The following is a 72,089-nucleotide window of genomic DNA, read 5'->3' on the forward strand; positions in this document are numbered from 1 at the left end:
TATATATATATATATTCCTACAGCTGTGAATCATCAACTACCATTTCAGTTATTATTCTCTTCTTACAAATCTCAGCTCCATTCTCTCTAACCTTCAGATATCTGGTCTCTCTTTCCTGTTCCACAGGACCATTCAACTCCTCCGCAAAGGGGACTTTCTTCCAAGGCCTCCCCACAGCTCCTGAGTTTTACAGTCATTTGTTTTTAATTGTCCCTTCTATTCACTTCTTGGTTCTTTGTTCTGTCAGCTTCTTTTGTAATTCCTCCTTTGCTTGCTCTGATAAGTATTCATCTTTCCTTATGTATTTAAGTGTGGCTCCTCCTGTTTCAATCCTTGTTTTTTTCTTCAGGTACTCTTGCAAGATAATATGTTGCAAATGTATTTCAAATATAATAGAATAACAGAGATGGAAGGGATCTTGGAGGTCTTCTAGTCCAACCCTCTACTTAGTAACTCCCTGCTTACATTTCAATTGTTTTCAAGGAGAAATATAAATTTGCCAGATTGAAGTGCTTGTCTTCATTCTTCATTCTTAAGGCATTACGACACAGGATTTTTTAAATTTCCTCTATCATCCTTTCTTAGGTTAGTCGATTTCCATTTAGAAACACAATTTGATAGAAATCTATCCTTAAACTCTTCTGCCAAATTCCTCTTCTTTCTATTTAATCAATAGTGTCCTCATTAAAAAATAATTAGCATGACTAGAAATAAAGATTAACCAGCTACTTGTACCTTTCAGTATGGCTCTACAAATAATTTTATCAAGAGTGTCGTAGCCTACTTCTCAAACAGAAGGGGAGATGGTAAGTCTTTTGCTTGGATTTATCATTTCAGACTGAAGGTAAAGCATATGTAGTGTCATGCTCCCTCTAATACATATGTGCCATTCACACAACTAGAAAATAAGCTTGTCAGATTTTCCTCTGATAATAGTTTTCATACGTAAAGAGGTTGGTTGGTTGGTGAAGCATTGGTTTTATATGAAATTCCACTTGCGTTCTGAAGTGGGATTTCATCATCATCTTCTCTTCTTCATCATCTTTATAATGCACTAGTTAATAAGATGCATAATGAGCAATAGTTCAAAATACAGTTATGAAATTGGAATAGTAAAGACAACAGGTTTTTATACATTTTTACATACAGTAATAACATTACAAAGGCTGGACAACTAGTAAAAACCTAATTTATAGCAATTGAAATAGCAAAACCATTTAAGACAGATGCAGCAGCATATTGCAAACTTGTCAGTAAAACAATTCAGTTTAACTTCTAAAATGTACATGTTGTCTGATAATTAATGATCAGATTTACAGTATGGCTCAAAATGCATTCAGTTTCATCTGCAATTTCATCTGAAATATGTATGTTTTAAACAATTCTTACATATGTTTAACACTCCCCACTCCCCAAAAGTTCAGATAACACCAATCCTGTTATTCTTTTGCAAGGCACTGAAGACTGGGCTCTTTCTCCAGGCTCTTGGGTCAGGGAGTCAATGAGCTTTGTTTCTATTGATGTTGAGTGGAATTAACAGTTTATCCTTGGGCAGTAGGGACTTACGTTTGGTGGCTTTGTTTGTTTGTTTTAATCTTCTAAAATGCCCAGAGTCACTTGTGTGAGATGGGTGGCTACATGAATCACATAAATAATACGTTGTCCAAAGAGTAACCAGAGAGAAATGATCTCATAATCTAAGTGCCAGATACTAGAAGCTCTTTGGCATGAAGAGACTCAGAAGCAAAAGGCTGAAGCAAAAGTGCCAATGAAACTGGATGAGTAGCCCAAGTAGGAATCCATCAAGAAATAAGAGAAAAAAATGGAAGATGGGACATTGCAGAAAGCCTATTGAGGGGATCTCAGCTCTACTACCAGACTAAGAAACCAATACCATGTAGACCAATATTACTTTTACTCTTATAACAGCTATTATAACAGAAGCTTGCAAGTCTAAATAAGGTTACCCCATCTTTCTTTATCTTCATGTGAACTGGGGAGGGGCTTGTCTGAGTCTTTTTGTCAAGTTACTTTTTTTGCCCTAGACTCAAGTCCCTTTTATGTAATTGTTGCCCTGGAAATTGTTGCTCCCCATTCTATCCTTCAAAGCTACTCTCTTTTATCATTACAAGAGTATACAGAAACTATTGTAACGTGTGGGTTGTTGTTGTGAGGGAATTGACACGCAGGAGCCATGTGCAAGACAGATCTTTATTATAACACAGGTGACAAGCGACTCAAAACGTCCCTGCAACTGTCAGGGTATTTATACTCGAGCCCAAAGCAACTGTCAAATGACCAGCCAATCAGAGAGCTGGTAACAGGGAACATTTGCATATATAACACTCTTTCCCCCCAGTTATTTGCATACTCAACACTCCTCTAACATTTGCATATATAACAGAAACCCTTATGAGGAAATGCAAGAGAGATTTCATAGGAATCAACTTAAACCTGAACATGATAAATTCAGAATGGATTTCAAGCTCCTCCACTTCTGGTTCTCTTTGGTGTTGGGGAAGAGAGATCCTGTCAAGCTTTCACGTTCTTGCCATTATCGTCCTATAATCATGTCTTGGGATTCCATACCATACAAGGCATATACAAAAAAAGGGAGAAGCTCAAAGAACATGAGGTGGACCCAGAAGAAGATAAAGAGGCAACATCAAAGACACACTACAACAGCATCAAATAACAATGTTTGAGGCAGGGGTGAAATACAGCAGGTTCTGGAGAACCAGCAGTGGAAATTTTGAATAGATTGGAGAACCGGTAGCAGAAATCTTGAGTAGTTCGGAGAACCGGCAAATGCCACCAGAGTGGGGTGGAGATTTGCAGTATCCTTCCCCTGCCACACCCACAAGCTATGCCGACCAAGTCACGCCCACAGAACATTAAAAAAATGAATTTCATCAATGGTTTGAGGCCTTCAGAAGAGCAAGATACCTGAAGCAGTAAAAGAGGAAGTAAAGAAGAAGAATAAAGTAAAATTTCAATGGTTCATGTGATGCTCCTGACCTGCCTACATAGAAGATTATCAGGAGTTGAAAGGTCCTGTGGGTATAAAAAAATATGAAGAAACTCCAGAAGGTTCAAGTCAAATTGGATATCACTGGAATAAGAGGGAAAAGGCCAAAGTGAGAAGACCTGACACAAGTTCACCACTGCAGGTACTGCTTATGGAAAATAAAATGTTTAAAGCAGAAATTTCTGGTCTTTTTTTAATCTTACAAGCCAAATATCCAACTATGTATGTGAGGGTCTTCCCAAATAGGACATTTGCATTTGCATTGCCATCAACACTACATTTTCATGAAAGATTTATCTATGATAATTGTCAGTCATCTTTCTTAGGTTGAAGTCAGATATTAGGAGTATAAAGATGGTGTGGTACATTGAAGAACAGGAAGACAGAATAAAGATTTGAGGCAGCAACTATAAAGCTACAATTGAAAATAGAGGAATAAATCTACAGGTTGACAGCTGAGGGGAGAGGGAAGTAATTAGGGTTGAAGCAGCTTACTATGCCAGCAGAGAAGTTCTGCTTTTGTGTCTTTGGAGGATAACAGAGTCAATCAGTGCCAGAGTGCTTCAGATCAAGCAGTTCTGCCTATTCAAAACATTTTGCTGACTAGCTTAGAACCAAATATATAACTTGCTGTATTTGTAGAAACATTTATTTGCTACCTATTATTATCGAAATGATTTGCCAAATGAATTTACAGCAACAGCAAAACACAATTCAATACTATAGGGACAAAAAGATAAAATACTAACAAAATTTCATCAAAGTTTGGTGATAAATAGTTCTAATTGTTATCCCCCTAAGAACGTAATAAAGGACCAGCATTACTACTCCTGATAATTTGCTGATAGAACCTGCCCTTTAGAAAATCTTGTCTTGCAATACTGCCAACTCTCTTTGATGATGATGGAGAGATCCATGTAGAAGGAGATGCTCTTAAGATATACCAGTCCCAAACTATTTGGGGATTGAGTTGGCACTGGAAATTGACTAGAACCACTGTGCTCCTGATACAAAATCAGTGTAATTTGATTAACAATAGCCCTTAGACTTATACACACTCTATAAGCAGTTTACAGAATCAGCATATTGCATTCAACAATCTGCGTCCTCATTTTACTGACCTTGGAAGGATGAGTCAACTGTGAACCATTCAGAATCGAACTCCTGGAGTGAGCAGTCAGTTAGTCTGCAGTACTGCATTCTAACTACTGCGCCACCATGATCTCTGTAGATTAGAAAAATAATTGGCTGAGAGCATTATCATTGCTGAATATTGTATCAGTTTTAGTTTCTGAAAAATATTGAAGGCAGCTACATGACAAATTGCAATAATCTAATGGTAATAAGAGAACTAGTTTAATCTGGTGTTTAAGGTAGGTGGACTAGAAGTGGGGAAACACTAATCTTGCCTTAGGCACAAGGCCAGTTTGGTGACTTTGGATTAATCCTTAGGAAAAAGCCAGTGGCAAACCACTTGTGGAAATGTTGCCAAGAAAACTGCAGCAACATCTTTGGTTGCCAAGGGTCAACACTGACTTGAACACACACAGACACAGAAGGAGGCACCCAACATCACACCACACCCCAGAAGAGGAAATGGAAAAGTAAAGAGAAAGTAAAGTGAAAGAGGAATGGGAAAAAGGAAAGAGAAAAGAGAAGGGGAAAAAGGAAAGGGAAAGGGAAAGAGAAAAAAGAAAGTAAAAGTGAATGGGGAAGGGAAAAAGAGAAAGGGAGAGGAAGGAACATAAAGATTTGTAACAGTCTACCAGAAATGAGATGGAGTTATTTGCCTTTCTTGTAAATCCTTCGTCCTCTGTTTCCATCAGTATACCCCTGAAAGATATCCATCTATCAGTATTACCCTTTTCCACAGAGCATGCTTAAAATAACCAGAAAGCTTATCTTTTCTTTTCAATTCAATTCTCTCTTATGTCCCTATTTGCCATTAATTGCATTTTTTCTTAAATGTCCACATTCTACACACAAGATACCCAGACTTCAGGATGAAGGTGTCCAGCAAGGTACTTTGGGTGCATGAGTCACAACAAGGAAGCATGTTAGAATCTCTTGGGATCATTCCTTTCCTCACTCTTTAAGAAGAGTACGGCAGAGTCATGAATCAGGAAACAATGCAGAATCTTAATGCCAAAAATATTTTCTGCTATACAAAAAAATAAAGGAGAAAAACGTCCTCTGAGCTTTCCAAAGTCAGAGGGGAGAAGTCTGAATTCATCACATGTCATTGTTTTCTGCCTTGAGATATCCATTACTGTCATCTGCCTGCTATTCATGAATGCTTGAAACCATGACAGGTAGCACATCCCTCCCATCACTTCATGGTTTATGGAAGGCTGAATTGCAGCCTGTAGCGCAAATTACAGAAAGAAATTTCAACAAGGAAGTGTAGGTATCTGAAGCTATTTGGCTTTTGCCCGTGAACTCAGCAAAGGGCTCACATTGCATTAAAACCAAATGTGGTTTGAGTGGTTTGCTTCTTGTTGTGAACGTGGCTAATGTTAGTTTAGTCAATAAATTGTAAATAAGCCAGTCTGTGAAGCCAATAGTGGCAGCATAGAGAAACTGGGCAGGAAAAAAAGAGTATCTATATAGATGATTTAGCTGGTTGTGACGCCATTGAAATTATTTATGAAACTAAAAACCGTGTTAGCCCAGTGATTAGAATGCAGTACTGCAGGCTACTTCTGTGGACTGCCAGCAGTTCGGCAGTTCAAGTCTCACCAACTCAAGGTTGACTCAGCCTGAATAGGCGGGAGTACCTCAGTGAGACAGATGGAAAAAATGTGGGCTCCAAAGAGCTCACATAAATTCTCTCCAACCAACCAATGCCGGGACCCTTTTGGGTCAGACTTCACCTGTGAGGGGAGTGAAGAGGGAGCTGCATCTCATCAGATATAGAGGCGGGTAACAGGTTCCTCATAGGTCAGAGATTAGTTCTTTGAATCGGCATCGGGGGAGATAGCATGGTAACATGGCTATCATTAAGCTGAGGGCTGCTGGCCAAAGCATCTAAGCAGGAGTGGTGTACGAAGGAATGTGAAAACTGACAAGAAGATTTAATTAACCAGCTGACATAAATCAGAATTTGGAAAAGGCAACCTTCTGAGTATAAATAATATTGACAGATAGATTGCGATTTTGGCAGAAAGAAAAGAAAGAAGGGGGGGGGGAAATGGTGGTTAAAAATAATCAAGCCCAAAAAGAATGGCTTGTTTGTGAATTGACTAACCTACTGAAACACAAACTTTGAATTTGCATTTAAAAAGACTGTGCTTTAAAATAGATTAATTGACAATGGAGAACTCTATAAAGGAATGGAAGACAAAAGTTAAAAACATACCAAGGAGGCTTGCTTTGTTTGAGTTTTGTCCTAATTAATATATATTAAACAACTATTTTCTGCCTTATAATCTAACCTTGTTTGAGTGATGAATGGAATGTAAAGTTTGAAAAGAAACTTTGGAAAGAAGTTTGGAAAGAAGATTTAATTAACCAATGAACATAAATCAGAATTTGGAAAAAGCAGGAGGGGAAGGAGAAATGAAAGTCAAAAGCATACCAAGGAGATTTGCTATCCAACTTTGTTCTAATTAAAACATATTTTAATTCTAATCAATGAGAGGTGGAATGTAAGAAGGAGAAAAATCAAGCCTGGATTTAAAACTGGATTTAAAAATATCAAGCTGTATTGCTGGAAACTATTGGTGAATCATTTGTTGGAGGAAAGAACAAAGAAGGCAAAGTGATTAAGATGTCTCCCCCTTCTCTTCCTCTCTATGTTTAGCTGAACTGAAATATATAGCTGGATCAGAGTCTCTCTGTTTTAACTGAACTAGAATATAAGTTGGACTGGAATTGGGAAATTATAATTAACAATATAATTAACTATAACTTTGGAACTGGACATTATGGAAAGGTTTGAATCTGAAGAGTTGCGTGAAATTATAAAAAATATGCACAAATCATTAAAATTAAGCTTAAACAGAATTTTGAAGCCAGAATCTGAGGAGAAGCAGGAAATGAAAGTGGAAGAGGGGGAGGGTAATGAAATGGTAAAAATGGTGGAAAGTAATAAGCAAATAAAAGATTTCACTGGGCTTAACAGTGACATAGGGAAAATTGAAAAGGGGAGAGGTGTCCTAATAAAGGGAAATAAAAAGCAGAAAAAAGATTTTACTGACTCTGACAGTGGCACAAGGAAAACTGAAGATGGAGGATATTATAAGGGAAATAAAAAGAAGATGAAAGATTTCACTGGGCTTGACAGTGGCCTTTGGAAAATTGAAAAGTGTGGACATGTCCCAACAAAGAAAAGGGAGACGACAGGAATACAGAATTGGGACAAAACACTTGTTAGGGAAAAATCCGATATTTAGAAATTGTTATGGGGAGAATATAAAGTTGAGGCATGTGGTTTACATCTTAACATGATAATTAAACTGAGTTGCTAACTGGTTGAACAGGATAATGAAAGATAATTAAATAAAAATTAAAATATACGAAATATTCTTTTACACGATAAATTAAACTGAGTTATTAATTGATTGAATATGATAATGGAAAGACAATTAAATATAGGTTAAAATATAAGAAATATGAATGCATATAGAATTCTTAAGAAGATGAACAAAGTGAGGTGTGTATTGCTTGTTATTTTACGTAGCAGATCAATGGAATTGTAATGAACACTGAGCAGCAGGGATTGTTATTTAAAGACAATCAAATATAAGATAAGTTAAGATATGTAAAAATGGAGGGGGAACATGAAATATACTTATAATGAGATTATAAAGACAGATTAAAATTTGGGATGGGTAAGGATATATAACTATACAATATTATGATGAGAATAGCTAGAATTGTAATTAGGTCCATACTCCAAACTAAAATAAGTTTGGGGAGGGGGAGATGGTTTAAAAATATAATTGCTATATATGTATACTTTTTTTCTTCATTGCTTTAAAAAAGATGTTAAAATTAAAGAGGTTTATTGATATGAAATTATAAATACCATCAGCATAAAATGGAGCTTGCTCAGAAGATAAGAGGGAGAGTGTGTAAGAGAGGGGAAGGGAAGAAGAGAGGGTAAGGAGAGAGAGTAGGGGGAAACAGGAGGAGAGAAAGAAGGAGTGGAAATCAGGGAGAGGAGAAAAAGAGAGGAAGGGGAAGTAAAGAAGAGAATTGACAGAGGGTAGAAAGGAGGTAGGGAGGAGAAGAAGAGAAAGAGAAGAAAGTGATGGACAGGGTAATATGATGTATGGAGAGTGGAGGAACCAATAATTGTTTTTGTGAGAGTTGATGGTAAGACGAATTGTTGTTAAGACTTAATAATATAAAATAATGTTGGTTATGTAACAGTATACATGTAGTTATACGTTATGAAAATTAAAAAATAAAAAACTTTAATTTAAAAAAAGGTTGACTCAGCCATCCTTCCCAGGTCGCTAAAATGAGGACCCAGATTGTTGGGGGCAATATACCAGCTCTGTAAACAGTTTAGGGAGGGTTGTAAAGCACTGTGAAGCAGTATATAAGTCTAAGTACTATTTAAGCACATAGAATGGCTGCAACTCAATGATTCTCAAGTGCCATTGTGCAAAAATCTTCTCTGAACTGTTAATCTAGGCAGAGTGCTAGAGTAGATGTCTCTCTCCCCCCCCCCCCCTTGCACTGCTCCAGTTCCTCTATGGGTCAGATTACAGCTCCCACCATTCCCAGCCAGCATAGCTCTGGGGTGATGGGGAATTGCAATCTGAAACATTTGGAAGATATATGGTTGGGGAAAGGCTGGATCAAGGCACACAGTAAGACATAACAAGGGATTCAAGTCAGCTGATGTCAAAGTTATATCCTCCCTATAAATGCACAGATATAGTTCTTGGCATGATTCCAATTGGGGCCAGAATTTCCATTGCTGACCAAGTGCGGTTGTTAAGTGAATTGCACCTGATTCTGCAACCCCTTTTTGCCACAATTGTTAAGCAAATCAGTTGTTAAATGGACAATGTGGTCATTAAGCTAATTCAGCTTTCTCATTGACCTTGCTTATTAAAAGTTGGTTGGGAAGATCACAAGTGGTACTCACATCATGCCAGAAACAGTGCAAATGTTGCCCAGCTACCAGGTGCCCAAATTTTGATCATGGATGCTACTACAATGGTTATAAACGCAAGGACTGGTTTTAAGTCATTTTTTTCAATGCTTCAAACAGTCCCAAAACAAATGGTTGTAAGTCGAAGACTACTTGTATATGCCATTCCTGTAGTTACTATTCCGTATTTGCCAAATGATTTACACTCTTTCTCAGTTGCAGCCTCTGTTTCTTTTTTCTCAATCTCATATTTCTCCCTGAATATGTCCACAAATTTTAGCATCTGTACAAGTTTACATTTAACGAATGCCTTCAGTTCAGTATTTGAATTAAGTAAAATATATCCCAATTCCTCATTTTCTACTAAATGGGTGTTGTGAAAAATCGGTGAAAAGAGAATATATACAAATAATATTCAGGATAGTATGATTAAGTTAATTTAAAGGCTTTCGCTGCTCTGAGAATATTAACAAGTTATTGTGATGCCTCTAAAAACATTGGAGTTGTTTTGCCCTGAAAAGGACTTATTTCAATTTCATTCACAAGCCTGAGTAAAATGGCTCATGCATATAGATATGGTACTGGAATTTAAAATAGATGGGATAAACACAATTGATCCTTTAGAATGACAACACTAAATCAAAACCACCATAAAGTTTTCTTCCATAAACATGAAACTCTAAAGATATGGTGAATGAATTTAATAACGGTAAATTCCATCAACTGAACTTTGGCATTCAAAATAATAATTTTGAAAGGTTCTAAATATGCATGTACCTACTGAGCATTCTGTCACAGAGAAATATCTGAAAATCTTCAGATTATAAATATAGGCATCTCAGTTAATGAAGGCCCCAATTTGGGAGGGCGGAGTGCAAGAGGAGAGATTTTAGATTAAATACGCTTGAGGGAATTTCCATTTTGAGTGAGTGTTTCCTCCTTTTGCAAATTTCTCTCATCCTATTTTAAATCATCCAAACAGAGGCCAAAAGTTTATAATGATCTGAAAATTCGTTTCTGCAGTTTGCTTTCTGCAGATAGAGCATCAATCATATCAATCAGTCTCCTGCCACTGCTTCTGTAGCTTTCACTAGGTAGATGGAACAGGGATCTAATACTGAGTTGGCAGATCTAACAGCATACAGAATCTTATCCAGTTCCTTAAGATATGCAAGCTCAATGTGATCACAGATGATCTTGCAAGATGCTTCTTCTGCCATCTCTGCTGGCTTTGTCAAGTCAGTGTCCACTTCTGGGTGAATGTTGAACAATTTTAACCTTTAGATGTTGTGATTTGGTTTTCCTAAGAGGATCCAAGTGACTTTAAATAATACTGCTGGATGACTGTTTGTAGATGTGATAAGGATTGAACCTCTTGCAGAGTTAGGATAAAGGGACCACATGTTTAGTTTTACATATACTGACAGCGGCAAGGATTATATTTGCCAAATACTGGAAAAATGAAAACACTCCGCCAAATGAGGAAGTAATTCAGAAAATTTTAGAATGTGATGGAATGGATAGGTTAACTTTTAAAATTAAAGATAAAGAAGGCAGAATAAAATCAGATATAAAACAGTTTTTATGAGTGACTAGAGACAATGGGTAGGAATTAGAGGAAAAAGACTATGAATGTCTGTATTAAAATAGAGATTTCAACTATAAGTATGATAATTTACAAAATGTAAATAGACCAAGATATAAGAAAACCCAGTTTAAACTATTTGATTATACTATTACAATTATATTTAATACAAGTGTATGTATGTATGTATGTATGTATGTATGTATGTGTGTGTGTGTGTGTGTGTGTGACACACACACACGAAGAGGTTTTGGAGGGGTAATCCAGGAGACCTTGAAAAACAGAGAGGTCTGGTGTGCTGTGGTCCCTGGGGTTGCGGGGAGTCAAGCAAAACTACAGCAACAACAAATTATTTGAAATCTAGAAGAGCCAGTGATCGCTAATCTCTCTCTGCCTGTCAGTAGGTTAATCATTTCTCTCCTGTCGTCTCTTCAAGCCTACTCAACCCTCAGGGCAAACCATAGAGACACCTGTCTCATCCGACCTGTTATTATCCACATCAACCTCTCATGCTAATATTAAAGTACAGTTTGCAACTGAAACTTTATGCTATTCTTTTTGTTATCAAAACATGGGAAAATGTACATGCACAAGGATATCTATTTAAAACAGATTTAAAACAGATGATTTTAAGGAGAGGCTGCCTCTAACAACCAAATGTAAATGTAAATTGGCATGCAAATACTGCTATCTTTAGGATATGAGACTTTTTAGAAATAATCTACATTTTTTTTTAATTTTCATTTTCACAATTTCTGTCTGGGCTCAGGCTGAAGGGCAAGCAATTTCTGAAGCTTTTAGTGATCCCTCCATTACTATATATTTGGACAGAAAATCCACCTAAAAGTGAATTGCAAAGGTGTGCAGAAACAGGAAAAGTTCAGGTACCACAATTACTCCTGCTAAGAACATTTGCTTTTAGGTATCATCTGTCTTCTGCTGCCACCAAGAGGTGGTAAAGGGTTATAAACCACCTAGCATTTGCTTTTTAGGAAGTTGATAACTTACCTGAGTGGCTGAAATGACAGAAAATCTTCTGGCACTTTGAAAATTAATACACGTACCATAGCATAGTTTTGAGTTGTACTTCATCAGTACAAACTTGTACTGAAGTTGAGCTGAAGTGAGCTTATCCGTCAAGAATGTTAGCAATATTTAAAGAATTGTACAGTTTGAAATCAAAGAAATCTTACACAACACTATATAAAATCCCTAATATAAAATTCTTCTAAAATATATTGAGACAAATGTGTGTGTCTGTGTCGGTGTCTGTGTCTGTTTAATACAAGTTTGGGTATAGATCCGTGATGTTGAACCTATGGCACGGTGCCACAAAGCCCTCTGCAGGCATGCGAGCTGTTGCCCCAGCTCAGCTCCACCATGCATGCGTGCATGCTTTCCGCCAGCCAGCTGGTTTTCAAGTCTCTGCCACGCATGTGTGTGGGGGCGTGGCACATGCAGAAGATGTGTGAGAGTGGGGTGTCATGCATGGGGACGCACATGGGGGGTAGGGGAGCGTGGGGTCATGCACGGGTGCGGGGAACGTGGGGGGGGGGCTTGTGCATGCATTGCATTTGGGCACACACTTTTGACACGTGATGACAAAAAGGCTAGCCATCACTGATATAGATTTTAGATGTCTTATACTATAAAAAGTATAATGACAAATGATTAATTAAAATTAGTAAAGGTCACAGTACCTAATTGAGGTTCTCCACTACAAAACCCTGTGGAAGAGCATCATTTTTATAGCTTTCCCTAATGTCAGTAGGGAGGCAAGCTTTTTTACAGTGAGGAATTTTTAAGCTATCCTTAAACCTGGGCATGTTACCCCAATATCCCAAATTTGGGCACCCCATCATACTGTTTCCCACTAGCACATACTGAGTAGGCAGATTGCCATAAGGAGGAGATAAACTAAAGATAGCTGCAGATTAAACCCATAATAACTTTATAGATAACAACTGGAATCTGGAATTGGGCCAGGAAGCCTTCTAACAATATTCACAACTCCCTAAAGATAGGTGTTATTCTGAGAAAGCTCTTAGTATCAATTAGCAGATGTGAAACTACATTTTGTTCCAGCTGTGGCTTCCAGGTTGTGTTCAAGAGCTGAATCATTTAATGCAAATTGCTATAGTCATTTTATTTTGAATGATTCACAGACAATGCTAAACCTCCTTAAATGGCATGCTATTAATCAAAGTCTTTTTAAATTGTATTGAACAGCTTGTAATCAAACTACTTCCATCTATACAAATGTCCATTTGGATAAAAATATTGGATATGAATATTTAAAACTGCTTATGTTTAGAATTATAGATGTATTTATATTAATCCCACAATTTGTGTTTGTGTGTGTGTGTACTTGCTTTTGTGTGGTTTCTGTTTTTAGAGATTTTTCCTCTGTTTGTTGAACTTTGTAAACTAAATAAAAATTTAAAATTTAAAAAAAGATGAAGGCACTTTTATATTATTGCAGTTAATGCCATTTATAATGCCCTGGTGATTATGAATATTGTTGAGCAATGCATAGCATTTTCTTTCTTAGCTGGAAATAAATATTCATAAATGTATTTCTGACTATGTTTAGTATTTAATTGGATTGCTATTACATTAATGAGAATGCTGATAATTAAACTTTGCTGAAGAAACACCTTTCAAGCCATTCTAAAGATAAAACCAGAAAATAAAAATATCTGGTAAGTGATTAAAAGGCAATTTCTATTTCTACTCAGAAGATTCACATATTATTTGCAGCTACTAGTAAATCTTCTATTTTTCCATTTCTCTGTGTTAATTTTCCAAGCTGAATTAATGCCACCATTAATCAATGAGATCTAACTTCACATGTTGTTTTAAAAAAATTGCATTTCTACCATCCTTAGGGTATTTTTGGCCTTGCCATGGGCTGGTTGTAAGGTGTTCCACTGATTAATTGTTCTAATTGTCAGGAAATTTCTCCTCAGTTCTAAGTTGCTTCTCTCCTTGATTAGTTTTCACCCATTGCTTCTTGTTCTACCCTCAGGTGCCTTGGAGAATAGTTTGACTCCATCTTCTTTGTGGCAACCCCTGAGATATTGGAACACTGATATCATGTCTTCCCTAGTCCTTCTTTTCATTAAACTAGACATACCCAGTTCATACATGATTAATTATGGATGTATTGAAAAGAGGAGAGGCACTTAAAATATTATTCTTCAGTGTTGGAAAGAAATTGCAATCCCATATTTATAACTTTATATTTCTGATAATTCTGCAAATGGGGTGAAAACATGGCTGTGTAACCTTGCCATGGGCTGGTTGGGCTCATGAGAATCCCCATACACACTGTATGTATTAACAACTACTTACTTTCTTATCTTGGAACTCTCCATCTTTTGAAATGTTATAATGTTGCTTTATATTTTTAATTTTTGTAATCTTAAATTATTCTGTTTTATAATACTTAGTTTTATTGCTTAAATGTACACCACCCATAGCCTATCTCTGGGGAAAATTGGTGGTTAAGAAGTATGAAATCAAATAAATAAATACATGAATAAATGAATGAATGAATGAATAATAAACAAACAAACAAACAATCAGTGCAAATGAAAGACTTTAAAACTATTCCAGATAATCAAATTTGAATGCTCTGTTTAAAATTTTGGTTAAATTATTTCTTACATGTAACAAAATATGCTTTCACTCTTTCCATTTTTTCTCCTAATATTCATTCATTCATTCATTCATTCATTCATTCATTCATTCATTCATTCATTCATTCATTTTCTATAGCTGCTCATCTTAGTCAAGTGACTCTTGACAGCTTACAATTCTAAAAGTATAAAACAATTAGGTTAGGTTAGGTTTAGGTTAGGTTTAATTTATTTGTATGCCGCCCTTTTCCCTGAAGGGACTCAGGGCGGCTCACAACTCAAAAAGGGAGGGGAAATACAAACAGAGTTACAAAAACATAAAAAACCATACATAGTTAAAAGCACAACAATCATACCATTCGAAGTGGGGCAGCGAGTCTTTAGCCCCAGGCCTGTTGGAACAGCCAGGTTTTAAGGGCTGTGTGGAAGGCCTAGAGGGTGGTGAGGGTACGAATCTCCACGGGGAGTTTGTTCCAGAGGGTCAGAGCAGCCACAGAGAAGGCTCTCCTCCGGGTAGTCGCCAGTCGACACTGGCCGGCTGATGGAATTCGGAGGAGGCCTAGTCTGTGGGATCTAATTGGTCTAGTGGAGGTAATTGGCAGTAGGCGGTCTCTCAAGTACCCAGGTCCAATACCATGAAGGGCTTTGTAGGTGACAACTAGCACCTTGAAGCGTACCCGGAGATCAACAGGCAGCCAGTGCAGCTCGCGGAGGATAGGTGTTACGTGGGTGAACCGAGGCGCACCCACGATCACTCGTGCGGCTGCATTCTGGACAAGCTGAAGTCGCCGAATACTCTTCAAGGGCTGCCCCATGTAGAGCACGTTGCAGTAATCCAGTCTGGAGGTCACAAGGGCACAAGTGACTGTTGTGAGAGCCTCCCGGTTCAGGTAGGGACGCAACTGGTGCACCAGGCGAACCTGGGCAAATGCCCCCCTGGTCACAGCTGACAAATGGTGTTCAAAAGTCAGCTGTGGGTCCAGGAGGACTCCCAAGTTGCGGACCCTGTCTGAGGGGCGTACTGTTTGACCCCCCAGCCTGAGAGGTGGAACACTTGACCAATTAGTAGGAGGGAAGCACAGCAGCCACTCGGTCTTATCTGGATTGAGTACAAGCTTGTTAACCCCCACCCAGTCCCTAACAGCCTCGAGGCCCTGGCACATCACATCAATCGCTTCATTGAGTTGGCACGGGGCGGACAGATACAGCTGTGTATCGTCCGCATACTGGTGGTATTTTATCCCGTGCCGTCGAATGATCTCACCCAGCAGTTTCATGTAGATATTAAAGAGGAGGGGGGACAGGACCGAACCCTGCGGCACCCCATACGTTAGGGGCCTAGGGGTCGATCTCTGCCCTCCGACCAACACCGACTGCGACCTGTCCAAGAGGTAAGAGGAGAACCACCATAAAACAGTGCCTCCCACCCCCACCTCCCGCAGTCGTCGCAGAAGGATACCATGGTCGATGGTATCGAAAGCCGCAATTTTTAATTTCGATGGTATTGAAATTAAAAACATCCAAAAGAAAAAAATACATACAACATACAACATCATTATCCAACCAATAGTAAAGCCAAGAAATGAGGCCCTTAACATATTCAGAGCCCCAGATCTGGGTACCCAGCCAGATTATTAAAGTTTTATGGAAGATTAACAAGGTTAGGGGCCATTCTAATCTCTCAGGAGAGAATATTCCTCAAAACAGAGAAGGTCTGTCTTCTACTTCCCACCAGTCCACATACTTTGGCTGACAGGATCTGCAGTATGCCCAATCTGCTAGATTGAAGTGGAGATTCTTGAAGAAAGACAATTTAAAAAAAAAATATTTTTCCATCCAGGGATAAATCTCATTTACTATGCAAAGGAATAGAGCAAAATAGTGGGAGAGTGATGGGCAGGTTCTGTTGAGGGCAGCTTTGGGAATGACATATATCAGGCACTAAGGGGTACAGGAGACAGAGAGATGAAAAGAAAAAAGATTAGAGAAAGCAAGAAGAAAAGTTTGTTCTCGCTCTTCCTCCTTCCCTCTCTCTCGCTTTCCCCTCCCCCCTTTCTATCCTTCTAGCAGTTGACAGCCTCTGCTTTTTAGGATCAACCATCAACAGTAAAGGAATAGGCAATCTAGAAATGTGCCATAGACTCTCAACTTGGTAGAGTAGCCACAAAGGCCTGGAAAAGATAGTCAAATGTTATCATCTGTCTACACCTACAAAAAATCAGAACCGTCAAGCCATGGCTTTCTATGGAATTGAAATTCCAGGATGCCCACCAGAATGAGATGAAGTCATGCTTTCCTGCCATTTCCCGCCTGAAAATGGTTTTGCAGACAAGCAGTCTTCAGCCGAGTGGCAATACTGAGTCTTGAGATAAATAGCCCTTGAAAGATTTGCTGTCCATGACTTCATCCAAATACTTTTTAAAGCTATTCAAATTAGGAGCTATCACCATTTCTTGTGCTGATCAATTTCACAAGTTAAATATAATAAAATGTGCGGTCTTTCTTTTAATAAGCTTTGCATAAATAAACTCTTGAAATTGTTTTAAATTAACGTTATCTATCCAGCCATTTAATCTCTAATGTTTTGCAAGCACAGAATAGAACAAAACTTCTGATTACATAAGTAATTCAATTATTTATTAAGCTAATTATGTTAGCATACAATATTTGATAATTTTTCATAACACATCCCACAAACGGATGTTCAGAAATCCTAGACGTTCTATTTAATTGAATAGTCCATCTTGAATCCAGAAAGCTGAAAAGCAAAGTCAGTGTAAAACTCTAGACGAAGAAAGTTTCCAGTAGAAGTATAAGGAGGAACTTCCATTTTTCCACAGAAAGTGCCAATAAGTGAAGAACTGCTTTGACTGCCATCATAAAGCACAAGTCTGTCGTATCTGCAGCCATCAATGTCTTCCAGTTCAAAAGAGGTCATGGTCAAAGATATCTGAGGAATCCAGAAAAAAGGTACACTTTTGTGTGTGTGTGCTGTGTATAATATAACATTTAATCTAAATTCAGCATCCAAGTATAAATTTAAACAATGAGAATCAGGATTTGGATACAATTTTTTAATAAATCAGTTATGTGAAATGAGCCATCATGGATTTTTTTTAAAAAGAATAATATGGCTTATGATTTAGCATACTGTACAAACCCATAAATTATTTGGGAATAACCTGTTGTTTTACATGCTGTTCCTGGTTATCCGTACATGTGCATGCATGCTTGTGTGACTGCTTTTTCACGAGGCAACTGGAGTTTCTGGTTTTTTCTTTGAAGACATATTACTTCTCATCCAAGAAGCTTCTTCAGCTGGATGACAGAGAATCTCCATAGACATTACCAGAGAAGCATGTGCATCAACTGATATACACAGAACCCCAGGTACATCAATTCTTCAAATATTTTACTTGCTCTAAGATACACTGCAAAGTGCCCATTTCAAATACTGTTCAGAGATCTCATACCCAGTTTCTTTTCTCCTTGTAATGTTACCACTGACTGGAGAAAAAATAACATCCAAGGTTTTGATATGAAGTAGAATAGTCTTTAATAATTTGCTTATTCTATGATACTTTCTCTTCAGAATCCTACTAGAGATGTCGGAGTTCTCTAATTGGAATATAATAACGGTCACGCAATAGCAAGACTAAAGACAATTTTGATAAACCATTGGCTATTTTTATCATTAGTAGTAAATAATCACAAAAATTGCTACCAAGAATCTTCTGGATTTACACTAGAAGGGTAGATTTAGATAGTTAAGAGCAAAAGACTGGCATCAATTAAAAATGTAATTATGATTCTCTTTCAAAACATTAAGACAGAACTGAAGGCATGACAACATGATTTCTTATCTACGCTTGGCAGAATAGCTGCAATTAATTTTCATAATTTTTATATCTACTTAAAATCCCCTTATCTCCTTCTTGGGTTTACATATTGGAAAAATGCTCTTTAATGCATAATTATGGTGACTAAGATTACATAAACCATATAAGGAAATGTATGATGTCAGTTAATCTGAAATGTTGTTTTGATGTTTTTTCAATTTAAACAATTCATGCTATTTGGAGGTTAAAATATGGTCAGATGCGTTAATATTGCACTCTCAAAATTTACCTAGATTTATAAAAATGAATAGAGATTCTGGCCTTTGATCCTTTCCATTTTCTCTCATAATTTATCATTTGTCATGGTTAAATAGGATCAGTTACAAGAAATGGCAAGATCAACGGCTTTCTACTATTATTGACTTGAGTAATAAAAAGACTTATTTCTGCTGAGCATACCCTGGAAAAAATTGATTGCGATGCTGAGTTGTTTTTAAATGAAATTATTATAATACTTTCTTCTTAAACTCATGACAAGTTATCACTGAAGAATATTAACAATATTTAAAAAATGCTTCAAATCTACTTCATTTAAAGTTAATGAAATATATATTGAACATTAGTCAGTATTTCTATATCTATCACAACAGGCTCTTTTGAAAGACTAAAAAATATTGAAGAAGACTTAAAATGGGAAGATGATTGCAATATGATATAAAATTCTTTAAAACTGTCCAGGTTTGACTATAAATATATTTCATAACTGATACTATATTTTCTACAACTATACATTAATATTTTTTTCTATATGATGCTGGTAGAACCATCTTGATGTAGTGATTACGTTATCAGGAAGAAACCAGGACGCCATAACTTCTATCCCTCCCTGAGGCACAAAGCTGACTGGGTGACCTTGAGCCCATCACTCTCACTCAGTCCCAGAAAAGACGAAATGGCAAGCCTATTCTTAAGTCTTCCCAATAAAACTTCAAAGGACTTGTTAGGCAGTTGCCAGAATCAACACTGACTCAAAGGCATGTATGTGATAAAACTGGTACTTAACAGGATAACAGAATGACAGAGTTGGAAGGGACCTTGGAGATCTTCTAGTCCAACACTGTGCTCAGGCAGGAAGTCCTATACCATTGAGACAAATGGTTGTCTAATCTCTTCTTTAAAACGTGTTCCAACAGTGGTGGAGCAACCACAACTTCTGGAGGCAAGTTGTTCCATTGGTTAATTGTTCTAATTTTCAGGAAATTTTTCCTTAGTTCTAGGTTGCTTCTTTCCTTGATTAGTTTCCATTCATTGCATCTTGTCCTGCCTTTGGGTGCTTTGGAGAATAGGTTGACTCTCTCTTCTTTGTGGCAGCCCCTTAGATATTGGAACTCTGCTATTATGTCACCTCAAGTACTTCTTTTCATTAAACTAGACATACCTAATTCCAACAACCATTCTTTATATGTTTTAGCCTTCAGCCCCCTAATCATTTTGTTGCTCTTCTCTGCACTCTTTCCAGAGTTCCAACATCTTTTTAACATTGTGGCACCATTAACTTTATTCTATCCCTCTGTCAATGCAGCCTTGGCTATTTTGGCAGCTGAAACACACTACTGACTCATATTTAAATGATTGGCCACTAGTGCTCCAAGACCCCTCTCACAATTACTACTATTAAGCCAAGTACCACCTATACCATACCTGTGTGTTTGTTTTTTCTTGCTTAAATGTAGAGCCTTACTTTTTTCACCATTGAATTTCATTTTGTTAGATAGGGTCCAATGTTCAAGTCTATCAAGATCTTTCTGTATCTTAGGCCTTTTTTCTGGAGTGTTGGCTATTCCTGTCAGCTTGGTGTCATCTGCAAATTTGATGAGTTCCTCTTCTATCCCTTTATATAAATAATTGATGACGCTATTGAAGACTACTGGGCTTTAAACAGAGCCTTGGAACACCCCACTGCATACTTCCATCCATGTAGATGCAGTTCTATTGAGAACTACACTTTGAGTGTGGTTATTACTATGTTATTACCATATTTATTGCCATCTATTTTCTAAAGCACCTGAAAGCCGGGCAAGGAATAATGGATGAAACTGAACAAGGAGATTCAATCTAGAAATAAGGAGAAATTTTCTGACAGTGAGAGCAACCAACCAATGGAACAGCTTGCATTCGGAGGTCGTGGGAGCTTCATCACTGGAAGCTTTCAAGAAGAGACTGGACTGCTATCTGTCAGAAATAGTGTAAGGTGTGCTTGGGCAGGGGGCTGGGCTAGATGAACTACAAGGTTCTTCCCAACTCTGTTAATCTGTAATCGTTAATGGCAATACGACTCAATTTTCCACCCACCCATTTATGATTCTTTTTCTAAAAACTCTTCATAGTCCAATCACATCTCAGCCCACAGAAGGACAGAGGCATGTAAAACATTTCAAAAGGGACTCTCCCTAAATTTATGGAGAGTAAAAGGAAAAGAAAGAAAAATACTTCCAGTCTTGCAAATGTTGATGTAATCTTTCAATAAAGCTCGCATTGATTGTGCTTTTTGTCTGGAATACCTTATTGGTATTGGTATTGGTATTTTATTATTTGTATGCCGCCCTTCTCCGGGAGGACTCAGGGCGGCGAACAATTGAAAGGGGAAAAAAAGGGGGAACATAAAAGACAAAATACAAATAATAAAAGTCGACAACAATCGCACAACCATACATGTCGAGAGGGGAGGGAACTCATCACACCCAGGCCTGCCGGCAAAGCCAGGTTTTGACGGCTTTTCGGAAGGCCTGGAGAGAGGTGAGGGTCCGAATCCCTGCGGGGAGTTTGTTCCAGAGGGCCGGAGCTGCCACAGAGAAGGCCCTCCCCCTGGTAATAGCCAGGTGGCATTGGCTTGTAGATGGCACCCGGAGGAGGCCAACCCTGTGAGACCTAATGGGTCTGTGGGAGGTAATTGGCAGCAGGCGGTCTCTCAAGTACCCAGATCCAATACCATGAAGGGCTTTATAAGTTACGACTAGCACCTTGAAGCGTATCCGGAGACTGATCGGTAACCAGTGCAGCTCGCGGAGGATAGGTGTAACGTGGGTGTACCGAGGTGCACCCACGATTGCTCACGCGGCTGCGTTCTGGACGAGTTGAAGTCTCCGAATACTCTTCAAGGGCTGCCCCATGTAGAGCGCATTGCAGTAGTCCAGTCTTGAGGTCACGAGGGCGTGAGTGACTGTTGCGAGTGCCTCCCGGTCCAGGTAGGGACGCAACTGGTGCACCAGGCGAACCTGGGCAAATGCCCCCCTGGTCACAGCCGACAAATGATGTTCTAAAGTCAGCTGTGGATCCAGGAGGACCCCCAAGTTGCGAGCCCTGTCTGAGGGGCGTAGGTTTTCACCCCCCAGCCTGAGTGATGGAATATTGACCAAGTTTTTGGGAGGAAAACACAACAGCCACTCGGTCTTGTCTGGATTGAGTACAAGCTTGTTAACCCCCATCCAGACCCTAACAGCCTCCAGGCACTGGCACATCATGTCAACTGCTTCACTGAGTTGGCACGGGGCGGACAGATACAACTGTGTATCGTCCGCATATTGATGGTGTTTTATCCCGTGCCGTCGAATGATCTCACCCAGTGGCTTCATGTAGATATTAAATAGCAGGGGGGACAGGACCGAACCCTTATGAGGTTAACGCACACTCACACCCAGCATTTTCCCCTTTTTAATCTTCCACTGTCCCTTGCACCATTGTATCTTACCTTGTTTCCTGGAGGGGCACTGATAATCCATAGGCAAGCTTGATTTGGAGGGTATTTTTTAGGAAAGTTTGGAGTAGTAATGGCTCCCGAAGTATTAGTGAACGTTCCTCCACACTTTACTATGGTTAAGAAAAAGAAAACTTCATGTAAATAATAACATAAAACAAAATAATAAAACAAAATAATAAAACAAAATAATAAAACAAAATAATAAAACAAAATAAAACAAAATAAAACAAAATAAAACAAAATAATAAAATGAGTGATCTTATTACCTACACATTTTAAAAAGTTTTTCTTTTTTTAAGTTGTGTGTTTCTTGAGGCTCTAAGCAGCAATGCAAGACTTTGCAAAATAATCATTGTAAAGATTGGGAATTGTTTTTCCCTTTTCCTTTTTTTTCTTGTTAGTTTAGAAATATGAGCTCAAAGAAGCCAAGAGTGAAAGAGAAGGTGGCTGCTGACGACATGTGAAATATCTGTCAATTATTGATCTATAACATGCTTTACGATTGGCAGACAAAGTCTGAAATTCTGTGACAATTTTTAGCTCAGAAATATATGACAAAGGACAAAGCAGATAACTTCATCCGAGGCCTATCATCCCTAGGATGACAGAGTGGAAGATATTGGGCTACTTTAACCTCAATGGAATCAGAATTTACTGGAATTGCATAAACTGGAATTGAAACTGGTTCTCAGATAAGCACCAAATTAGAAGACATACAGTTTGATGAATTATAAAGTTGCATTTAGAGAATTTAATGAAATTCTCCAATGGAAGGTATAAAATTAACTGATGTTGCAGATACATTTAACCATTGCAAATGACTTATTTTGTGTGCATCTGCTTTGTCATTTCACAAGAAACTGGTAATGAGACTTGAATACCATTCATACCATGTGTGTAGGAGGCCATAAACCCTGTTGCAGTCTCATCTTCATCACTTACAAATTCTATAAGCATTGTGTTCCCAGAAGCCACCACAGCAGGTAATTGCCCTGCCCCGCAACACTTGTCAATGAGAATCTGATCTTTTCTACTGCTTCCATCATAAATTCGGATGTAATCAGAGGAACAGTTTGGAGAACTCTGGAGATCGAGAATGTGAAAACTCAGGAAGACCTAAAGCAGAATAAGAAAAATAAGCAGCTTTAAGTTATTTAAATCTTTCTTATTAAGTGTACCTTGATTTTGGTAAAATATATCTTCGGACATTGACTGTACCTTAATTGATGTAGCAAACAAGGAAGCTGGGAAAAGAACAAAAATACTTGTCTTGTATAGTTGAATGTCACCACATTATAATATAGAGGTTGTTGTTGTTTTTTGGCTATGTACAGTATATAATATGTTTTATTCTGCATCAGAATTATGAACTGATTGATACAGAAATGCTGAACATGATGGAACTAATATGTTTGATAATTAATTCTATACTTCATTTATCTAACTTTTCTATTTAAAAATTATTTTCTTTTTTATATTAAAATGTTTTTATTTTCCATTTTTCATTTTCATACAGTCACATATATATTGTGTATAGCCAGGGCCATACAACATTAAACAATAATCACAGCTATTCCTCTTGTCAACAATACCCCCCAAAATAGAAACCCAATATACCTCTTCCACTCTCCATACACCTCTTTCTTCCGCCCCCCTCCAACTTTCTATCTTCCCTCCATCATTCCCCTCTACCCTACTTCCCCTCCCCCTCTACCACTCCTCTCTCCCAGTCCACTCCCTCCCTTCCTTCTCACTCTCCCTCCCATCCTCTCTCCCGCCCTCTCTACCCCTCTTTCTTCTATCCCACTCCTCCTCCCCTTGGTGTATTTCTACTATATGTCAATGTATTCAGCTTGTCCTATTTTTACAGAGAAATTAAAGAGAAACAGTATACATGTGAAATCGCATTACATTGAAATCAAACACATAGTATATATCCCCCCCACCCTCCCCCCTAACACCCCACCTCCCTCCCCCCCCGACTTCCCAGAGCCCGACTAAAATTTATTTTCTAAAGGCTCTTTCACTTTTAATCTGCATTTAACCACAGTTCTCTGTTTTTTTAATATTCTGGGCATAAAAGAATATTGCTTATTTCTAATTACAATATACTCTTTTGAGTGTTGCTCTGCTGTCAGCTATTTTCTATCTAGTATATTAGTGGTTGGGTATACATAGGACTCAAATAGAAATATTTTAAATAAAACATCCCATTTCTTTTATAAGATTCATTTAAGAAGATGCTACATACGTATTAGATATTATTCACTGCAAAAATTACAGCAAAATCAGCAATCTTGATGAAAATGGTTCCGTACACAGAATAACAGAGTTGAAGATACCTTGGAGGTCTTCTAGTCCAACCCCCTGCTCAAGAAAGAAACCATATACCATTTCAGACAAATTGTTGTCCAATTTCTTAAAAATTTCCAGTATTGGAGCATTCACAACTTCTGGAGGCAAGTTGTTCTACTGATTAATTGTTCTAACTGTCAGGAAATTTCTCCTTAGTTCTAAGTTGCTTCTCTCCTTGATTAGTTTCCATCCATCCATCTTGTCCTGCTTTTAGGTGCTTTAGAGAATAGGCTGCCTCCCTATTCTTTGTGGCAGCTACTTAGATATTGGAACACTGCTATCATGTCACCCCAAATCCTTCTTCCAGTATTGGATCACCAACAACTTCTGGAGGCAAGTTGTTCCACTGATTAATTGTTTTCCCGGTCAGAAAATTTCTCCTTATTTCTAGATTGCTTCTCTTCTTGATTAATTTCCATCCATTGCTTCTTGTTTTACCTTCTGGAGCTTTGGAAAATAGGTTAACCATATCTTGTAGCAGCCCCTCAGATATTCAAATACTGCCACCATGTTACCCCTACTTCTTTTTTTCATTAAACTAGACATATTCAATTCCTGCAATTATTCTTTGTATGTTTTAGCCTCCATTCCCCTACAAATCTTTGTTGGTCTTCTCTGCACACTTTCTAGAGCCACAACATATTTTTATACAATATAAAAATTATACAATCAAAACTGGGTGCAACATTCCAAGTCTGGTCTTACCAAGGCATTATAAAGCATATCACTGCATATCACTGTGCCAATGACTATGGTTTTCACTGAATTTTGATATATCAGATAATTCAACATCAAGAAAGCAAATAGGAGAATGAACAAATAAGACTGCTGAGCAAAACATTTTATCTTCAAATAAAGTTTGAAGAAATAAATGTTTTTTTTTTATAGAAATGCATGTTCCTTGTTTGATCCTTTCCACCAGTTGTTCTGATTATGGGAATGTTTGGAATTAGTCAGCTGCTACACTAAGAGCTTTGAACATATTCTCAAACATTTCCATGCTAGCAGTGGAATTTGACTTAGCTCCAATTCACACATTTCTCAAGCAGCTCTTGTTAAATCTGAGAAATGGCCTCTTGAATGGTTCACAGTACTGACACAAGAAACACAATGAAGATTTATTAACTTCATATGCAAAACTGTATAAGCAAAAGACACCAGCTCAAGCATAGAAATGAAAATTGCAACATACTTCTTAATTTAGAATATATTAGCCTTTCCCAACCCATCACCCTATAATTTTTGGAAATTATAGTTGTTTGGTGAACTTGTCAAGTTGGTGAAAGGTGATTCAATATGTTTTTCTTTCTTAACTTTCTGTCACGGTTTCTTTCTTTAGTATGCATTTTGTGTTAAGGACATCTGAAGAAGATTGGCAAATGACCTCCTGCTTCTTGATACTTTGAAGTATATTTCCTCAGCAGACATGGAGTAAAACTGTAAAAGGTTTATTTTATTTAGAAAACTTCTCTCTATCTCATTTTGATCACCATTCCAATGGGTTTGCAAGTATCTTGCCCAGAAATGATGAGGAAGAATCCACATTTTTGCAGGTGTTTTTGCTTAATACACGTTTTAAAGCAAAAATAGGCATTGCATTGCTAAAACTGTATAGTATTGGAGTTTGATGGAATTAAAGATTTTTTTAGTGCTATACAATTAAAAATCAATCTGTTTTGAAGCATCCCATCATCTCAAGAATGCACAACAGTTAGATTTGGGAAAGTTTCTGCTTAGCTCTAATAAAGATCTTCACACCTAAACATAATGGATGGAGCCCATTTGATGTGGGTGGATGTCTTTTTTCTCTCTTTTCAAATATTGTATATTATTATAAAACACAGCTAATATTATTTGACAGTCCAAGCAGTGCATTCTGTTACAATGGTAATGATAATGTGTTCACTAGAGATTAACCCTCCAGACAACGTAAACATTTAAAGATAAAGGAGCAAAAGTTGAAATAAACTTTAAAGTAAATGACTTTTTCAAAAATCTCCTTTTCCCTTGTTTTGTTACTCACCCTACCTAAGGAAATCAACACCTGAGAAAGTACCATACTTCCCCAAAAATAAGACAGGGTCTTCTTTTCTTTTGACCCCCAAAATAAGCACTTGGCCTTATTTTCAGGGAGGTCTTATTATTTTTGAGGTGCAGGAGGTGGCGAGCATGATCACCTGATGGCTGCTGCTGTGTTGCAATATTTTCGGGGAAGGCTTATTTTCAGGGGAGGGCTTATTTTAGCGCATGCACTAAAAGTCTGTTTAGGCTTATTAACTAAGGAGGTCTTATTTTGGGGGAAACAGGGTAGATATGAACACAGCATTCAAATGTATGCTTGGGTGAATATATATGAATGCATACGTTTACAATTAATAAGGAGACATGGCTCCCCTATATTACCCATGGCTGCATTTTGTATTGCATATTTTGTATTACTGACTAACCCCCAATATATCTACTGGTTTGAACATCTTACCTTTCCTTGTAGAGTTTGGATAAGCCACAAGCAGGTGATGTTTCTGGGATATGAATGTGGGTAATTATAAGAGCTGAAATGACCATCTGGATTACGTAGCACAGTGCTACAATCATCTAAAGGACAGAACAACATGTTGTCAAGGAAGAGGAGATTTAAACAGAAAATTCAGCTAAATCATCTAGATTCATAAGGGAAAAATCATGTTTATTAAGTATTTTTCAATGTAGTTTAGTAGAAATGTAGTTTCTTTTGTAGAAAATAATGTAGTAATTATATTCCATGTCAGAGAAACACCTTTCAATGACCACTGGTCTCACAACTCAACAATGTATTCAGAACCTTTAGCTCAGTTAAAATCAAAATATATGATATTAATATAAGGGAGACAGAAGAGAATAGCTTTTATATTGCTGAAAACATTAGCACGTCCACTGATCTCTACTCTGCCTTCTGCAGGCCTTTTGTTGGTAAGGGAAAAGCTTCTGGTATTTGCTTGATGGATAGATTTTGCTTTCATAGAAGCAGCAGTAATGGTCTCAATATAGTGGGTGAATAGATGAGGAAATGTACTGTAAATGGGGACAATAAGGCTCCATTAAAGTAAGGGAGCGCAGTGGCCCAGGTGGTTAGACCACTTGGTTCCCAATTTGCAAGCCCGGATTCAAAGCTCAAATGCTGCTGTGTAGTGGGATAAGCTCCTGTCATTTGTTCCAGCGTCTGCCAACCTAACAGTACAACAGCATGCAAACATGAGCAGGTAAATAGGTACCACTTCAGGGGCTCATTAATGGGGACATGAAAGAAGACTTCAAGTGGCTATGCCTTAGGCAATGGTGATGTTACTGTCTAATCCTTTCACTACGGAAGTGCCTCAGGGCTTCCAACATGAAAATAGAATCCATTGCAGTTGCATTGGAAGCATCATATGAGGTTCTTCCATTTGGAACTTCCATAATTAGAGACAAATAGAGGGAAGTGATGAGGAGAAATAAATTACAGATTACATGTTTGCATCAGCCACAAACCTCCAATGCTGGAAAACTCACATCCTTGTCTGAGAAATACGATTGGAATCCAAGGAAATGTATTATCTTTTTGGTTCAGTATGGAGTGTATAGCACATCTCCCTGAGTTCAGATGACATTCTAACAGTGGCATACCTCTCATGGCCACACTGTTTCTGAAATAGCTCCGTTATTCAATAGATTTTATGGAGCCATTGTTTTTCCATCTTATTTCTAATTGAGATCCATAATACAAAGCACCTTTTTTTTTTGCGTGCTTTATTTGGATGATTGTGTATCCTCTGTTCATTTTCTGTTTAATGACACCAAAGCTATAATTCACATTGGGTACAAATGCATCCTGGCTTTCTTCCATTCCAGAGATCCCTTGTTTTTTTCCAGCTACTTCAAGCACTAAATGCCTCCCAAAAAATCAGTTGGATTACACCCTCCTCCTATAACTATTTTCAGATTGAAAATCTATAGTAATCTCTGTAGTGCAATAATCAGTGCAATAAGTATCTCATTGTTTGAAAAGATCCATAAGGAGATTTCATAAGTATGCATACATAAATTCATGCATCTCTATAACATTACTCTCTTCTAGAAATAAGGAGTGTTTACAAATAAGAAGTGTTATGCAATGCATAAAAACATTATGTATATAAGCAAATCTTGCTTCCACCATCACCATACACCATTTCATACATGGTCCTTTATTCCTTAAAATTTCTCACTCTTCTTTTTCTCAGGATCTCTTCAACTTCATTGAATTATCACTTTTTCAGTGTTCCCATCTTTTCAATTTGCTCACTCTTATTTTATATATTTGTTCTAAGAATTGATCTTTATTTAATTTATGTGAACAAACCGGTGACTCAGTCTTGTATTCCATCCATATTCATTTATTATCCATTCATTCTTGATCCATTTTACTTATTTATCATGTGCTTTTCTTAAATAACCCATTTCTGTTACATTGAATTTAATTTTACATGTCTTGTAACATAGCTAATGCTCATTTCCATATATCAAAATGGACAGAAGCACGTTTTATACCAAGTTGTTTTTACTTTTGCAAGAAGCATTAATTCTTTATAATAAAATCACTGTTTTCTTACCAATATTTGCATGTTGTAGCATTTCTCCTTTTATTTCCACATCTTTGGTAAACATTCTCCCTAGGTACACCAATTTATCTACTCATTCTAATATTTCACTTATTTTATCTTTAATGCATACATTTTCAGATCCATATTTTCTCCTGCATTTACTATAAACTGAGTTCTCAAGCACATAAATATTCATGTCTCCAGCTAAGTCACCAGAAATAGTCTGTATACATTTCTTTAATCATAAGCACATTAAATAATCAAGATGATATCATGCATCCTTATTTTACTTCCAGAATCACTCCCTAAGATGGAATGCATTTTTTCCATCACATATTGCTCTTATCACATTCGCAGCTATTCTTCAACTTTATACAAAATACTCCATACGTTCAGCCAATTCACGCTGTCTTAAACTTTCTCTTAATTAACAGATGTAGAGTAAATTATTCCCTACTACTGAATCACTTTGTTGAGTAATGCCGTGCAATGTCCAATTATTTTATTAAGTTTGGCTGCCTTGCAATTCAATGTTATAAAAATTCATAACATTAAGATGAAAAGTGAATTGTGATATATGACTTTATTACTCACTGCAGCTGTACAGCTTATTGATTTTTTTCACATCTAAGTTGCTCAGCCCTACTCTTTGACCAATTGGTACAGATCCATTAGGAATGGGGATAATGGTTGGTTTTCCAGCAGTATTAGAAAAATCATACCTACAAAAAAAACCAGGTACAAATTACAAAGTCTAATTTGGCAAATTTATTAACAGCCTGTATCTTATGTAATATATGAATGGCAATCCTGGAAAATCAGGATCAGGATAAAATCCAAGAAAACTAACCCATTAATTTCTAGGATAATATCTAAAAAAAATATGTCACATATAAGCATGAGAAGTGAATTTGACAACAATATGGAAAGGAGAGTTTTTCTCTCCCATTGGAAGCAGAAAAAAACCCCACTGTTGTTTTAATAAGAATTTCCAAAAAATAATAGTCAAAGTAGGAGTTGGGGGGGGGGGCAAATTAGACAACAATAAAGGAGAATATTTGTAGCTCAGGGATGAAATGAGGAGTCCTTGGTGCTCTCTCAGGTTGGTTGGTTTCTAGCAGATGTTTCATTAGCTAAATTAGATAATCAATGTTATCACTAGCATTACAATACCACTGATTATGTTAGCTAATAATGAAACATCTGCAAGAAAACAACCAAACTCAGATAATACCAAAGACCATTAATTAGATAACAAAAAAACTTCTTATAGCCAATGGAATTGGTCTGGTTCTACTTTTTTTCTTGCTTTGGGGGGGGGATTTGTTGAATTAGAGGAGAAACTATTGGTTTCAGGTGTTTTGAGTCTTTCCTTAACTTGGGGCAAATTATTCCTAAAGCCATTGAATAATGAACAAAGAAGTATCACTTAACCATGCTTTTCAGCCAAAAGTTCCATGAAGCCTCTTTAGTTTTGTTTATGGCTCCTCCCCCCAAGTGACAATTGTGTTATTGGTTCTCATACACTGCTAACCCCATACCCAAGAGTGGTAACAAACTACAGATGTCCAGCAGTGGTGGGTTCCAGATCCTGTTGCAATTGGTGGGGTGCAATGGGGCCAGGCATCCACCACATGCACATGCGCAGCATGCGCATGCATACTTACTGCCCACGATGCTCCACAATGCTCCAGTTGCTTGGCAGAGCATCACACAGGCACCATATGCTCCATGCGCGGAAGCCCCAATCGGCTCAAATACAGGTAAGGAGGGCGGGGAGGCAGGTGGGCCTTCCAGAGCACCGTACCGGTACCTGGTGCTCCCAGCAGGCACTGGTATGCCTGTACCAGGGCATACCGGTTGTATCACACCACTGATGTCCAGACACCTAACCCTTAACTGAGTTTTTAGAATAACTTGGCCTTCAGTCATGACTCTGCTGCGTTACAGTTTTGTTACCAAAAAGAACGAAGTTGCAAACATGACAGTTGAAAGTCTGAGCAAGAAGAGAATTACATAACTATGTTTCCGATTTAAACCTCTGGCCTTCTCTCTGCTTCCTTACTTTTTAGAAATTAAACATTGCTCTCAAAAAAAGAAAATAGAAAGAATATTTTTGTTCTGATTTTAAAAAGAAGGATTCTTATATGAAAATGACGTAGTTTTCTTCTCCTATAATCACAAAGAATTATGTCAGAAAAGAGAAAATGCTCTGAGTCAAAGCTTGGATTTTAACTGAAACTGATTATTCTGTTTTGCTTACTATCTGTTGTATGTGCCAGTAGTTATGGTGCTGAAGTTGGGTGACTATATAAATTCAGTCAACTACTCCAAGTAGGAGCTGGAGAGAGAGGGCAAATTAGACAACAATAAAGGAGAATATAAAAATTCAGTCTAGTCAATAAACTTACGCGCCATAATGCATAACTGAATCATAGTCATATGGAAGACCCAGATTGGTGGTGTTCCCTTTTTCAAAATTCCCCTGTTCTCCTGAAATATATTAAAGTAAATAATAAACAGATTTGCAAACACAAATTAATGCAAACACAAAGAGAAAAAATGAGTAAGGCTGGTTTGCATCAAGCTATTTTAGATTTAAGGATTTGTGAGCATAGCGATATTTTAACTGTCACTTTGTGAATTCCTGATTGCTTTTAAACTTTATCCTGCAAGAAGATTTTGTTAATGGAATCTAATTCAATCTTAGCATATTAGCACAGCAGACTCACATCACATCAGACGATTAGCCATTAAAACTGTTAATAAAACATAGAATTAATACTACATATATAATAGATGAGTGAATTCAGCCATTATGCTATAAAATCATAGGGATAGAAGGGAGATTTCGGAGATCTTCTAGTCTAGGGGTACCAACCTTTCAGACCTCAAGGGCCATTGAATTCATAATTTTAAATCCCACGGACCACTAATATGAACTTAAAAAAAGATAAATAGTATTTAGTGTAATATAAAAGATGCAAATAATTTTTATGTGGACCACCACCAGAATTTTCTCACGGGTCACTAGTGGTCCACAAACCACTGGTTGGTGACCACTGTTCTAGTCCAACCCCCTGATCAAGGCAGGAGCCTTGTGCCATCAAATGATTGTCCAGTTACTCAGTGATCATTTGAAGTTTCCCTACCCCCCCCCGGGGGCGGCTTACACTCAGATTTGAAATTCTAAAGGGCCCCAAATGGTCATGTGATCGTATTTTGGATACATGCAACTGATTCACATTTATGGTTGTTTGCAGCATATAATAGCCACATGACTGCAATGTTTAGCACAACACATTTTCTCTGTAACCGGTGTTACTTTTGGTTTCAAGCAAAAAAAAAAGTCACTACAAACAATGGATTCACTTAATGACTGCCACATTCACTTTATAACCATCACATGTTCTTTACAACTACCATATTTGCTTTATTACCACTGTGTTTGCTTCTCAATTTGCAAGACAAAGTAAGGCTTTATTACATGGCCATTAATCATTTAATAATAAAATAAAAAGAAAGCAGGAATATCTCAGCTCTGGAGTCATGGTTTCTCAGGTGGAACTGAATCCTTAGATTCGAACATCTGAGTAAAGCCTTTATTCTATAAAAATTGAAAAAGATCAGGAAAGTTTTCACCCATGTTTTAAGGAGCTTATCCCTGAAGACCTCTGAAAGCGTCTTTGTTTTATTATGCTTTCTGGAAATCAGAAGCAGTATTAATTTGCACTTTATTTTCCCACCACAACTGAAGGTCCAAGTTTTACCTACACTTTGGATGTTATACCGTATTAGTTACTGAACAATAGATGTGTCCCATGTCCCATTTTGTCCTTATTGGACCTCTTCAAGCTAGGTATCCTCCATACTACTGTAGGTTAAAATCTCATTAAAGAATTGGATGTGGAGCTTCTAGTATATCTAGCTCTGAAAACTCCCAATAAGGACAAAACAAGTAATGCAGTGTCTCCTACTGACCCATAGCTAATGTAGAATCTGAAGGTTAATTTAAGAAGCAACCTTGAAGTCTCTAGGAGGCTCAGACCAATACAAACCATATAGAAACAAAGAAAAGCATAGTCCCGTAGCTTCTACCGTACATTTTGACACAAATTGTTAACTGAATTTATTGTTTGCAGATAACTGGAAAAACTACAGGTAGTCCTCTCTTTCTGACTATTTGTATAGTGACTGGTATTCAAAAAAAGTAACTTACAACCAGTTCTTGTACAGATGATTCGGGCACTTGGCAATTGCCATGCATTTAGGGAAGTTGCAGCATCCCAAGGGCCACGTGATCACCATTTCTGGCCAACCCAGGGGGCTTCCAATAAGCAAAATCAATAGGAAAATGTGATTTGTTTAATGATTGTGTGATTCCCTTAATGACCATGACAAAAAAAGGTGTAAAACCAGGGGTGACTTGCTTAACAACAGCATCATTTAATGACAGAAGTTCTGATCCCAATTATGGTTCTAAGTCAAGGACTATGTTCAGAGGAAGATTCATTTTGAAGTCACACTCTGGCTGCTTTGAAAACTTTAGCATCTCAGACTAGTCTGAACTTTTCTTTGCCAAGAGCTGAGGTGGCACAGTGGTTAGGGTGCGGTACTGCAGGCCACTTCAGCTGACTGTTATCTGCAGTTCAGTGGTTCAAATCTCACCGGCTCAAGGTTGACTCAGCCTTGCATCCTTCCAAGGTGGGTGAAATGAGGACCCAGACTGTGGGGGAAATATGCTGACTCAGTAAACCGCTTAGAGAGGGCTGAAAGCCCTATGAAGTGGTATATAAGTCTAACTGCTATTGCTATTGCTATTTTCCAAATTCTTAGGCCTAATTAAATCTTCATTGGAAACCATTCTCTGATTCTGGCTAAATTGCCTTGGGTCGTATAATATATACAGTATACCACAGAAGTAAGTACACCCCCTCATATTTTGTTGCCAGCAGTTTAGACATTAATGGCTGTGGGTTGCGTGCTCATAGGCATATGCGTACAGCTGCCCAATTCTAAATGGATTTAATGCATATTACATCCAGAATGCTTTGATGGATAGACAGTCATAAGAAATAGAAATGCCAAAGTGACCACTCACTTTAGGCAACAGTTGACATGCTCTCTCCTTGCTAACATGCCTACCTTTGGCAACATATTCCAAGTTAATTTTAACATAATTATCTCGGTCGCTGCGGGTTTGTTCATGTAGAAAACCTAGTGCGTGGTTGAGCTCATGCTGAATCAATCCTTTATACATGCAGCCATTTTTCAACAAATTGAGGTGCTGTCTGCCTCCAATCTTTCCAAAGTAGGACCAGCATCTGATAATACAGAAAGGGAAAGCGGTCATTATGCAAATTATATTCTAAGGAATAGAAAATCATTGTCTGTAAAGACTATGCACATCTGAGAGCCACTTTGTATTCTGGTTAAAGCGTCAGGCTAGGAATGCAATATCATTGCAGTTTTAACAAGTGAGGGAAGGGTCTGTAATTTAAAAGTATATATCCCATGTGTGCTCTAGGAAATGGGTTGAAGAATTATTATCTTTGTTAAGAAATATATTGAGCTTAATCCACATAATATGTGCTCATATCTTACACCTCAAATCTTTGTTTTCACGTAGAAATACAACAGCAGAAATAACTGAAGGAATATGTTGTTAATTCTTGAAGGATAAATGTTCCTTACCTGTCTCCAGGGACAATGTTTATGTAGTCATATTCTACTGTGTGTTTGATAAACCGAATGCATGTCAGGGTTACAAATTCTTCCATTGCTTTAATTATCACATCTTTGTGCTCTACGGCTGAAACAAAAGATTATAGAAGGGATAAATGAATACAACTCATATATGGTACATTATGTTAAGTTCTAAGAAAATCATTTTTGCTGATATGGGAAAACTGCTCACTTCTGGGGATTATTCTAATAGTCAATACATTTGCTTCTTGAAAATAAAATTTATGTTTGATAAAAGATTGCTGTAATGTTATTATTATTATTTAAATGGCTTCCACTCAAATAGCAGGTTTTTTTTTAACCTTATTATTGTGCAGCTAAAAAGTAGTTCCTGCTAGGTATTGTACATAGTGTGTAGTTGCCAGTTGAAGTTCTCATTCTGGTCCTCTGTTGGAGCGGGAAAATTCTGTCTCCTGATTGGTTGTTTGCCTGATCACTTTCCTATAAAAGGAGCTCTGTCAGCCAGGGAGTTTGAGTTGCCTCACAGGCAGTATTAAATAAAGAGCTGTTAGAAATCACTCTGGCCTTGCCTCAATTCATTGCCCAGAACTTAACAGTTCCAGTTTGGCTGTGTGTTCCAATTTCAAGGACGTTTAGAAATTTGGAAACCATTATTACTTTGAGGCCTTTCTTTTGAACTAACAGAGGGAAAAGTTACAACATACTTGAAATGTATGTTGATGTCACATACAGGTGTAGCTGCATCTGCATGAAGTTGTTTGTGTACTTAGAAAGATGAAAGTTCATACATTGAAATTACTTCTATCAGAGAAGTATCTGAGAAAAAGAATGTGAGGTGATGTGATGATTTTGAGTTAGTATCACCACCAAGTGAATAAGACTATGGGATAGATCTAAAAAAAGCTCACAAGACTTAATTCTTTTAAAGACTACCCTGAAGGAATTCAGTTTGAAGGCGAAGGAGAGGATGAATTCAATTTGCATAAGCCGTGTGAACAATTTAATAACTCTGCTAAGTTTATGTACATTTTATTTGTCATAAAAACATCTTGCAAATAAATCCGACCCTCACCATGTTACAAACAACCCAGTATTTTGTTACTACTTCAAGCATCCAATAAAAATTGAAATCCTTTACATATAGATATTTATTAAGGAATTCTTTATTTAAGCATTTCAAACAATGAGATCTTATCAAAAGGAGCCTTCTGATTAAGGATTTGAATTTTTTTTTAAGCCACAATACTTAGCCAGTGAATGGTATACCAGGGATCACACTGCAAAAGTGTTTCAGTGTGTCAGATAAAGGAAGGGATCAGACACATTGAAAGCTGAATTTTCTTTAATTGAATTAATTTAAAAGCATTCAAATGATTATTTCCTATGTGTTTAATCACTGTACTCTTCAGTTGCAATGAAATTATAAGTTAACAACCTTAGAAGGGTTTTTGAAGATTGCAGAAGTTTTATGGGAAACAATGATTATATTTGCTTCTTACAAATGCATACAAAGTGGAAGAGTTTTGCAGAGAATCCTTTGAGAAGACCTTCTGTAGGCATCAAGAATTATTTTATAAGTGATCGAGACCTCAAAAGTTGTTGCCTTATAGTGTTAACAGTACTGAGCTAGATAGACCATTGGTTTGACTCTGTATAAAGGTGGCTGCTTATGTGACTATATTTTATTATTGATTCCATGTCAAATGCTATCATTCGGAATCCCTTGCAATCTTTGATATATCATCAAAACCCACTTGGAGATAGATGGGTTTTTGCTATCACCTGAACCTAACTTGGACTGTGCATAATATATTTTAGTACTACAGCTACTATTATTGATGCTTGCTGTTTGCAAGTAGTGATGATGTTACTTATTTCGGTAAGGAAACATCTGCATGGAAACAGCCAGTCTCAGAGAACACCAAGAACTCCACAGTTCAATCCTTAACTACAGACATTTTCTTCATTTGGAATTATTCTTAAAACGTTAATACAACTCTTCAGTTTAAAAATGTACAAACAAAACTTAAATAGGAGAATTAAAAATAATACTATAAAATTATCCTATTATTGATTCAATAAGAATTCTGTTTTATTATTAATGATCCTCAGCATGATCAAGCTTGCTATGACTTTGATCAGCAGGAATAGGAAAATAACCTCAATAAATCAGTAACAGTTTCTATTTGTTGCTGTCTATTGAAAATGGTTCTTTAATTCTTCTGTATGAAAGGATGCCCATTGAAGAGATTTAGACGTACAAAACTCAGGAGAAATATTAACTGGGATTTTGACCAGGCCATCTTCTGATCTGGGCCAGTAACAATTTCCACTACAGCTCATGGCACTTCTCTGTGTTCTTCTTTTATAAACAATATCATCTTGGTAAAAGTCGGTTTCCCCTGCAAAGAAAAATGAGAAAAATAACTGAAAAATATTATCACCTCCCAAGCAATTATATTATTAGCCCTTGGAGGTAGGCAGTCAAGAAACAAGCATGGCAGAGATTCCAAAGATATTCTTTTTTTACAGTCAGATAGAATAATGAAATCTTGAAAGCCTGACCAAATTTTTGTCTGCCCCATTGTTATACTACAAAAAGATCAAGGAGTTATTTTTATTTTTTTCTCATGCTTTATTCTTTCTCTGTACTGAATAACCTTTTTTTAGAAGTCCCCCCGCCTTAATGGCTTTCTCACCCCCTATTCACAAGGTCAAGTCTATATTATTTCATACCAATCAGAATCCCTGCCCTTTCCCATCTATGAAAATGGACATTCATCATTGCAATCGATACATAACAATGCCTTCTTCTTGACTAATTGAGGCCTTCCAGCTTGCTAAAGTCAGCAGGTAAGTCCAGAAGAGAAGAGTAGATGGAGTGGTAAGTACACACTCCCTCATGTGGTACAGCTCCTGCAATTGGAGGATCCATTGTGGCAGGAAACAAAGACACTGTCAGCCCGGAGCTGCCATTCGGGTGGGAAGCTGTGGGAGTTGCCATGAATCGTGCTTACCAGCTGGGGATCTCCCTCCACATGCAATACAGCTGAGAACTCTCCATAACTGATAACTGACTGAGAACAAGCCATGACTGATTGCCAGGTGGTTTTCACTCTGGGTCACGAGGTGATGGGTGTGTGTGTGGGGGGGGGGGGTTAGCCTAACTTCATTTTCAAACTGTTTCTGTGTTTGACTGTTTTCCTTAACCCTTTGGAACCTGACATACTCTCCTTTGGCTTGAAGATCATGATTGGGTGATTTTGATGGCACATTGTGGGAATAGGTGTAAGAATTCCAGAGAGAACTGGTAGACAATTTGGGCATTTTTAACCTCTTCTCACGACTTCTCTAATTCAGAGTAAATATGATATTCTAAGAATTCCATTTTGTATTTACAGTTTAGGATATATTCCACTTTGTATTTCTCTTGAAAAGCTGTGGTGGCGCAGAGGTTAGAATGCAGAATGGCAGGCTAATTCTGCCAACTGCCAGAAGTTCAGCTCAAGGTTGACTCAGCCTTCCATCCTTCCGAGTTCAGTAAAATGAGGACCCAAATTGTTGGGGCACTATGCTGACTCTGTAAACTGCTTAGAGAGGGCTTTAAAGCACTATGAAGCGGTATATAAGTCTAAGTGCTATTGCTGCTATTGTTCTTTCTCATCTGCCAGAAACATTGGGGGGTCAGGTGGGGAAACAGGTACAAATTGCAAGGGACAGAGAAACTCCCCATGAACTAGGAAAGGAATCTTGAGTGAAAACTCTAGACAACCATAGACACAAGGCCACTGAACTGATACATAACAAGGACTTGATAAATTTTGTGTCTGGTTTCTTAGGTAAGGAAAATGTAAACAACTTAGAGGGAAGTATTCCAAATCCCCCATCACCTTTTCCTTTAAGAAGAGTTGAGCAGCCTGCCTCTCTGGAAAAAACTGCTAAAAGAACAATGCAAGCAGGAACTCTGGACATCAATATGTGGAGATTGTAGCCATAAATTGCTTGAAATGGTGGCATGATGAGAGAGGAGTGCAGCAAGATGTTATAGGAAAATCCTACAAGAGGCAATACTGTAATTCAATCCAATTTTTCCTGCTGGTAAGAGACATAGCAATGCAAACACTAATCAAGTGTTTATTTTCTCTGATTGCTCAATAAATTCCAGATGATGAGAGGATGATGAATGAATACAAATGTCCAGGAAGTGAAGAAGAGCCTTCTAAACCCTGGGTGTAAATTGAGTGCTGAAGTCTGAGGTCACACAATTGACTCAGCTTCTATATCGAAAAAACATGGCCTAGCAAAAGTTATGCATCCTCTTGAGTTATTAGTAACTCCTTGTAGAGGTTAAAATAAGCCACAAATCTACCACCAAAACTGTGGTATACCTTTGACCAGCTAGAATATTAATAATAACATCCATGGAGACTGGAATCCGTAGACCAAACAGCGATAAGAGCAGCTGGACTAATTTTGGTGGTTTTAGTCATGACACTCTTAGCCCTGTGACAGATGTGACAGGATGAAACATAGTCCTTGACACCAGCCCTCACTCGTGGCCCTGGTGTATGGATCTTGTTCTTGTTGCAAGCAAATCTAATCAACAAATCTATTGTCTCCCCATTCTTAGCTTTCATGGGTGTCCCTTTTAGGCAGTTGTAATACTAGTTGAAATATTCTGCTTTAAGAATGTGGTGCTAAGTATTACCAAGAAATATCACAGCAACTCAGGCCTGCCACGCCCCTGAACTGGTTTCCTGGTCACCACCACCACCATCTTGTGTTTCAGTTCTGTGCATGCACAGAATAATTTCTATTCCACTGCATATGTGGGCAGTGTGCATCAAGCATGCATGCGCGCAAAGCGGGCACATGAGCAAACCAGAAGTAGTGCCAGCCAGAACCCACCCCTGTCCCCTACCATTGTTGAAGCCTTCAGAGCACCCGTGAAAGCAGAGTCCAAGGGTAAGTGAGATTCTGAGTAGCAGCTACAATGAAAACTGAGTCTTCACGTTCTGGGAGGCAGTTCACTTTTTAATTTTAATTGTCTTGTTTTCAGAAGCTGAGTGAATAGCTTGGGGCATTCTGCAAAATTAAGGATGAATCATTGATAAAAATGGACAAAATTACTGGAGGTTTTTCACATTTCTAGATCCTTTTTATGGGTGAATTGATTGCACTTAGCCAAATCCATGTTCTGTAGACATCCAGTAACCCAAATAGCCAACTGGTGAAGGTCAAATGCACATTTATATAGCTTGTTTTGATAAAAGTGTTCTAGGACTGGTGTGTACCAGGACCCGTGGGTAGCCAGAAGAACTGAGGCGGAGACGGGAATAAAGGCTAACAAATTTTATTCCCTGACAAATACAGGCTAACATTCAGAACCAGCTTCAGACAGGAATGCGCGCTGCTCGTTTGGACAGCTCCCTTTTTATACAGGAGCTGTCAAAAGATCAGCCAATCGGGTGTCAAGCGCTTCCCGCTTAAACTCTTTATTTTAGCGCATGTTCAGAACGTGACAAGGACATTGTTGATATGACTCTGATAGAGGACAGATCTTCCCTAAAAATCAATGTGTCATGTAAAGCACTACATATTCATCTAAAATACCAGAAAATATTTCATCAATTAATCAGTAGAAGATTATGGAGCAATTAACCATTCAAAAGAGCATTACTCAAATTTTCCAGATTGAGTGCTAAAAGTTGTCAAATATTTATGGCCCTCTTTCACTGGGAATTATAAGTTCTTCTCAGATCCAATTCAGTAAAGATGTTTGTTGTCTGGAGACTATCCAGTAGATGTGAGGGGCAGCGAGTAGTGGTCCTAATTGGAACCTGGTTAAGAAGCTTACAGTCATGAAGAGTCTTCAAAGAAGAATTCTTTTTCTTTTGTAATAAAAAAGTAATGATCCAGATGTGGATGAAGACAAAGGGCAGACAAATCCTTTCTTCAGATTGTCATCCAGGAAGTCTTTTATAAAAGCTAGCTCTTGAATACATGTGTTGTGGCCCAGCAGGATCTGGTTGAGTTGCTGATCATATCCAATAGATATGATTAGGCTTATGATTTTACAGTCAGTCTACGGCCAGCATTATGGAGTCAAAGCAGGAAGCTGTGGTCTGGAGTGGCAAGAATTATTTTGATGGTTTCTTCTCAGATCCAATTCAGCAAAGATGTTTGCTTTCTGGAGACTATCCAGTAGATGTGAGTGGCAGCGAGTAGTGGTCCTAATTGGCACCTGGTTAAGAAGCGTACAGTCATGAAGAGGCTTCAAAGAATTTTTTTTCTTTTGTAATAAAAAAATAATGATCCAGATGTGGATGAAGACAAAGGACAGATGAATCCTTTCTTCAGATTGTCATCCAGGAAGTCTTTTTTAAAAGCTAGCTCTTGAATACATATGTGTTGTGGCCCAGCAGGATCTGGTTGAGTTGCTGATGGACTTGGATAGCGAGGAACCATATGAGTCTGCCCTGGACGATGTGGAGGACCCTGGGCAGGGTTCAGACTCAGAGCAAGGACCAGAGAGGCTGGTTGGCCACCAGGAGGTGCCTGAGGCATGGAGCAGTGGGGAGGATCAAAGGCAGTTTGTCCCTGATGCTAGATTGAGAAGGGCTGAGAAACGGAAGCAGCAACTCCGTAGGCAGACTCACAGAAGATGATTAAGCACATGTGGTTGTGTATTGGAGCCTCCCAAGAGAGATTATAGGTGAGGCATTGGGAGGGGACATTTGCAGGAAACAACCATTCGAATTAGTAGTTAAGAAAATCTATTTATGTATTCTAGCCGTGTCTGTTCCTTTGGACTATCTGCATTGCTTCGTTTGCATTATTTGGGTTGCTGCAGAGGTACTCTATTGAATGTGAGTTGCCTGGGCCCTCAGCCAAAGGATTTGTTATCTCAGTAAATTAAACAGTGGTAAACAGCCAAGCCTGTGTTCTGGTTTATTCACAGGCTGTGGGGGTCAGAACACATATGCAATACTGCCTTTTAGCTTGAAATGGTCTCCAGGTTTCACATTGACAGTATATTCACCCACACAGTGGCCTTTTCCTTTTCTGCAAAAGTATCTATGAAATCTTTGTATTTTTCTTGCAAGGAGAAGAATTCAAGCGGAAGTGCAGAAGAGAGAGAAAGAAAAGAATGGCATGTCTGAAAATCAGTGATGTGTGGTGAGGTTTATGGCTGGTGAGGCAAGAGTGCAGCAGAGGTGAGAAGCAATGTCCCCACCGCTGTGTCCAACAGGCATCTTGCGTTTATGGCGGACATAAATGCGAGATGCCTGTCGGACACAGCACCAGGGGTTGCTTCTGTCGCTGCTGGCTCTGCCGTCTCGCCCCCCGGCCTTCTCCGTCCCTACCACGAGACGCCTGTGCAACAGCAGCGGGGGTTGCTTCTCTCGCTGCTGCCTCTGCCGCTTCGCCCCCCTGCCTCCTCCGTCCCTGCCACGAGATGCCTGTGACACAGCGGTGGGGGTGCTGCCTCTCTCGCCACTGCTGCGCTCTGCCACCTTGCCCCCCACCTCCTCCGTCCCTGCCGCTGTGTCCGACAGGCGTCTCGTGTTTATGGCAGACATAAATGCGAGATGCCTGTCAGACACAGCAGCAGGGACGGAGGAGGCAGGGGGGTGAGGTGGCAGCCGGCAAAGAAAGGGGAGAGGGGAGCAGGATGGGGCTCCCAGTGGGGGGAGAGGGCTGCCCCTCTCTTCTCAAACAAGGCTGCCCTCCCTGCCTCTGCCCCTTCCTTCTCTTCCCCTGGTAAAGTGGAGATGGGAGGGGGACTAGGAGGGAAGGGGTCACTCCTCCGGGAGTCTATCTAGCCAGCAGCCCCAGGAGACACACCCCCAGAGAAGAATTGGGGCCACCAAAGCTCCCACACCCACCCACCTTTGGGATGCAAGAGACGGCAAGGCTTGCAGCGAAGGGAATCTGGACTGGGAATCTTCACCCTCATCTGAAGCGCGCCCTCCGAAATAACCCGCCCAACGTAAGCATGCTCAACTGCAACAAGGCATGATTTGCTGCTCCCAGATCAGGAGGAGGGAGAATCAGTGCCTCTTCAGCATACAATTTTTTTTTGTTTTTTAACCCTTGCTTAACTTTTAAAAGACGAAAAATTCCTTATGCAAAGGAGGCCCATAGTTCTCTCGCCTCCTCCTATAGTTAACACTAAGCAGACTCCAAGCCACTGTGACTTGGAGTCTGGTAGCAACTACCTTGGCTTTAATTATTTTAAAAAAAATCTTTTAAAATTCTTTCCTTTTCCTGAGGAGACTGGTGAGGCCCCGCCTCCCCGCCTCTAGTCACTGCACGTCCTTGATGAAAATGGTACTGCAGATACTTTTGAGATTAAAAATATAGTCCCTTGATTCCAGTAGATATGATTAGTCTTATGATTTTACATCCAGTCTAGTCACAGCATTATGGAGTCACAGCAGGAAGCTGTGGTCTGGAGTGGCAAGAATTATTTTGATGGTTTCTTTTTTCTTGTAGAGTTTTACATTACAAAATAGGACAAGCTCAAAGAATTTTTTTTCATGAGTCATTTCAACTGGTAGGATGATCTGATAAGCCAAATGCACCATAATGTCATCTCTGGAATTAGCTCCTGCACCAGAATCTAAAACAGCTGAATTTTTGTGCTTGAGGGGATAAGAAGAATAACAGGAATAATAAAATGCATTTGCTGCTGTCAGCTGTCTGAGCTCCTCTTAATTGTCTGAAGCTCTCCTGCAGAGCTCTTGAGAGGGAGCCTGTGAAATTTTTTGAAACATGGCTTTGAGATGATTTGTGATTTGAGGTAATGCTCAAACCTCCTAACGCTGTGATACTTTCTAACCACCTCAGAAGAATGGATCTTAAAGAAGGGATAGAAAAGAATTATTATTTTTCTTTCTTTTTTTCTTTTTTCTCATATAATTATGACCTGATTAAAAACTCGAAATATAGGTAGAAATAAGAATATGCATCTTTAAAAAGGTGATGTCTTAATTATATGTGTACTAATATTAGGATTACTAAAGTGATTTGATTAGAAGTCAGAATAGAGGTAGAAGTAAGAATTAGAGTAAGTAAGAAGTAAGAATTTAAGCAGTTATAATATCTATATAAATTAAATATAAGTAATAACTAGATGGAAAGATGAGAGATTGAAAGGTGGTGTTTCTATGCATGTTTAAGAATATTAATGGAACATAGAAACATGAATGGAACATAGAAACATTGAATAACTAAAACAATCAAGTATGTTAATATTAGGATTATACAAATTTGATTAATGTAACAATTGTTGTTAGTATTAATATAATTTATACCCAGATGCCACACTGTTCATGTACTGATGTTGTTTTATGTTTAAAAATAAAAATCCAATAAAAGAAGAAGAAGAAGAAGAAGAAGAGGAGGAGGAGGAGGAGGAGGAGGAAAGGAAGGAAGGAAGGAAGGAAGGAAGGAAGGAAGGAAGGAAGGAAGGAAGGAAGGAAGGAAGGAAGGAAGGAGGAGTGGGGATCTTAGAAGGTCAAACTATGGCCAGTTGTCCTGGAGATCCACAGTAAAAATAAAACAAAGACACCTCTTTCATTTCATTTCCCTGCTGCAGGCAAAGATCGTTTTATTCCTCTTGTTTGCATGGATTGTCTGATGCTGCAGCCTGAGGATGCTGCCACAAGGAAGGAGGATGGGGTAGACAAAAGGCTGAAAAATTCCCTTTCCTCATTATGCCACAACTCTATCAATTTCGCATTGATTGACATAAGATGCCAAAACAGCACGGCAGGATGCTTTTTATTCTTGTTAGGTAGAATGTAACTATCTTGAAAGTGAATCAGACTTGGTCTCTCTTATACCAAACGGAACTGAAGTGGATTATTTGTGGGTTCCTTCTCATGCAATTTGCTTTCTTATTTCTGAATAATGTTTTCTGAAAGTATCCCCTTAATGGCTCACTCATTCCTACCTCTCTTCCAAGGTCAGGTCTATAATCCTTCGCTATATATTGAAAATGCATGTTTCACAAGGATTGCTGTTGAAGATTGTATTATGACAGGTGAATAGTCTTAAGAAAAAATAAAACTCTGATATCAAATTTGATGTTACAGAGTAAAGTATGTTATCATAGGGATGTAGCATTATTATAAATAATAGGCTGATTATATGGGAAAGCATTTTTGTAAATATATAACGTTGAATCCCAATCTTATTATTTAATCTGGGAAGAAGGGTTATAGCTCTTCTATATGTATTTGTAACTTCTAGGGGATCTTCTTTTTGAGAAAGAAAATAAGTAGGACATAGTATGACTTTAATCTATTGGGTATAGATGAATGGTAGATCTTATTAACCATGTTGTTATTGAAAATTAAAAAGAGAAATGATCCTATGACTATGAAAAATCTATGCACTGGATAGTTTGATAGGAGATTTCCAAAACCAAGGACATAAGCCATCCTATTCCTCAAGTGAAAATATTTTCTCTTAACATACTGACCGATTTAATTCGAAAAAGGAGGAAGTAAGCCTCCTATGTATAATTATGTGGCAGGAATTCTATTTCCAGATGTCAAATTAAGGAAAGGTGTTATAAACTCAAAGATTTGACAGTTTTCCTCTTATCTGGATAAACCAGAAATAATCTGCTAAAATTCAGGACATTAGAAAAAAATTGATAACTGATAGCCAAAATGACAACTTTCTTTAGAAGACACATTCTACCCATAAGAATGAGAAGGGATTTTTTTCTTTAGTAACAGTGATTTATAAAAGAGTTATAAATATAAATAAAACTTACCTGAGTCCTTGGTTTCCAGAATTCCCTGCAAAAGAGAGAATATCTTTTTAATGTACGTATATAATGTATTACAATGGCAGAGATACACAAAAATGAGTTCTTCAAAGCAAAAGTCAAGATAGTTATCTTCAGTTGATTGAGGACGCACCTGGAGAGGTTTACTTGTTGTAAGCCTATGGAAGGATAATAATAAGGTGCTCAATAGTGCTAGAAGATTCATCTTTGAATTTTTTCTCCCACAGGTTTTTGTAAGTTACAAGCAGCTCTGCTTCTTCAGATCTAGTGGCTGTATTTGTTCATTGGATTTCAATTTTCAGTGAAGACTGCTAGCTTTAATCATTGTATAACAGTTAGATGGCAAGATGTATTTTCACAGAGAGAAACAAGCTGTGAGAATTCCCAGTAGAATTGGCCAGGGATCATTTTGTGCTACTTTATCTTAAAAAACAAAAATAAGGAATGTTGCAATATGAGCAAGACTAACTGTTGGGTAGCTAATAATGAGATGTGTGAGTAATCGGTACATAAGTGAGAAGGAAAAAAGTGTTAGGAACATGAGCCCACTCTTCAGTGATGCACCCGTAGCACTGTGCTTTTCTCTTGGTAGCTGGCAGTATTTCAGTTTCCAAGTCCACAACCAGAGTTTGTCATGGGCATTAAAATGTGCCCATTACTACAAGAACTGCAAGAAAAGTCTTGAGCCAGACCTATATTAAAGTGATAATATATGAACACTCGATGACAGCAGCCCCCAACCTTTTGGGTACCAGAGATTATTCCATGGAGGGTGTTTTTTTCTATGAACTGCACTGCTTCACACACTGCCTGAATCCCATGTGTGTGCAGATGGTGGGTTTTTTTGCTTGTGTGACCTGGTTTCTGATGGGCTGTGAACTGGTGCCACTCTACAGCCTGGGGATCGGGGACCTCTAATATATGGCAAGTATACTGTTCTTATATGACAATATATGCACATATTACTGAAGTTACCAAGAGCTAAATATGATAAATGTGACGGCCTCTTGAGTCAAATTGCAGCTTCAGAATTAAGTATTCACTTCTTTTATTTCTCTTGGGCAACAGCTGATATTTAGAGGAATTAGTTTCATTTAGCCTGTTGCACCAAAAAGACAACTTTGCTAGCTTTGCTTTATGTGTATGGAATCTTTAATTTCCTCTAATGTCTACTGTAATTGCTAAAATTATAAAGTCTCAAATTTATGTTTTGACTTTAATTTAAAAATCCAAAGAATGGCATAAAGAAGTCAGTGTGTGCTTCATTGATTACAGAAACCCCCTCAGTTTTGTTGACTATGTCAAGCTGCGGTATATCCTTATAAAAAAATTGAAATCCCTGAACATCTCATTCTCCTAATCCAAAATATATTCTGTAGCCAGAACCAGAAGGCACAATCTGGATGAAACATGGTGAAATGGAGTGGCTCCAATCCACAATGGAGTAAGACAAAGCTACAAATGTTATGGAGATTCTCAGTCATTCGGGTTATGGTTGTTTCAAAGGTGCTTTTCCCAAAAGCAACAGGACTTTCTTGATTTCCCCTTGAAAACACTTTACTTCTCATCCCACCTGAAGCCACAACTGAAGAGGCTTCTTGGATGACAAGTGAAAATTTTCAAGGAAAAACCAAGTAAGTCCAATTGCCTTTTGGATAAGCACCTTTAGGGCAAAGCTATGCACTTTCTCCTTACTTAATCAACCTATAAGCTGAATGTGTACTAAGGAATAGGTTGGAAGAAGATATACATATTTTTAAATTAGAGAATTATACATCAATAACTTCTGCTAGCTAGAAATGCAAATCATCTGAAAACTGTAGTGATGAAAGTCAAAGAGTGCATGAAAAAGGTCTGACTACAACTTAACAAAAAGAAAACCAAACTTTAAACAAAGACATTGAATTAATACAGTGGTTCCCAAACTTGGCAACTTTAAGACTTGTGGACTTCAACTCCCAGAATTCTCCAGCCAGCAGAGCTAAATACTATTGAAGCTTTTGAATGCTAGTATTGAAGAAGGCTCTTGAGATTATCATGGATAGTCAAGAAAATTAATAAATAGATCCTCGAACAAATTAACCAGATATTTTATTTAAGGAACAAATGACTATATTTTGGGCATAATCTATGAAGGCCATTTTCTCTTGAGAAGTCCATAGTACTGGGTAAAGATGAAAGAAAGGAAACAAGAGAACAACCAGCAACAGTGTGAATGGATTTGATTGCAGCTATGATGAGCGCATCATTCAAAGTTTTGAAGGACAATTTTGGGGACACATTCTTTTAGAGAAAATCCATCTATATCAGTGGTTCCCAAACTTGGCAACTTTAAGACTTGTGGACTTCAACTCCCAGAATTCTCCAACCAGCAGAGCTCTGCTGGCTGGAGAATTCTAGGAGTTGAAGTCCACAAGTCTTAAAGTTGCCAAGTTTGGGAACCACTGATATAGATGGTTGACTAGTGATGACACACCAATCAGTCAGTCAATCAATCAATCAATCAATCAATCAATCAATCACTTTTTACTTAATTATTATGATTCGTCTTCTACTGTCTACTGTTCAATCAAATCCCTATCTCACATTGTTGCATATCATTTGTGTTGTGGAAAACAGATGATATCACTTTGAGTTGCTTTGGAATCATACTGAGTTTGAATAATAACAGTTACTAATTTACCCTACAAAATAATGCTTTTAAAGTTCCATTTAAATGGATACATTTCTATGTGAAATTTAAAAGGGAATTAATTGTATTACATTTTAGCTAGTCTAATCGTCAATTCTTAAAGTAACAAGAATAATAGGAAGCATGTATCTACTCTCCCTTTACTACCCTGTTTTCCTGAAAATAAGACCTCCCCAGATAATAAGCACAATTGAGCTTTTGAACACATGCGCTAAAACAAGCCCTCCCACAAAAATAAGCCCTCCCCAAAAATATTGCAACATAGCAACAGCCACGAGGTGACTATGCTCACCGCCTCCTGCACCTCAAAAATAATAAGATCGCCCCCAAAATAAGGCCAAGCGCTTATTTCAGGGGTCAAAATAAAATAAGACCCTGTGTTATTTGGGGGAAAACACGGATATTACTATCCAATTCAACTCTGTATGTAAATGTAAGTTTAAAGTGATGACCAAAGAATGAAGATTCTGGTTGTTTTGATAACTGTAAGAATGTCCGGCTCAGTATGCCACTCTGAATCACATTAAAAGGAAACAGGGGATCTTATTTCTACAGCTGCAGGTTATAAAATAGCAGACTAGCCAATTGCAAATTTATCTGGCAAAGAAAAGGCAAAAAAACAAGAAAGAGGTCACTGCACTGAACACAGCCTTGATGACTCTTTCCAGCTGGGGGAATAAGGGAAAAGGAATTTCAGACTTCTGCCTTGGAGGAATCTGTGAATCTTGGAGACTCCTATTGTCTCTGTTTGACTGGGGGGGAGTGGTGGTGGAATGGAATCTGAACAAACAATTGGAATTACATAAGGACTTTAATCAATGCATGAAATAACTTCAAAACAATGGAGTTATCTAATTGAATGACAGCAACTCTAGACGTGTTTTAACTAGAGTCTTATAAATAAAATAGATTTTATTTATAAGAACAATCTTCTTTGCATAATCTTGTCTTGTTTAATTATCACAGGTAGTTCTCAGGAAAGGATTCAATCAGTTGTTAAAACAGGAAATAATAGTACGGATTCAGTGTTCAATTTACTTTAAATTATACTCAAGCTAATAGATGTCAATAGTCTCATTCTTCATGTAGTTGTATCCACTCCTCTAAAGATGCCCATGTTGATGACTATTGTTATGTCCCTAACATAACAATCATTTTTTTTAAAATCTCTCCATCAGGCACAATCTGTCTGTCCACTTTCTCCACAGCAATCATAATTGCACATGACCTTTTCCTAAGCTAAAAATCCAGGCATTAAGGATCTGTTCTCAGGTGTATCATTTTTTGTTTTACAATATCCTTTCTGAGACATAATGACCACAGTTTTACAGAGTATTCCAGCTGTAATTGCTGGAATTGACGTGTACAGTATAATGTTTGTTTTATTCTCTATACTACTTGTACAGTTTTGAATTTTTCACTGTGATGCATCATTTATCAGTAGTGTCAATCACTGGAGCAACATTTCCATCAAGATCCCTTTCCTTAATAATAATAAGGAATAAAAATAATAAGGGACACTGTGGCTCAGTGGCTAAGACACTGAATTTTTCGATCAGAAAGGTCGGCAGTTTGGCGGTTCAAATCCCTAGTGCCGCATAACGGAGTGAGCTCTTGTTACTTGTCCCAGCTCTCTGCCAACTTAGCAATTCAAAAGCATGTAAAAATGCAAGTAGAAAAAAAGGAACCACCTTTGATGGGAAGGTAACAGCGTTCCATGTGCTTTTGGTGCTTGGTCGTGCCGGCCACATGACCACGGAGATGTCTTTGGACAGCGCTGGCTCTTTGGCTTTGAAACAGAGATGAGCACCACCCCCTAGAGTCGGGAACAACTAGCATATATGTGCGAGGGGAACCTTTACCTTTTTACCTTAAATCCTATAAGCATACACAGTATGAAGTTGGAATCTTTCGCCCAATTCTGCACCATTATATATTTACTTATAACTGCATTTAAGTCAAATTCATCAAACTGCTGATCTCTGGAGTTAGGGACTGTTGCTACAGTAAGGGAAGCTCCCTCACTTTAGCAGGTATCATCTTACAGCTGTTCAGCAGGTTTGTTTTGGCAGCAGTTTAGTTTATGAAGTGGTAAATCTGGCCATCTACTTATCTCTGTCTTCAGATCACTAGGGTAGAAAGCATAGAACTCAATTCAATTTTTTTGCATGTTTATTTCACATATGTAAACAGCTAGAGATAATAGTTGTTAATGTTCCAAAAATATCACGCCAGCAGATATTTTGAAAGAGGAGCTAAGACTAGCAATGCTAAATATGTTTAGAATCCAATTTAATTCCATCTGTTACCAGCAACCAAATTACATTTTGTCATGGCAATAGTCAGTGAGTAAAGAGAGATTTGTTTATAATGGGCTATCCTGGTATTGTAATTCAGCCAAATGCCAGAGAAGGTTAGAAACAGAAACAGTAAACAAAATAAATCTTACCAGTGAAAAAACAAACAAGCCTTAAATTGACAGTTTCCTTCTTGTAAAAGTATGGGTGAAGTAAAATACCTGGTCATCTAGGGAATCCCAGATCCAAGTTACAAAGATCCAGAAGATGTTAGAGGACAGCTATGAGATATGGAGCTATTTGATATCTGATAAATATCATCAGAACATCTGATGAAACCCACAGGTTTAGAAGTTTCTGCCTGCAGAAGTCCCTGCATCAGACCTGCTAGCTCATCTGCGTCAGGAATGAGAAGAGTTTCACAGCTTTGGGAACAAGGCCCCGGAACATTCCCATAACTTCTAACAAGTTATATCTCTTTGTATCCATGAGAAGTTACTATATCTCTCCAGAGGTTTCTGCTTGGTTTCCAAGCTCAATTCAGATTGATTGCTTATCCTTGTAAAGTGCTAAATGGCTTAAGGGACAAGTGAATGATTTCACATTGATCTTTTCAATTATTATCTGAAGTCTTTCTCCATATGTAGTGGTGGGTTGCTGGCGGTTGGAACTGGCCCAGGTGAACCGGTAGTCCTATCCTATTCAGCCTTGTTTTTGATGCCGCACACATGTGCACAAGTCACATGTGCAAGAGAAGTGCATGCGTGGAAGGCATGCTCACAACCAGTGAACTGGTTGTTAAGGTAAGTGCAGCCCACCTCTGGTTCTAGGTACCATCATAATGTCTTGATGCGACTAATACAAATTAGATAATTGCATCATTGCACAATGATACCATGATGCCTAAGTCATTATTTTGACAACACTTTGGCTTGTTCATTGTTGCATTCATGGATAAATGGATAAGGAAGGCTTGAAGGGATGTTAAAGGTTTGTTTATTGGTGCCATGAACGTGTACTTTGGTGTGCAGAGAATGCTTTGTTGTTGACTGAGAACTTGAATGATTTGCTGTGAATGTTAAATAGAATGTATGATGCAGTGAGAGACAAGGATTTGCAAATAAATATATCAATGACCAAAAAGTTGTCTCTGAGAGGGGAAAATGGAGGAACAATAGCAAGTAGCATATCATAGGGAGGAAAACTTGGAGAAGTAGATGACACTGTGTACTATGATAAAATGTATACCAAAGATGCAAAAATAGAATAAGTTTAGAATAGAATAGATGGACGTATACTGGAATAACGGCTATGTGTTGCAAGGAATAAACATATGTTTATTGAAATAAGTGAAAATAGCTCTATATAAGATTTATTTATTGATTATATGCTGTTTATATACTGTGTTTCACCAAAAATAAGACAGGGTCTTATTTTCTTTTGACCCCCCTCCCGAAATAAGTGCTTGTCCTTATTTTTGGGAGGGTCTTATTATTTTTGAGGTGCAGGAGGCCCCTTAACCTTGGCCTGTGGCCAGCGGCCCGCAGATCAGATGTTCCAAAAAGGACCAGAAATTCTGTCTCTTTTTCTGGCACACTCTTGCTGGCCTAGCGTTGCTGGTCCTGCGGGGTACCCTGCTGGTACTCTGAAGGGGTACGGTAGCTAGGGTTTGTGGGAGCGGCGTCCGTGAGGCCATTCTATGTGGATGGCAGATACATGTGGGGAGTATGGGGCATGTTCCCCCTTTCCCCCCCAGGAATTGGAGGGGACCAGCTGTACATGTATTTAAATATTTTAGGGAATGATCTATTTTAGCACATGAGCTCAAAAGCCTGATTAGGATTATAATCCTGGGAGGTCTTATTTTTGGAGAAACAGGGTGTCACTCATCTCACTGTTGCAGCAACGCTTGGAACATATAAATTTAGACCAATTTTGCTAGGTGGAAATGACAGCAGGATATATCAAAAAATGAATGTAATGGGAATGGGCTACTTATGAAGGGTGTGGCATACAACAAAAAGTTACAGAGCCAAATTCTATATGGATAGTAAATGAGTGTGGATTGGATGCAAATGTTACTGGCCAGTATGAAAGAAAATGTAAGAAGGGCTGGTTTTACAGAGAGAACAAGTAGAAGAACAAACTGTCAATGGTTTACAGGTAAATGGAATAAATGAAAGACAAAGTCAATTGCAGGGGCCAATCTGGATTGGCCTGTTGCATGATGCTTTTTAAATGTTGATTGGGGTATGTTAATGGCTGACTTCTAAGTTGTTAGCTGTCGTTTGCTAGTGTTGCCCAGCCCTTGCCTTCTAAATATTTGATAGGCTTGTAAATCAGCACTCCTTTGATTGATGAGGGGACTGTTTCCCAGGCTTCAATCACTTCCCTGGCTGTTTTTGTGCCTGCTCATCCAACAATCTTAGTGGCTGCAAAATTGAATGTGTCCTGCTAACCTGGGACACGTAATATATTCGCCTTCATTCGACAAAGTGAATTGTAATTGGTTGATGGTTTCTTGAAAAGGAAGATGAAAAATTTGAAGAAGAAAATGCAGTCCTGAAGTGATTCTGGACTTGGGGCAAAAGGTGGCTTACCAATATAGAAGGTACAGGAATACGTCATACCAAAGGAGAGCTCTGGAGAGCTGGCCCTTCTGGCTGCATCTGTTTCTCTCTGACCCTACAAGTGGGAGCTTTGGTTTTGTTCCTACATCTAGATTTATATTCCCTGACCCTGGTTTATGTCTTGGCATAGCTGTTAGGTAGTACTTCTTACCCATCATGTATTTTGGGGGAGTGCCTTAACCTGAACTCTTTCCCCTTAATACTCAGAAAAATACTCATATGCCAAACAGTGATCCTTGCCAGTAGCTGGACAAGAAGAAGAATATAATAACAGCAGCAAGAGCCAGAGTAGAAATATGTAATCTTTATCTCCACCTCTTAGTCTCTATGACCAGAAAAATAGTTCTCCATCTAATTTGGGGAGTTGGAACAAAAGGTATAATTTAAAAATTATTTTTATTGATAATAAACAAGGAAAAATTAGATTTCCTTTGAATTTGAGGTAGTCATAAGGAAAAAAGAAATTATATCACTGATGAAATCACAGAATCTTGAACATTAATCTCTCTTAAAATTCTAATGAGAGACCGGATAAAGATCTATGGGCTCTCTGGCTCAAAATACGCTTGCAATGGAACAAACAGGCAAGAATTCAGTTTACTGTGCACAAATACAATAAACTTCATATATAACAGCAAAGGCAATTACCAAAGCAATCAGGCAAATACACCCACAGAAAATAAGTATAACATGTTTAAATGGAGCTTTAGGAGCAGTTCAATTACTTATATGCAATTGGGAGCTTCAGAGGCCCTAATCTAAAGCTCTATTCTTCACCTTTGCTGCCCAAGAAATCAGCTTGCCTCTGCAGCTCCAGGCAGTTCTCCATTCCACAATCCTTGGAGATCTGCTGTCTCTCTTGAGCATTAGCTTTATCCAGGGGTGGGTTGCTCTTGGCATTACTGCTGGTTCGGTGCACATTTGCATGAAAATAGGTCTGGGCATGGGCAAAATGTTTTAAAAAGAAAATAAATAAATGTGTGCAATTACAATTGTTCTGCGCATGTGCAGAACCGAAAATCAAAATGGTGACCCCTTAGGAGAACCGGTTTGGTGGTGTGGCAGGACACTGCTGGTTCTAGCAACCCAGGCCGCCAAACCACTACCTGTTCAGCCAAACCAGTCCAAACTGGTAGGAACCCACCTCTGGCTTTATCCATTGTTTTTCTGAGATCAGCTTTCTCTGGGGCTTATGCAGTCCTCTCAACAAGGCTGTATCTGCACTGTGCCTCTGCACCTATTGCCATTTCCATGCATTTTCTCTCCTTTCTGCCTCAAGGCCAAGAACCTTCCACCAGAAAAGACTGGACTTTTGGACTTTTGTGGCTGGACTTTTGGACTTTATCAGGGAAGGGTCCACTTTCCTCTCTTCTCTTCCTTCTGCCAGGATTCCAAAAAGAATTGAGCCCAAAGAGAGTTGACAGTGACTTGAGTATCAATCATCCCATCTATTAGTTATCACACATTTTTTCAAGCAAAAAAGGGCTGGGAAAAATCGGTTCCTTGTACTTTGTTCAATGAGATTTTGTAGGTTTAGTATATTGGTGATCTGGATGAATGTGGAATGGGGAAGGGTGAAGGGTTGGACATGGGGAGGGATGTGGAATGGGGAAATTCCCTTCAATGTAAGAGGTGGAATAAATGGTGTTGGGATCATTTGAGGTAAAGGTTCCCCACGCACATATGTGCTAGACATTCCCCACTCTATGAGACGGTGCTCATCTCCATTTTAAAGCCAAAGAGCCAGCACTGTCCTAAGATGTCTCCATGGTCCTGTGGCCAGCATGACTAATGCTCTTACCTTCCCATCAAAGGTGGTCCCTATTTTTCTACTTGCATTTTTACATGCTTTCAAACTGCTAGGTTGACAGAAGCTGGGACAAGTAATGGGAGCTCATGCCATTACATAGCACTAGGGATTCGAACCGTTGAACTACTGACCTTTCTGTTCGACAAGCTCAGCGTCTTAGCCACTGAGCCACCACGTCCCTCTGGGATCATTTACTTTTAGCTATACTTCTTTTTCTTTTATCTCATGTCGTTAATGTTTTCTTGATTTGCTCTACTATTAATTATACTTTTCCTGAGCTCTGCCTAAAACTGCTTACTCTGAAAGGCAATATGAGAGGTATAGTTGTATTTAAGTAGTTTATTTTGTTATTCTGCTTATTTTATTGTTTCTCTCTACTTTTAATTGGTCTGTGAGGTAACACTGCTTAAATATTATGTAAATGGAGCATATAAAATAAAAAGCAAGTTCAGGCAAGCTTTTGATCTCCTGAAGTTGTTTCTGTGGTGGGTTTTATATAACCGGTTTCCTATTACAGCAATTCAGAGCATGGTTAGTTGTTGCCCTCTCGTGGCAGAATATGCATATTACACCATACACTTGTTCAATTTTTAAGAGTGCCAGGGATCTGATTAATGCTAAATTCTGAGTTGATACATATGAAAGAGGTCAGCTACAATCTATATAGTTTTCTTTTCATATGTTCACGTAATTCTATCAACTCTTTTATTGCTTTTTAAAATAAAAATCTAAACAGGCACGAGCACTTAAGCACAATGTATATTTCCTTGTATATTTCAAAGATTCTCTTTTTTTTGCAAATTGTATAGCAGTTTTTGGATTTTTCTATTGTACAGAGGGATTTGAAGGAGATTTTATTTATTTTGGAATGTGATTTTTCTCGTAACATTTATTCAAGGAAAATAAATGAAATTGAATCTTTTCATACAGAACTTCAGTGATAGAGGCAGAAATATAAATACTTCTCTGTGTTCTGTTTTGTATATAAGTCTGGAGTCTGATTCAAAGATTATTTTTGAGTTTCAAAGTGATAAGAGTGTCGTTGCCCTGAACTTCATAATGCAGTTTGTTGAAAACATCTGGTCAATTCTACAAAACTGGGAACATTTCCACATTTCATGTACAAAGATCATGAGATGCTTTATGTGTTGTTGTGGGCTCAAGATGATAGGTAGGTTGTAGGTTGCGTTTATTTATAGGCCGCCCTTTTCCCTGAGGGGACTCAGGGCGGCTAACAACTTATGGGAGGGGAAGACATACAATAACATAAAAATACAATATATAACTAAGATCAAACAACATTCATTCAATATTCGGGCGGGGGCAAACTATGATCTTTACCCCCAGGCCTGGCGGGATAGCCAGATCTTGAGGGCTGTGCGGAAGGTCTGAAGGGTGGTGAGGGTACGAATCCCCACGGGGAGATCGTTCCAGAGGGTCGGAGCTGCTACAGAAAAGGCTCTCCTCCGCGTAGTTGCCAGCCGACACTGGCTGGCAGATGGCACTCGGAGGAGGCCTAATCTGTGGGATCTTATGGGTCGAGAGGAGGTAATTGGCAGAAGGCGGTCTCCCAAGTACGCAGATCCACTACCATGAAGGGCTTTATAGGTAGTAAGAAGCACCTTGAAGTGCACACGGAGGCCAACAGGTAGCCAGTGCAGCTCGCGGAGGATAGGTGTTATGTGGGCGAACCGAGGTGCACCCACGATCACTCGCGCGGCCGCATTCTGGACTAGCTGAAGCCGCCGAATGCTCCTCAAGGGCAGCCCCATGTAGAGCACATTGCAGTATTCCAGCCTAGAGGTCACGAGGGCGCGAGTGACTGTTGTGAGAGCCTCCCGATTCAGGTAGGGTCGCAACTGGCGCACCAGGCGAACCTGGGCAAATGCCCCCCTGGTCACAGCCGACAGGTGGTGATCAAAAGTCAGCTGTGGATCCAGGAGGACTCCCAAGTTGCGAACCCTGTCTGAGGGGTGTAAATTTTGACCCCCCAGCCTGATCGTTGGTACACTAGCCAAATTTTTGGGAGGGAAACACAACAGCCACTCGGTCTTTTCTGGGTTGAGTACAAGCTTGTTAGCCCGCATCCAGTCCCTAACGGCTTCAAGACCCCGGTTCATCACGTCCACCGCTTCATTGAGTTGGCACGGGGCGGACAGATACAGCTGCGTATCGTCCGCGTATTGGTGGTATCTTATCCCGTGCCTCCGAATGATCTCGCCCAGCGGTTTCATGTAGATGTTAAATAGTACGGGGGACAGGACCGACCCCTGCGGCACCCCATATGATAGGGGCCTCGTGGTCGATCTCTGACCCCCGACCAACACCGACTGCGACCTGTCCGAGAGGTAGGAGGAGAACCACCGTAAAACGGTGCCTCCCACCCCCACCTCCCGCAGTCGTCGCAGAAGGATACCATGGTCGATGGTATCGAAAGCCGCTGAGAGGTCGAGGAGAACCAAGATGGAGGCATAGCCTCCATCCCTGGCTCTCCAGAGATCATCGGTCAATGCGACCAAAGCGGTTTCTGTGCTGTAACCAGGTCTGAAGCCGGACTGGAAGGGGTCCAGGTAATCGGCTTCCTCCAAGGACCGTTGGAGCTGGTAGGCCACCACCTTCTCAACAACCTTCCCAATGAAGGGGAGGTTGGAGACTGGACGATAGTTGTTAAGTATGGCTGGATCCAAAGATGGTTTCTTCAGGAGGGGTCTCACCACCGCCGTTTTAAGTGCGGCGGGGAAGTGCCCCTCCCGAAGTGAGGCGGTAATAACCGCTTGGATCCAGCCCCGTGTCACCTCCCCGCTGTTAGCAACCAGCCAGGAGGGACACGGGTCCAGTACACAGGTGGAGGCACTCACAGCCCTCATGGCCTTGTCCACGTCCCCAGAAGTAACATCCTGAAACTCAACCCAGCGATGGTCAACCAACTCGTCCTCTCGTGCCTCGGCTGGCTCTGCAAAGGTGGAGTCCAAATCCGACCGAAACCGAGCAACTTTGTCCGCCAAGAACTGGGCATAGTCCTCAGCCCTACCCTGCAAGGGGTCCCCCGTATCCCTCTTATTTAAGAGGGAGCGGGTTATCCTAAACAGGGCGGCTGGACGAGACTCGGCGGACGCAACCAAGGTGGCAATATAAGATCTCTTTGCTGCCCTAAGTGCCCTGATGTAATCCTTGGTGCAGGTTGTTAAGAGTGCTCGGTTCGGTTCGGATTTATCGGACCTCCACAAGTGCTCTAGGCGTCTCCTCCGGCGCTTCCTCTCCCGGAGCTCCTCGGTGAACCAAGGAGGCCTCCGGGATCCGCCGCCTCGGAGGGGCCGTAGTGGCGCAATCCGGTCGAGGGTCTCCGATGCTGCCGAATGCCAGGCGGCAGCCAGAGTCTCTACCGGACTGTGGGCGAGAGTATCAGGAATAACCCCAAGCTCCGTCTGGAACCTCAAAGGGTCCATAAGTCGCCTGGGGCGGAACCACTTGGTCGGTTCCTCCTCCCTACAGTGGGGGTTTGGTCTTCGGAAGTCAAGCCTCAGTAGGCAGTGGTCTGACCACGACAGGGGTATGATCTCATTACCCCTCAGACCAAGATCACAAGTCCACTGCTCCGAGAGAAATACGAGGTCGAGCGTGTGACCCGCAGAGTGGGTTGGGCCCTGAATTATCTGGGTCAAGCCCATGGCTGTCATGGAGGCCATGAACTCCTGCGCCCCATCCGAGTGTTCACCGAGCGTAGGCAAATTGAAATCCCCCAGGACCATAAGCCTGGGGAACTCAACTGCCAGCTCGGCTACCAACTCGAGGAGCGAGGGGAGGGCTGCTGCAACGCTGTTGGGAGGCAGGTACGTTAGCAGCAGACCCACTTGACCCTTAAGGTCCAACCTCACCAGCAGGCACTCACACCCGACAAGCTCCGGAGCAGGGATCCTACGAGGAACCAAAGACTCCCGAATAACGATAGCCACACCCCCACCCCTTCCCTGAGCTCTCGGCTGATGAAGCACCTGAAATCCTTCTGGGCACATCTCTACGAGGGGGACTCCTCCCTCCGGGCCCAGCCAGGTTTCAGTAATACAAGATGAAACAATATTTTTTTTCAGTGAATGACCAGTAGCTATTTTGATTGATGTGAAGGACTGTCATTACACTGTCTCTTAGAGGATAACTTCCTTTTGCTGTTGGTTGCTCTGTCCATGAAAAATAACATGTTTTGAAACCTTATTGGAAATTACGTGGTGATTAGCATCAGTTAGCATAAAGGTAAAGGTTCCTCTTGCACATACTGTATGTTCTAGTCGTTCTCAATTCTAGGGGGCAGTGCTCGCCTATGTTTCAAAGCAGAAGAGCCAGCGCTGTCTAAAGACAACCCTGTGGTCATGTGGCTGGCATGACTAAATGCCAAAGGTGCATGGAATGCTGTTACATTCCCACCAAAGATGGTCCCTATTTTTCTACTTGCATTTTTATATGCTTTCAAACTGCTAGGTTGGCAGAAGCTGGGACAAGTAACTGGGGCTCACTCCGTTATGCGGCAATTGACAAGGTCAGCCACTGAACCCTGCAATTATATAGCCGTATTAAAGAGGCTGATTGCCTTTTCCATGTATGCAGCCACTAACAGATTCCATTGCCTTGAAGGAACAGCAGGAATTCTTTTCCATATTTCTTTGGGTGGTAACTGGAGCTTTAAGCCATGGCTCTTGTCTCCCGTTCTTACACTGAATGGAACATGGTTAAACTGAAGGTCACTGGCTCCCCCAGTCAAAGGTGCAAAAATCAAGAGTCACTGCTGTGAGATTGTCATCCATATAAATGGTTTAAACAAGTAACTACAGGTAGTCCTTGACTTACAACAGTTCATTTAGTTCAAATTGCAATGTCACTGAAAAAAAATGACTTGTAATTTTTTTCCACACTGACAACCATTGCAACTCTACATGGGGCTGCCCCTGAAAAGTGTTCGGAGACTACAATTAGTCCAGAATGCAGCCGCGCGAGCGATACTGGGTGTACCTAGGTACACCCACATTACACCAATCCTCCGCAAGCTGCACTGGCTTCCTATTGGTTTCTGAGCACGATTCAAGGTGCTGGTTATCACCTTTAAAGCCCTACATGGCCTAGGACCCGGATATCTACGAGACCGTCTTCTGCCGCACACCTCCCTAAGACCAATAAGATTGCACAGGATGGGCCTTCTCCAGGTGCCATCAGCTGGACAATGTCGGCTGGCGACACCTCGGAGTAGGGCCTTCTCTGTTGCCGCTTTGGCCCTATGGAATGAGCTACCCCCAGAGACCGGACCCTACCCACTCTCATGGCCTTCCGAAAAGCTATTAAAACCTGGCTATTCCAGCTGGCCTGGGGCTGTTGACCTCTGGATGGAGGTCCAGTTCCGCTTAGATTGGGTGCATGTTGTGTCTTTTTAAATTTGTCGTGTTTTATCTGTTTTTAATATTTTTACTTTCTGTTTCTGTAAGCCGCCCAGAGTCCTCCGGGATTGGGCGGCCTATAAATTTAATAACAGTTAAATAGCTTCCTCATGGCCACGTGACCAAATGCAGACACTTGGCAACTGATTCACATTTATGATGGTTGCAGTGTCCAGGAGTCATGTGATCACCTTTTACGACCTTCTGACAAGTAAAGTCAATGGGGAAAGCAGTTTCACTTACGAACCGTGTTACTAACTTACCAATTGCAGTGATTCACTTAACAGCTGTGGCAAGAAAAGTCATAAAATGGGGCAAATGTTTAACTTAACCAATGTTTCATTTGCCACAGAAATGTTGGGGGGTGGTCGTAAGTTGAGGCTGACCTATAAGCATTGGCCCTGAATTACATTGGTTTATATAATTTTCACTAATTTAATGGCTATGGTATTTTACTTTGAGGATTATAACGTATCTCTAATTGGGAAATGCGTTAGTGCATTTCCGTCATGCTAATAAAGCAATTTTTATTAAATTTGAAATATTTTCCATTGAACTCTGTTTTTGTTTGTCTGGCATGTGAATAGTTCTAGCTCTAATAGTTGCATTCCCAGAGGACTAAAATATAGACAGCAAAGCTTTCATTAAAAGACTGGGTTGTGCAAAATTAAGAACAAAAGCTCTCCCAAGAGATTTGTAAATTTGGTTTGCTAAGTGAGTTTTAAGGTCACTTATGTGGAACATTAAATTGTCCTCAAGATGGAAATGTGTGATTAAACAGAAATAATTATGGGATTACTTAATGGATTCAGCCTTCTGGTTCTGATATAGTATTTATTTATTTTTCTTTATATAAACTGCTTGCATACTGTACTTCAAATAACTGTTTCGTTGATCTCTGGAATCAGTTATGAATTAGAAACACATTATTGATGATAATAATACACTAACAGAATTTAAATGCAAAATACTTGTTTTTCCTTCTTCAGATTGTTCTGCTATGTGGACAGAAGCTGAAACACTGTATTTTAAGACTTCCATGTTTCTGTTTTATTAGGGTTGTTTATAGATAGATAGATGATAGATAGATAGATAGATAGATAGATAGATAGATAGATAGATAGATAGATAGATAGATAGATAGATAGATAGATAGATGGTGTTGTGGACCGGCAGGAGCCGTTGGAGCTGCCACCAGACTCCGACAGCGAGGGGGCTTATGAGTCGGCCTCGGAGGAGGTGGAAGACCCTGGACAGGGTGTTGACTCCGAGCAGGGTGAGGAGAGACTGGTTGGCCACCAGGTGGCAGTGGAGCTTTGGATCAGAGGGAGTGTTCAGGGAAACACTCGTGAGTTGTTGCAGGATGCATCCCGTCGAAGGGTTACTCGATGGAAGGAACAACTGAGTACTTACAGGAGATGATTGCGAGCAGCTGTTGCTCATTGGGATCCTCTCCTGAGTATAAAGGGAACTGTTGGTGCCACGCCCTGGTTGCAGAAGTCAACGTTCTTGTTCACGTTCATGATTCAGAGAAACCAACTTGAAGAAGTGGTTTGCTGTGAGAAGCATATTTGCATTGCCTAGGTTCATAGTAATTGCTGCCAGAGAGCTTATCTTTGTTTATTTGGGCTTGCAGCCAGGAAGAGCTGGGGCTGATTAAAAGAAACCTTTTGAGTTACGTGGCTTTTGGCTTTCATTCTTGGACGGAGAAGGGGGGGGGGGTCAGAATAGATAGATAGATAGATAGATAGATAGATAGATAGATAGATAGATAGATAGATAGATAGATAGATGAGAGAGAGAGAGAGAGAGAGAGAGAGAGAGAGAGAGAGAAAGAGAAAGAGAAAAAGTGATATAAAGATACACACACACACACACACACACACACAAAGGGAAAACAAACACATTTTTCTTGTTCACTTGCATTTCCCTGTTTGATTTTTTTCTTTTTTACCTTCCTATTTCTTCAAACCAATCACATAATATAATGGGTTCTTCATATAGAAGGACACTCCTGGCTATTACAGTGTGTTGTTATTCCAAGAAATAGATTGGCTCTGCAGGCAGTAGGGTAGGCTTTGATTTCACCACATTTTTATACGAAATGACCTCTTTTTGATGGATTTATGAAATTGCTTAGAATCCTTCTGCTTAATAAAAATGCTTTTCAAAAATTGTAAATTATGTGGGGGGGGGGTTGGGGGGGAAGATAATATTCATGAACCTAAGGCAATTTATTCTGATCTTTATATGTATTTTTTTTAAAAAAAATGCAAATAAGCCTCATTATATTTGAAGGAAGTAATGTGTTTGAATTCTAGTCACACAAATTTTGTGTAAACTGAGCATCTAATAACAGAAAACCTCCTTCACTGAATATGAAATCTGATTGTATTATATTGTAAATATGATTGTGAGTGTATCTTTATCCTGTGCTGGATAACTACTTCAAATAAAGCTCTCTTTGATGGGCGCATTCTTTTGTCTTTGGTTTGAAATAACTTGGTGATTCTATCAAAACAAATATTTTGGAAAAAAATATTTTCTCAAAGTGCTTTCTTAGCTTGTGACATTGGTAGAGATACACATTGATAGATGAATATCTATATTCCGTCTTACAGTAGTCAGTGCACCATCATGGATGATGAATGTATAAATTATTTTTCATAGTGGTCACAGTTACTCCATAGAAATATTTAAATATGGAAGATGGTTGCTAAACAAAATGAACAAATCGAAAGCAAGGAAAATAATAAAGATTTAGGAATGCTGTGGGTTTCCAACCACTTTTTGTGGTTTTTCAGGTGGAATGTGTAACTCTAACATCTAATATTGTGACATCAAGGCACTTCTCACTAAAATAGTAGGTTCACTTCTACAAAGCAGCCCCAAAGAATTCAAGTGTGGATTATTACTGAACTGTATCAGAGTCTCCTATATATTTGAAATATTGGCTACTTTCCTTTCTTCCAGCTTGTTCTAGCCTCTTCCTCCTGAAATGTCACTCTAGCCTATAAAAATTAAGTATTCTGTCTCCTTTTTCATATATCTGAGTGGAAAAAAGATAAAATGATTTTTAATCTAGTTGTGTCACAATGGATGCACTAGTTCAGCTTTCTGGCTTGAAACGAACTGTGTGGATTTCAGTTTCTACTCATAGGTATGTTTTCTGCCTTCCCTTTGTGTGTTTTGCTATTTCATGCAAAAGTGGTCTTGTGACAGGCTCATAAGTCAAGTCAATAGTTATAAAAATTCATATATTTATGTTAGAGGAAAGTTAGTGGCATAGCTAAACATGTGACCCATCCTTTTTGCATATATTTGACTGGGTAGCTATTTGTACAAATTATTTTCCTATCCATACAAAGCAAATATATCAGGGAAGAATTGTTCTTTGTCCTGACAATTTTTGAAGTTCCTCCCAATCTTATTCCCCTATTGTATCATAATATCGAAGGCAATAAGCTGGGAAGTGATGTATCCTATTTAATTAGTTATATTTATCTTTGATTAAATTGAAGTGAATCAAGTATACATTCTGCCTAGTTCCCCCTTTCTTTGTTTTGGCCGTACCAGCTTTGGGAAAGAAACTCCCTGATATGCTACTTAAAGACCCAAAACAGTTTCCTAGCCAATACAATGACAACCCCTGCCTAAAATAATTAGCCAAGAAGGATTATAAAATTTAACTTTGCTACAGAATTCCATGCTGTTTATGTTTTGTCTTTCCCTATCATCTGAAACCATCTTCTTGGATATTATAGGCGGGGATGGGCTGCTGGGGGTTTGCAGGGGTTCGGGAGAACTTCTAGCTGACATTCTGTGCCGTTCGGAGAACCCCCCACTAGCCCTGGCTGGCCCTGCCCACCCCGCCATCCCAGGAGTCTCTGGGAGTTTGGGAAGGCCGGAAATGGACCTGTTTCCAGCCTCCAAGGGAACCCCAGAGCTTGGGGAGACTGTTTTTGCTCTCCCTGAGGTTTGAGAAAAGCCTCTGGAGCCCAGGAGGGCAAAAACAACCCCACTGTGGTACAGGAAGCCAACTAGACCACACCCGCCATGGCCATGGCCATCCAGCAACCGGGCAGAGAACGCCATGGTGAAATGTTTGATTATAGGACCTAACTCAGAAGAACAAAAGATGGGTAACAAAGCAGAAACAACAGCTAAAGAAATCCTTTCCCAGATGGGTAGGAACTTGGAAAATGCACAACTAGCATCACAAATATCACAACAATTTTGAAGGAAAACCTGACTTGTGCAATTGATAAGATTCTTTCATGAGGACTACCATTTCCTTTAACTGCCCTATAAGAATTGAAGTAACTTCAAAGCTCTTCAGCTGAGTGAAGGAATTACACTTCACAGTAATATTAAGATTTAATATGCTTTAGTAAGATTCCTGTTAAACAATCTCAGTTTAACCTGTTGACTTCTCAACCAGCCATAACATAGGTTTAAAATAGTCCATTCTGCTTTATTAATAATAAGTTCCAGTATCAGGTGACTTAGTTAAAGCTTCCTTTAAACTTTATAGTTATGTCAAATGACTTATTCTTTCTAAATGGAATTACATTTTGCTATTGAAAATAGTCCCTGGGATCATGTATATTAGGTCAAAACCAATCTCCAGAAATCCCAACATTTTTTCTTTCCTGCTTCCTGCATGGACCTGGTATTTCCTAGGTTCTCTCAACTCACTTTATCCCTACCTGGCTTCATGGAAATACACAATAGAGTCAGAATTCAGAAGGATGGATGTTCATATGTAAATGTTCTGTTGCAATTCTAATTTATGACAGGGATAGTAACAGACCAAAAAGAGGTTTGATTTTGGATAAATATGAATATAAATGAATGCTTGTATGGTCTACATAAATAGAAGAATGATGAAGACAAATGTCTGGATTACTTAAGACTCACCTGATTTCATTTTTTTCCTACTTTTCTACATGAGGCAAGACAGTCTATCAATCTAGATTTTGAGCTGAAGAAATAAAAATATGTTTCCACGTTTATAACCCAAATTATGTGAAGAAAACTTTTTTCTCTATGGCATTGTACTAAACAAGTTTTCAAAGAGTAAGGATAGTGTCATCAAGATTAAGAACAAAGATGTGAATAATATTGTTCAACTCCAGCCTCATATGTGTATATGAACATTCTAGTTCACACACATATCAGTGACAAATTAATACTTGGTAGACTGGGATTATTATATTTAGTGAGATAAAATGTTTAGCTTGAATTTTTCAGGCACTAATTGTATCAAGTTTGGTATAATATATAAATTTTGGGTACTTTATTTAAAATTGCCAAAAGACGATGAAATATTGTGTTGAAATACTTTTGATCAATTTGATATTTTAAAGTATATGTAACTTGTGAATTGCTTTTAAAGCTGGTTATACAGTAGCTAAATGAATAATATGCTGAATAGTCATGATGTTGGATGAGTTTTGCTTACATTTCCATGAAGAAACAAAAGCAAGGAGTTTAGCATTATTTGGAGAAAGAACCTCCTTGATGTGTTTAATATTATGCCTAATGAAGAGTTTTAAAGAAATAAAAACTTTACTTACAACTTTAAAAATGGTGATTGCTCTAAAACAAATACAGTATAATGCTGTGGGAGGGATTTTTGTTTGTTGCTAATGCATTATAAGCAGTTTAGTAGTTAAAATGATGAACTAGGAAGCCTTGAATTGTAATCAGTGGTGAGTTCCTACCAGTTCGGCCCAGTTCAGCCAAACCAGTAATGGTATGGCTGACTGGGTCACTGGAACTGGCAGCAACCCAGGCTGCCATGCCCCCAAACTGGTTCCCAGCAGTAAACTGGCAATTCCCTGGTTCCCCAAACTGGTTCCCCGAAGCGCAAACACAACTAAAATGGCAGTAAAGCTGTTTGGAACACACCCCTGATTGTAATCCTGCTGTCAGGCCTGCAATCATATTTCTTTTAGGATCTTTGGCCTGCCACACTTTGTATTATTTTACTACGCTGTTTCATTAGTGGGGAATAGGGATGGAGGAATAGTAAGGAGCAAAATGTGTTGTTGTCAAAATAAAACATTCCTTTCTAGAAGCCCAAGGTCATCTTTTGCCTCCGCACCTCTGCACCTGACTGGAACTAGATGGGTGGGAATGCCAGCGTGGCAGAGGAAGATTGGATCATGTGATGAACTTGTGGGTTTGGGGGCAAGGTTTTGAACTTTCAACAGGGTGGAAACCCAGGAAGCTTTCAGATTCGGGTTTCCACAGATGTACCAACATGTCTCTCTTATTAAATTGGAACTTTGATGAAAGCTATGCCTTGAACTCTGATTTAATTCTCGATGATATTTGGAACTCTGACACCTGCCTTATGCACGGGAGCCAGTTGAATGATTTGGGCAATCATCAGAAGGAGACAAATGGTTCAGTTTTGCAAAGTGTTGTCAAAAATGTGCAGGGACTCATCAAATCCGATTCAAAGATTGTTTGGGAAGAGAAAGGGAAAGGGACATATTGAATAGGATTATTCCCAGAAAGTTAGCTTTAGGCCTCTTTCATATAGCAAAATATAACACTTCACGCAGAAGGTCACCTCTCCATCAAGCATCCAATAACCAAGGAAATAGAATCTCTCTGTTCTTCTCTCACACATTCCTTTCATTTTGCAAGATTCATATTGGAAAATTATTTTGACCATAATATTCTTAATCTTTCTTTTTTTTACCTAGCTCTTTTTGCTATTACTGATATAAGACGGGGTGTGTGAGAAAAAGAAAGAGAGAGAGAGAGAGAGAGTAGGGAAAGGTTAGTGCTTGAATTAGCACTGACCATCCTCATATTGACTAGCTACAATAAATAAATATTTTTTTAGGTTAAATGCAAGAACATCCATGAAAGGATGCCATAGATTTGTACAGATATGACATTTGTGGCATGATGAGGAGACTGATAGCTACACACGCATCCAGCAAAGAACCTCATAAAATTCGATAATTGATAGACTGCATTTTCTTTTTACACAAACCAATAAGATCTACAGCACAGATTCTAAACTATGACACCAAAATCGTTAAAACAGAGTGGTTTGCAATGAGAATGGATCTCTAAAAGTTCTTCTAATAGAACATACCATTACCCATATTTCTCTTCTGTCTTCACTTTTTATTAGGGCTCCCTCCCTTTAATAGGCCTTCCCCCTATAAAATCAAACGCTTTGCAGATAAAATAAAACCCACGTAAACAATGTGATTGCAGCCGTGCTGTCTTCTCGTTTTCTGTGATCTCTCAATCGGAAACACTGTCTCTTACCTTCCTGTAATGAGGAGTCGAGGGACAGCTGGGTCTCCAGGGGACCAGCGATTCCAGCTTCTTCCTGTAAATGGTGAAATGGCATCACATTTCCATTCTGCGGTGCACAGGCCATCAGCTCCTTGGGAGAGAGGAGCTGGCAGCATATGACACCTTATCTGCCATAAAATGAAAGGCCGCTCTCTACAGGGGGTTGCCTTTTTGTTCCAAAGTAATAAAAACTGTAGTCTGCTCTTCTGTGCGCGAAAGCCTTGAACTCCATTTATATTTTACTCCTGTGCCTTTAGGTGTTATCATTCATTAGGATGGAGCTGCCTGCTTGTACGTCTTTTCCCTATGCACATGAGCATCGTTAATTTAAATGAGTTCATCATGAGTAGATGATAGCGGGAACTGAAGCTTTTAGACAACTTTGGATAGGTGTTTTTTTTAAAAAAAGAAACCTGTATCTTCTCATGCGTTGCCCTCCTGAATAGTTGTTTCTAGTAGGATTAGCAACAGACAAAAAGTAAAGAACGGGAACAAAGCTAGACCTTTGTCCAGCTTTGTAATTTAGAACGGATGACTCCCCGTCCACTTCTTGTCTCTCTTTGTATATTTCCTGTGAAGAGTTAATATTATAGCACATTACACAGTCCTGAGTTCTTTGTTTTTAATTTGCCTTGAATCATATTGTGATAGGTGACTCTTAGATCCTCTATGTTGGCTCATGGTGACAAATGACTCTATTACCTGCTGTCTTAGCACATACACCACCCGTTGATTCTTAATATATCCTGGAGAATGGAGAAAGAAAACCTTATCAGGAAGAGCACAGGGGCTGAAATGAGGTCAGGCCCATCGGCAGAATATTGCAGTAGATTAGGTCTACAAATGAAACTCATTGAAAGGCAGAGCACAGTCTCCCCCATTAGCATTAGTCTTTAAAGCAGGCCCTCTGAGACATGGTTGTAGAGCCAAGGGAAGACAGTACTTACTCAGTCATGTAGTCCGAACAAATTCTCTACTTGCTGCAATAAACTTTCTATTCGAAGGTTCCTACAGATCCTTATTGTTGCATCAGAAGACCAAGCTGCAGAAAGCTTCACTTACTCTTAGCAGTGTCCATTGTTAGGATATGTGGATCATAACCAGATGTTCAGCCAAATATATCATATTAGTTACATGTGATGGCCAGTGGTGGGATTCAATTTTTTTTACTAATGGTTCTGTGGGGGTGGCTTGGTGGGGGTGGCTTGGTGGGCATGGCAGGGGAAGGATAGTGTAAAATCCCCATTCCCTCCCAATCAGCTGGGAATTGGGAGGCAGAGAATAGATGGGGTGGGGCCAGTCAAATATGATATTTACTGGTTCTCCAAACTACTCAAAATTTCTGCTACCAGTTCTCCAGAACTGGTCAGAACATGCTGAATACCACCCCTAGTGATGGCTTTGTTATTCAAGGGGTATTGCCGTAAAAATTGAATCAGAGAAAGTTGTGCAGAAACTTGCCTATAGAAAATTCTTCATATGTGTATCTTGATCCTACATAAATTTACTCAGGGGTGCTTTATTCATTGGCCTTTACCTTCTAGAAAATTCAATTGCTGAAAATCACTAGATTTAAGCAATCATAGACTAACATTCCCCACAACTCTAGGCAGATAAAACTCTGCCATGCAAATAAATGACATTACTAATAATTTTAAAATATATCACTTGAGTATAATAGTTTATATAATTCAAAACCAATGGGTTCATTGCAATGATAAATAGTTTTTATTTCCATCTATAAGCTTACAAGTCAGGACAAACAGATTTAGGAAATTTCCTTTAAATGGGAATGTTTGCTTAAATCAATGTTTTTCAAACTTGGCAATTTGAAAATTTGTGGACTTTGACTCCCCAAATTCCCTAGCTAGCACATTAAACTACACATCTTACAGCTGCCAAGTTTGAAAACCACTCTTTTAAAATTTATTTGTAAGTAAGGTAAAGGTTCCCTCACGCATATGTGCTAGTCATTCCCGACTCTAGGGAGAGGTGCTCATCTCCATTTCAAAGCCGAAGAGCCAATGCTGTCCGAAGATGTCTCTGTGGTTATGTGGCTGGCATGATTAAATGCCAAAGGTGGACAGAACACTGTTACCTTCCCACCAAAGGTGGTCCCTATTTTTCTACTTGCATTTTTACATGTTTTCAAACTGCTAGGTTGGCAGAAGCTGGGACAAGTATTGGGAGCTCACTCCATTATGCAGTGCTAGGGATTTAAACCACCAAATTGCCAACCTTTCTGATTGACAAGCTCAGTGTCTTAGCCACTGAGTCACCATTTGTAAGTACCTTTACTTTTTTTGCCAACTTTCTTATCCTGTCAGTAGTGGATTCAAAACATCAGAATCGTAGTTCCAAACTCCAGATTTGATACTTACACATCATCTTATAAGGTCTGTTGAGGTATCTATTTTTAGATATATTTTGATTAAATCTGAAGTGAACCATATTCACTGTACCTCTTGCGCCTGCCTAAGTGGAAGTCTCAGAATTACAACTTGGATTTCTGACAGTAATATAGAAACCCTTCCTTGGCAGCTTGCTGTGTATATCAGACTATTTCCAAGCACCTGCTGTTGGAAATCTGAGCGGGAAAATGATTTGCCAGAAATAGGATTGAGGGATTATATGAGCAGATGTGTGAGTGTGATTTCTGTATCACCCCCCCCCACAAAAAAAACCTGAATATCTTTTTTAAAAAAAACCTTCTGTGCCTATCTTTTAAAACATTTTCTCTAGCATAATGGAGTTCTTTCTTCCTAAGCAGAAGGGTGATATTTATAAATCTCTGATACTGGACGTTACATGTTATACAGACAGAAAAAGAAATCAGAACACAATGAGCCAAATAAATATTTTAAAGTTGACTTTGGTTCTTGGTGATGTTTTTTTATTTATTTCAATAATATGAAAGTTGCCCCTTGTCTTTACCTGAAATGCTTTCTTGACTTACCAGTTTACCATATAGTCCTGGGATCTCCTCATGGTGCCTCACTAAAAAGTCTGATTCTGCTTTTTAATATCACTAAATGTTGCTCAGTCTTACTGCTGCTATGATCTACAACTTCATGTAAATTGGAAAGGATCTCTGATCTCTGAACTGCATCATGCTTTATGGGCCAATCTTTCATTCTTTTAACTTTTAGTCAGTTATGAAGCGTCTCTAAAATCATACGTCATCTAATTCTGTTTTTCCTATGCACAAGATGCAAATATTGCAGCTGTCTGGAGAGTCATAAGGTATATCCAGGCTTGAGCATATCTACCAGAAAATAGTCTGGGTTAAGGTCCAAAAACAGCCCTATGCAGTTGCTGACTACCCTACTAAAGGCTCAGTGGTGGGCTTCAAATAATTTAACAACCAGTTCTCTGCCCTAATGACCGGCTGGGTGGTCATGTGAATGTGTGGGTGTGGCCAACTTGATGCCACGCACATCGAGGGGCGCCTGGCCTCTCATGACCATGGGGATACTGCAATGGCCATAAGTGTGAAAAACAGTCATAAGTCACTTTCTTCAGTGCTTGTAACTTTGAATCGTTACTAAATGAAGTGTTGTAAGTCCTAACTACCAATCATTAGATGCTGCCCTAAATACCAATCATTAGATTAGAAATGGGGGAATACACACGGAAGATCAATGAGTCATAGCCATCATGGAAAGCTAAACCATATTATCTGAATACCTTCCTTTTCCTCAGCAATACCTGCAACCCAGAGTCACCAATCAGGCAGAGTGCCAGAGCAGATTGAAGAATTAAAATAGTTAAAATACAGACAACTCTTGCTCATAAAGTGAAAACCTTTAGCAGAGAGGTCATTTAAGATCTTCAGAAAGTGGATGGGCATATTTCGGCTACAAAATGCCAAGATAAAGAGACAAATTAACATCTTGAGTGAGGGCTAATCCCATTCTGTCTTTCTTCAGACCTTGCTGCAGGGAATGCTTGCCTATGAATATAGCTATCTATCTCTTTATCCCTTAAGTGCTGACATCTGCTGTGGCTATTGAGGAAGGTGTGGGCTGCTTTCTCCCTCTAAGAAAATATGTTTCTCCATTTATCATCCAGGGAAATATATTCTTCTTTTTTAATATTTCTCAAAATATTTCATTCTTCTAGGAGAGGGGTGGATTGCTAACTTTCTACATTTGGTGCCATGTTACTAATGCCATATTATCATGAGAGCAAACTATAACAAATTGGAAGGAGTATCCATTTATTATCAGTGAGCAATGTGTGTAGCTTGGCCTCTCTGAAGCAATGCAAGAGACTCCTGTCCCAAAGCTGCTTTTTCAAGAGGCAACTGGACTTTCCAGATTTAAGGAAAAATCACATGCCCTCAGAAAGGCAGTAAAAAAATGAGACAGAATGCCAAGCTTGCATCCTGCCTCTCAGCCATTTCTTCTATGGCTATGCCAACCCTTCTGTAAATATCTATTGAATCCCAGGAATAAAAGTACCACAAAAAAAACTTGGGGAGGG

The 72,089-nt window shown here is 39.1% G+C and overlaps 1 protein-coding gene across 1 annotated transcript; it reads right to left on the reverse strand.

Moving 5' to 3' along the window:
• Positions 1-17,022: 17,022 nt before the first annotated feature.
• Positions 17,023-45,679, reverse strand: LOC106537953 (astacin-like metalloendopeptidase). Its single transcript, XM_087722344.1, has 11 exons — positions 45,560-45,679; positions 45,412-45,436; positions 36,881-37,021; positions 34,608-34,725; positions 34,059-34,237; positions 31,325-31,406; positions 29,508-29,635; positions 26,795-26,910; positions 22,851-23,076; positions 21,952-22,070; positions 17,023-17,314 (listed from the first exon to the last, which is right to left on the reverse strand). Exons 1-11 carry the CDS (start codon positions 45,629-45,631, stop codon positions 17,087-17,089), a joined length of 1,434 nt encoding a protein of 477 aa, XP_087578470.1. The 5' UTR covers positions 45,632-45,679; the 3' UTR covers positions 17,023-17,086.
• Positions 45,680-72,089: the final 26,410 nt, after the last annotated feature.

Source organism: Thamnophis sirtalis, unplaced genomic scaffold (genome assembly GCF_051295495.1).
Source record: "Thamnophis sirtalis isolate CommonGarterSnake01/CBP01778 unplaced genomic scaffold, rThaSir2_p1.2 scaffold_1, whole genome shotgun sequence".
Classification (NCBI taxonomy): Eukaryota; Metazoa; Chordata; class Lepidosauria; order Squamata; family Natricidae; genus Thamnophis; species Thamnophis sirtalis.

What these genes read in the sequence shown, in the direction of transcription:
- LOC106537953 (XM_087722344.1), bottom strand. Translation starts at nt 45,631, where the DNA reads ATGAATCTTCTAGCACTATTGAGCACCTTATTATTATCCTTCCATAGG. An exon ending in AACATTGTCCCTGGAGACAG is followed by an intron (nt 34,238 to 34,607) that starts GTAAGGAACATT and finishes CTGTATTATCAG; the next exon opens with ATGCTGGTCCTACTTTGGAA. An exon ending in TATGGCCTCCTACACACATG is followed by an intron (nt 22,071 to 22,850) that starts GTATGAATGGTA and finishes TCTTAACCATAG; the next exon opens with TAAAGTGTGGAGGAACGTTC.